The 72,089-nt window shown below is 39.7% G+C and overlaps 3 protein-coding genes across 3 annotated transcripts in view; 2 read left to right on the forward strand and 1 right to left on the reverse strand.

The window, feature by feature from the left end:
• Positions 1–764: 764 nt before the first annotated feature.
• On the reverse strand, positions 765–23,341 carry LOC140236675 (ran-binding protein 3-like). Its single transcript, XM_072316599.1, has 15 exons — positions 23,252–23,341; positions 19,518–19,560; positions 15,138–15,212; positions 13,762–13,806; positions 13,216–13,299; positions 12,463–12,528; positions 11,205–11,541; positions 9,951–10,044; positions 8,961–9,038; positions 7,369–7,408; positions 6,950–7,065; positions 6,073–6,196; positions 4,239–4,381; positions 3,390–3,633; positions 765–2,211 (listed from the first exon to the last, which is right to left on the reverse strand). The coding sequence occupies exons 1-15, from the start codon at positions 23,285–23,287 to the stop codon at positions 2,144–2,146; spliced, it is 1,593 nt and encodes a 530-aa protein (XP_072172700.1). The 5' UTR covers positions 23,288–23,341; the 3' UTR covers positions 765–2,143.
• A 14,625-nt stretch (positions 23,342–37,966) lies between these two features.
• Positions 37,967–56,852, forward strand: LOC140237088 (uncharacterized). The gene is made up of 15 exons (XM_072317028.1): positions 37,967–38,468; positions 38,927–39,211; positions 40,433–40,663; positions 41,347–41,517; positions 43,145–43,848; positions 43,963–46,205; positions 46,320–46,903; positions 49,361–49,588; positions 50,937–51,221; positions 51,841–52,071; positions 52,765–52,935; positions 53,839–54,693; positions 55,320–55,637; positions 56,420–56,710; positions 56,845–56,852. Exons 1-15 carry the CDS (start codon positions 38,240–38,242, stop codon positions 56,850–56,852), a joined length of 6,834 nt encoding a protein of 2,277 aa, XP_072173129.1. The 5' UTR covers positions 37,967–38,239.
• A 6,574-nt stretch (positions 56,853–63,426) lies between these two features.
• LOC140237089 (uncharacterized) overlaps positions 63,427–72,089 on the forward strand; it is a 24,238-nt gene continuing 15,575 nt past the window's right edge. The window contains exons 1-7 of the mRNA XM_072317029.1: positions 63,427–63,444; positions 64,594–67,267; positions 67,890–68,008; positions 68,956–69,074; positions 69,364–69,611; positions 70,537–70,633; positions 71,388–71,641. Of these exons, the coding sequence (XP_072173130.1) occupies positions 63,427–63,444; positions 64,594–67,267; positions 67,890–68,008; positions 68,956–69,074; positions 69,364–69,611; positions 70,537–70,633; positions 71,388–71,641 (3,529 nt within the window). The remainder of the gene's footprint in view (positions 63,445–64,593; positions 67,268–67,889; positions 68,009–68,955; positions 69,075–69,363; positions 69,612–70,536; positions 70,634–71,387; positions 71,642–72,089) is intronic.

Raw genomic sequence — 72,089 nt, forward strand, 5'->3', positions numbered from 1 at the left:
GAGAGAGAGAATAGTCATACTAGTTTGGGACAAACAATATCCAGTAATTTTGTCTGACAGCAGTTGCCTTCTCTTTAAAGGGATCGTATAGTTTTGGTTGAGACCTAATTTCAGGTTTCTAACATTATTTGGTGAGATAATGAGAAACCTCTTACGAAATATGAAAGAGCATGTAATTCTATGATGAATTCAATGTTTATTTTATGAAAATTGGTTTTGAAATGGCCGAGATATCAAAAAAAAGAGCTCTTCTAATAAAGTGTGGGACCCACACTTTATTACCATCACTTTGTTTTACTTTGTTTTTGGATGTTTCAGTCATTCCACACCCGATTTTCATCAAATAAACTTTAAATTCCTCTTAAAATGGTATGCTCTGTACTATATTATAAGTGTTTTCTTGGTATCTCGCAAAAAGTTAAAAGCCCAATTCTCATCTCTACCAATACTGTACCATCCCTTTAACACTAACCACTGCACAGTCAATGTCTTCATTTTGTTGTTGATTTTAATGACAGAGAAACCCAAATGGACATTGCAAGCATTCTTTTCCTTGATCACTCCACCAAACAATAGCAGGACCTTTGACTGACTTCAAAGAATTCCTACATTCCTAACTATTTACTTTTCTTCCCTCAATTCATTTATGCTCAAGTTGAGTGCACAGCATGGTAACACTTTCAAGCATGGTGCTACAACTCACCCAGTGCAACTAAAATCCAGTGTTGGACAAGTAGAAGTAAATGGGCATTTGCTTGTCACATCTACATGACACTCACCCAAAATGTTCATTTGAGAAAGTGCAGCAAATATTTGTAATGAGGGGGAAAAAACATGCAATGTTATGTAAGTAACAAGAATGAACACTTGTTCATTTGCATTAAAAAAAAGAGGGAACTATGTCTTTGTGATGCCCTGGGACCTTAACAAACCTACACCTTTTTTATTCTACTTATCTATCATGAACACAATGCATACTTGCCGGAAGCAGACAAAATATCCTAATGACAGCCATTTTCCTACAAAGTTTTAATCAAGACAGTACGCTTGTCTTAAATATTTTTGTATAGTCTTTTACAGGGAGAGCAAGGTGATACGAACATTTCTAAACAGAAACCAGGTCATCATTTGACATTCCTTACCAAAATACACAGCTCTGTACCTAATTATTTTACACTCTTGTGTACTGAGCAATATTGGGGTTTAGTGGGCAACAGAAAGTGGCTTCCAAAATCACTACAGTAATGGGAGTAATACTTTTCTTCTACTGAAGCTACAATGTTCAGGCATCTGCTATCAGCTGAAACGCAGGTCCTACAATATCTACAAGCTTGCACGGAATGTCTAGAGGCACAAAGAACTGGAACTTAATATGTTAGCAACAACCAGGCAATTAAATGTAAGAAATGATATTCATTTTTTTTTTTCAAATAGGAATAAATTAAATGTTTACAAAAATGCATTTTAACATTCACCGATGGTGGGCCAATCAGCGAGGCAGCACCAATGGGGCTTTTTACCGCTCGGGGACACAACACCCACAGCTGTCCTTTCTGGTACCATCCCGCTGGCTTTTTTCCTGCGGTCACACCTCAAGAGCATCATACAATCAACTCGCTTTGAGCTGTCCTCATCAAAATACTCCACGAAATGCCCAGCCGAATACTTCATCGGAAACCTTTCGATGGTGACAAGGCTGTTTACAGCGGCAATACATTCCTAGAGCAGAAAGGGACAGCTAACAAAAAACTTGGACGGCTCACTAGACTAATGCTGTCTTGAGAAAGCACAAACGTTCGACCTGCACAGATCCTTCACACTGTTTTTCCTCGAGCTGAGCTTGAGATAACGCCACTCCTTGTCATCTTGAATCCAACCCACCGACATAAAAAAAGCGAACACGAACGTGTAGCACGGATGCATCACTGATACTGTACAAGTTGGTTGAAGCCGAAATCTGGCTTTCATCGAATTGTTCTCTACGAACTGTGAATTACGTGAATCAGGGGGCCATGCTACATACAAAGTACCCCTGGGTTTTTGCAGTAAGGTTTGGTCTTTTCTGGAGTCCTTCATCGGCCTCTATTTCTTGGGATACATCACTCCGAGGCTCGGATGCTTCTTCCAACTTCCACAGCTCTTTTCATGACTCCTCCTGATTCAGAGATGGGGAGGCGGATGCACTGTTCCCCTCTGTACTTCTCGGTGACGCTGTGTGCCAAAGAAAATAAAAGAAATATGTAAGATCGATGAAAAAGAGTGTATCAAGATTCAAGATTAATCTACTCTAATATATACGTCAGATCAAATGTAGAGATATAAAAAAAAGAAGGTCCTTTCAAACAGTCTAACAGGGTTTCTGCAGTGTTCTCTGCATTCACACTAATCAAGTTAGGAATCAACTTCTTGAACTTAACTGCTTGCCAACAGCAAATCACAGAGACTCACATTAATGATATCAATTATGCGGCAAAGCAAAACAATAAACACATAGGAGTAGTAGCATGGAGCAATGTGCCTAGTTGATACCATTGCTGACTATTGATAGTCCTGGGATGAACCATGAGGGGCCAGCCTCATTTTCTGGTGTGGAAAGGTGAGTGGACCATTTTGTCGGGTGAGCACCCTGCTTCTTATGATGAATGAATGAAGTGGAATCTTTTACACGCATGAATGGTGACTCACACACAGGACCTCCATTTAATGTCCAATTCAACGGACAGAGTATTTTTGCCTCGAACTACAGTGTTGAGGGGATGGCATGCTTGCACACAATACTGCTCAGTTGAACTTGATGAGCATTGAACCGGGCCATTTGATTGCACGGCAGACGTACTTCCAACTGAGCCACATCGCCACCCTATCAAAGCACTAGACTTGATACTGTACTTACCACAGTGAATAAATGAAAAAAAAAAAAAAAATCAAAAGCAGTTTTGCATGCTACATAAATATCCCTTACTACAGCCATCCAGCTGAAAAAAAAAAGATAAATAGATTTTTTTTTAATTATACTGTAAACACAGAAATTTTGCAGTACATTAATTTTGCATATTTCGCGCTACTTCTGGCAAGCACGAAATCTAAAACCCGCAAAAATATCATCACAATTTTTTCTGCACATTGTAAAATGGGTTGACAATTGCACAGCACGAATTCAACAACCCGCAGATATGTTTTTGAGCTGCTCAGCGTAAAAAAATAATCACGACAAAATATTGACGTTTACAGTACAGATAAATATACAGGGAATGAAGTAAAGAGTCTGACATGATTTGGTGAAAAGGTCTCACAGTAGGCAGTTTTTGACTTGATCAAGATGAAGTAGAGATTAAGAAAATTTGTAGTTGTGGTCTCTGGCACTTGTTGCAAACTTTGCAAAGACTCACGAGGTTTACTCCTGTCCCGCGAGTTGATCTTGGCCACCTCACTGTCTTCGTCGTCGTCGTCGTCGTCCTCGCCATCCTCCTCCTCCTCCTCCTCCTCATTGGCGTCACCCTTGGAGTCCTGTGCGCTGGCCTGGCCCTCCGTGCCCTCCGCCTCCAATCTCTGCTGCTCCTCCTCCACCTGTTTCAGGGCCTGGATGCGGTACTCTATGGCGCAGTACAGCTGCTCGATGTCTTTGGGGGTACCCTGGAGGAACACAAGCAAAATGTGAGCAAAGTCTCCCATAAATATGGCTCAGATCAATTCAGTTAATTCAAGCTTGTGATGTATGCAACGTCCCTGATGTGAATGGTGTTTCATAACTTTCAAGGAACATACAGCTTTATTTCAAATTCTTTCTTTATGTCATTCTGTTGCATAGTCCCTCGCATCTACTAACTTCAGAATATGATCATCCGGAGAGATCTAAGGTTTATTGTATCCATACAAGCCTTTCAACAAACATGCAGAGACTTTGTCACAAAGTAGAATGAATCCTATCCTACCAACTGCTAGAATAATCTAATCTAATCTAAATCTAATCTTACAACAGTGAATACAACGGTTGCATAAGAAGTGGATAACACCAAGAAATTGAAGGGGGTGAGGTAGATTTCTTTTTCACAATAAAATAAATAATAAATCAAAACAAATAAAACAAATCTCATGATATGAAGGCGATGAAACAAAGTGGATAAGTTTGAGAGCATGAACATGAAATCTAGGAATTTCTAGATTCTGCACAGAGTGATCAAGCGCCCTCCACATCTGAGTTGTGATCGGGTGATTTATGCTTGCTCCCGACGACATACCGAAATCAGAAAGACTTTAATCTTCTCAGTCTCTGCATCCATGGCCGAGATACGCAGACTCTTCGTGCTGGCCCTCTCCACGCTCATACCACTCCAGATCTTGGTGTTTAGAATCAGTCGCAGACTTCCCTGCGTCCTCATTACTGAAATGAAAACAAAAACAACCAGCTTCAGGGATCGCAACTTGCATTTTTGACAGGAGGGGAATTTCTACTGTGAATTGCTGATATGACCGACACTGAAAGTAATCAGCCACTTGAATGGTACTTCTCAAACTCCCACAAATCAAATCTGCAGGGTGAAGAGTTGCTCAACGACTACTAAACATGTGACTTAATCTCTTGACGCCATGACAGAGATCACTTAAAATGTTTCTTCAGCTTTTCTTGTTGCCAATAATCAAATGCTTGGCTGTGTTCTAAGCACATGACATTAAAAGAACCAGCACGAGTCAATCTATATCCAAGATTCATTCAAGATCCAAACCAGCAGACTGATTTATGATTAAAGGTGAAATCCAGTCCAAAAATAAGTTAGTCTAATAAAAAAGAGTAAAATCTTACAAATTCAATGGTAAAAATTTGACTGAAATCAGATGAAAAATAAGGAAGTTATGAAATTGTGATGTTTTGCTTATTTCTGGTAAACGGTTCTTGTACAGTGCATATGAATATGTGAATAAGTGAGCTAACCATGTCATACCCTCACAATTTTCCACTGATCGTGTACAAAAAAATGACAAAAATTCCAATGTTTCTGTCACTGAAGTCTAAAACATGATACTATTCCTGTTTGAATAACTTCAGAACAGCTATCAGTTAGATATATTAGGATTTGAGCCTCTGGCATAATTGCGTTTGAATGAAAAACTGGAAATTCCAAAATTTTATGTACAAACTATATGGCAAGTTGTGAGGGTATGACATGCTCACTTTGCCATTTGCATACTTGTATTCATATTGACCGTTCAAGAACTGTTTCCTGAAAAATTAACTTCAAAATGTCATAACTTCCTTATTTTTCATCCGATTTCAATCAAAATTTTACCGTTGAACTCGTAATATTTTACTCTTTCTTATCAAACTAACTTATATTTGGACTGGATTTCCCCTTTAAAGATGTCCTTCCAGTGGTTGCAAGTTCTTCTCAAGGAAATAGTTCATTGTAATGTTCCTACTTCTTTGATCAATACAATGCTGCTCAAGAATTATTATTACACAATACCTTCTGGCCTTTGTCCCAATACATCAATTTTATGGTATCCATGACAAACACAAGCCAGCAAAATCAAATAATTTGCCTACTAAATTTTCGCTTGAAACTTGCCAGAATGCATATGCCTGAGCTTGAATCTAAAACTATGTCAAGAACAGAAAAAGACTAGCATGCTAATTTCCTAAAAATAAGACCGTGCATCAGCAAAAGCAATGCACCCAATTCCCCAACCCCCATCCCCCCCCCAAAAAAAAAAAACCAAAGAACAAACAAACAAACAAACAAACTCTCTACAATGCAGTTCCCTGAAGGGCTGTGATTATCAGCTAATAAACTTACTTCAAACCACTTTGGAAAGAAAAAAAGGAAGAAATAGCTGTTTCCTGTAAATGTTGTACTGTATTTATGAATGCCAACAATATGTACACTGTAATTCTAATGCCAATCATCCCTTTCCATTCCTCTGTATGAATTTATGACAACCATGCTCATAATTTGCTCTTGACTCTCTAATAATTCTTCAAAACATTGTAGCCACGATACTGAGGATACTAATCAGGAAGGTGGGACAACTGGTCATGCGGTCATCATCAGAGTGGCCCGAGTGCCCCAGACTCACCTAATCTGGACTGGAAGGAAGAGTCGCTGGACGTCTGGCGCATGTCATTCACCCTGATCTGACCGCGCCCCTTTTCCAGCCAGCTCCGTTTGGTGGGGTCAAACATGAACAGCTTGCAGTGCGACTGTAGAGTGGATTACATTCATACAGTCACTCATTACAAAATATTTTAGATCTGAACATCATCACTATTGGGACTCAATACAAAGAGTACTTTTTGCTCACAGAATTCTGTTCAGCTTTATCAAACAACAATTTCTTGCTGTGAAACAGGAGAAATGGATAATGTTCATAAATATACCTAAGTACGAGGGAGTACATCTTTCAATATCATTGCACATAGGACCTTAACCTACAGAATACCTACACTTACAAGAACTGTGATAAAACAAAATGAAACAGTTTGCTCCCAATACCCTTCTGCCACCCCCCCCCAAAAAAAAAGCTTGAAGTAAATGATTTACATTATATTATAACAACTAGAAGTTCTAGTACCAATCACATGAATTAGACTTAGTTGTTCAGAATCCATAACTGCATTTGATAATCATCAGATAATTTGAATTCACGATCCTGCTGCTTATGAACAGAAGCTTTTTAATGAAGATTGAGTCAAATGCATATTACTCACACCAAAAACACTTTGAGCAAGACCAAAGAAAGTACCTGATGACATTTTTTGAAATGTATACGTGGACTGGTGGAGAATTGTGGGATACTTTAACCCGATGAGGATGGGCTGATTTTGCTACAACACGCATTTCCCACAGACACTTGCCTGATTATACTCTGGACTCATCCTCAACGGGTTAACTTCATACATCAGTGTTAACAAAAAAAGAGCAAAAAGCAAGCAAACAGAAATCTTGGTACATACCTGCACCACATTCTCCTCGTCCTCTTCACCCGTAACGCTCTCAACATCCTCAAACTTTCTCCTCATCCTCTGCCTCGCTTCTTCTAGCGCCGAAGCATTTTCAGCAAGCGTTTGCTCTAAAGAAAAGAGAGAGGGTACATAGTGTTGTCAACATTTGTGAACATATCAACAATGATGTCTTCGTTCATTCAAAGATCAGCTAAAAGACTTAACAATCCAATTGTCAACAATGTGGTTGCAACAATCTTATCTTTAAATCAATCTTAAGGTCTGTAAGCCAACAGGAGATTAGACATTATTAGCTACGAACTTAAATTAGAATCTACAGCCAATTTATGTACATAATCAAATTAAAAAACATCAATATATCTGTCCTTGGCCATCAAATGGAAAACAAGGTGAAGTTGGTATAAACTCACCTTTGGACTTTTCCGGTGATGTTTCATTGAAGCCATCATTCTGAGGAAAAACAAAGTGGACATACATTGTATCATATCATGTAAGAAGCTGTCTTTCAATAATCTACGACAATTAAATAGTTGCAGTAGAGTAAAATTATCTTCTATCAGGGTGAATTCCACACAGTATGTGAGGAAAGTGGTAACCAATCTTCATCAGAAGTCTATATAATGTAGTTTCTAGAACTGCTACAGAGCATTCTTACATGTATTTGAAGATTCTATATTCATAGAAATGAACAAGTATCATATTGATTCATAAGATAATGTCCTGCTTCGTATACATTAACCCTAATCAGGCTGGGCTTTTTTGGCTATGCTATATCTGGGGGGGGGGGGGGGGGGGCGGATTCCGCCCCCCCCCCCCCCCTTCAGATCTCGCCTATGGAATGCGCGATTGCGCCGAAAATCGGCACACGCGATTCCCGCGACGTATTCTATCAAAATGTATGGTTGCTTTCTCCGAAAAATTTTTCTTATATTTTATATTAATTAATTATTGTAATTTATGCATAAAATCAGTTTTGGGCTCTAAATCACTTATTGATGCTCCAATTAAGCTAATTTCTTTTTTAAAATGTTTCTTGTATCATTCTTCTGAGACATAGGATAAAAAAAAATCTGTATCGAAATTAATTTCTTATGTATTTTATTGTTTTTTGAATATCTTATGTATTTCTTTGTTTTTTGACCTTTTGTTTTTGTTTGTTTTTTGGCCAAAATTTGTCACAGACATTTTTTGAAGCATTATTATGCTAAAATAAATTGATTTCGGCCATTCTAAGTGAAGATATGAATTTTTATGTGAATTAATTGAAAAAACACAATTTGCATTGGATTTGTACACAAAATCACGTTTTGGAGCAATTTTGGGGTTGACAAATTTTTTTCGAACGGGCGTCGCGTCAAAACGGTACGCGCGGGCGCAACAATTTGGGTCTCAAAAGTTGCGCGATACTTGAAAGAAAAAAGTCACGAAACATCGCGGTGGGAGCTTATCGCGTTGCGAAGATATTGCCCGAAACATCGAGGGGGGGGGCGGATTCCGCCCCCCCCCCCCCCCCCCCAGCCTGATTAGGGTTAACACACTGAAAGAAAACCTGGAAGTGTTATCTGCACAGTATTTTACTTTCACACATCATTTACATTCATTTGACAGAAATGGACAATAAGGCTCCCAGGCTGCAAGCACATGACTTAGCCTCAACATTACGGAAACAGAAACTTGTAGATAGTGCTTTCCAGGAAATGGAATTGTAAGTACTGAAAAGTTTAATACCCAATACCCTATGAATACTCATTGGCATGGACATCAAAGGAACACAGAAAATGCCCCACACTAAAAAGCTTCAAAGTTGAGTACATTATTCACATCTAGTTCCACACTTAACTGTGCCACTGGCTTCAAAAGACCAATATTGCTCTGACCAGCAGCGCCTGGTTAAGTGGAGGATGTTACATTCAAGCAATATTTCATGATAGCTTTGCAATGACAATGCATTGAATTCCTCGCATGAACGAAAGAGGGCCCATGTGGGTCTACTAGTACTCACCTTAATTCTGCTGGACAGATTCTGGCCAAACACCAGCTCCCCAACGGACTGGAGCTCCCCTTCTTGCCTGTTGGGACTCTGTAAGGAATCAATCATAAGTTTAAAACTTAACAATAGGATAGCTATCAATCTCTACATAGATATCCCTATTTGATAAACACACTCACTAAAGTATATGTATGGACTGAGAGAATGCAGAAATATCAGTAGAACACACCAGTGAAAGTTTGAGGAAAATCAGACAATTGATTAGAAAGCTAAGAATTTGTTTGAAGTTTGAGTCATCGCTGCATGAGAAGACTACAACAGTTTCTGACATCACTGCCGGACAATATTACAAAGAGAATATAAACAGCACAATGAATGAGCACTTGACTTATCTCTTTCAATAGGCATGCTTTTTCAAAAAGAAGATGAAAATATGAAAACTGGGCTCCAATTTGAGTCCCCCAGCCATCCCTGGATCTGCCATGAACAAACTAGAAACTACAGCCACCACTATACTTACTCATAGCACTAACTTGGCTTATCTCTTCTGGTTCTAGAGAAGACAATTCATAAAGATTTTATAAATTTGGGGCTTTGCCTCCTCCTCCTCCTCCTCCCCCCCCCCCCCCCCCCAACTCCAGGGGCATCGGGCCCTGGGAACCCCCATGTGGGGAATGGTGCCCATTTTCACAGATATACATTGTATATTATGTCACCCTAGCAATAATCCTCGCCAAGTTTGGTTAAAACCTGATCATGCCTTTTCAAGAAGACGTAAATGTGAGAATTGGCCCCAATTTAGTCTCCCCCACCCCCATCCCTCCTCCAAACTGCCACAAACTTGAAACTACAATCACTAATCTCATATACTCATAGCACTACCTTAACCTAGCACTTCATTTTTGAGAGAAGCCCCCCTGAGCTACAAATAAAAAAAAATAAATCAAATAAAAAATGAGGCAGTGATGGAAGTGGGAGTGGGGAGGAGTTCTTTATACTCACCGTTACTCTCTCATTCATGTTCTGGCCGAAGAGGAAGGAGGAACCCGACGAGCTGGAGAGGCTACTGGGGCTGTCACCAGAGCTGTTCAGATCCCTGAAGAACCATGCCGATCAGAAGCAGAGTGGGACAAAAATATCACCATTAGAATATGGTCATTGATTTGTTTACTGACCCTCACCAAAAGAAGGAAATAAAACATTATTTTGCCAACTGATGGATCTTTACGAAACATATATCAAGATAATGCAACATTGGACGATTAGTTGAATCTAAATGTGTACAATTTCGTTCAAACTTAACATTTCTTCCTTGTTTTCTAAATAAATAGATAAATTCTAAATAAAAACTGATCACGTCAATCTACATAAACACAACTGACTTTACCATGGCTACAAACATATAAACTTCTTGCATGAGTGAGGTTTTGGTTGTCTTTTAAATGCTCAAAACAAAACAATCAAGAAATCAGACATTTGATATCACCAAAGGCTCTGAGGAACAGGAGGAGGATCTCAAATTATATTTCATCACCCAAGAGAGATTAGTCAGACCGTACAGGGAAGATTGCACAATCTGATATCGAAGTGAACTCATGCTCCCCACTCAGGAAGTCAGTTAAAGACTTTGCATGAGAGTTTATGGAAGGAAGGAAAGCCAGAATGTTCTCGTGTCAGTACACTCGATCAGCAAGAACATACTCACATTTGATTAACACAGCAAACTCAAGCCATCTATAATTATGTGGGCATAATAACAGCTCCTCCAGTGTACCGATGACACAGTTGTGTTATTTCTATTGCAACATTCTAAGTATTTGCTCAATAAGCAATACTAATAACGAAAAATGTATTCATACATGGCCAGCCAGCAGGCTAGCTAGATGGACAGATAGATAAATAGTTGATAGATATGCAGATAGATCGAAAGATACTTAGATAGAAAGATAGTTACATGGATGGATACAATGAAGGATTAGATAAGGATGGATAGATAGATAGATAGATAGATAGATAGATAGATAGATAGATAGATAAATAGACAGATACAAAGCTGTATGCATGCTGAATTATGTAAATACTCTCAAAGAAACTTTGTAAATAATTTGAACAACAAAGTGACCACTTTGGGTAAACTGAAGCGCTCAATCTTATCATCATTTTGTGCATTCATTGGAAATGATGGGCAATGGGGGAGGGGGTAAGGGATGAAAAGAATTACAGGGGATATGAGATTGTGAATGTGGAAATACTGACTTGTCTCTGGTTGCAAACTGCATGAAGTAGTTTTCATGCGTGGTCCCGTCGTGGTTGCCGGAATCCGAGTTCTTGTCGCCCGAGTTCCCGCTTGCGCCGCGACTGTCCTCGAAACCAATCCGGTACCCGCTATGGTCGCGGAACTTCCCAAATACCCCGAAACCCATGTCCCTCTCATTGTCCCCCGTCGTCAAGCGTAAAAAGTAATTTGTTCGTTTGCTTGCACTGCTTTCTGACTCGGCATTGTGCTCTGGTTTCGCTTGCGCTCCACCATTTCCTTCCACCTTGGGTGCCGCTTCTTCCTTCCCTTTGGGGCATTCCTCCCCTTCCTCTTCACCTGATTAAAAAATACATTTAACAAAAACATAAAGATAGCAGAATACAAAACAATGGTAACTACTGCCATCTATTTTGCAGTGGTTTTACTTTCCATAAATTCTATGTGCCAAATGATGTTCTGGATATTAAGAAAACACAGCAATATAATTCTTCCAATAACACGACTGCAATATGTACAATCATCTCTATGGTGAGAAATCACTCTATTCTTCTCATTGTAAAGGGATGATACTGATTTCTTATTCCTACGTGTATGCTGTGCTATCTGATACTGAATTCAACCATGTCGGCAATGTTCTTACAAGTCCTAATTTGCATCATGCTTGGGAGGTACATATACATCCCTGTACAACGTATATCTACCCTTTAGCTAAATCATGCATTCTGAATAGTGCAAGAAAAAATGTTGAATTTATGTTTGCACGGGAAGACTAAGGGGTGTATAAAAGTGAGAAAAAAAAGTAAGTACCAGTAGCCTTCATTTGGAATACACTTTCTGGCTAGGGAGGACTTAAACTTTGAGAAAGAGACATTCTAGAGGCAACATTCTGATCAATTCCTGTGTGACTATTGAGGTCTCTTGCAAACTTTCATTACAAATTATTTAGAGCTGAAAAATGAAAGTCTGCAAGATACCTCAATAAATGACTCATCCAGGGATATAAACTTTGTACAAAGCACTACAGTATTCTGAGAGCTGAAAAGGCGCACTTTACATGCAAAAACTGTATTTTTACCTTTCCTGTACCGGACATGCTTAGTATTTTAATTGGATAAAGACAGTACATTCCATGAAAGTTTACACTGTAAGTACTTTTGGCAAAAAGAAGCCAATACAAAATACAACAACAAGTAATAGTTGGCATCTCTGCTCGCCGTAATAGACAAACTGTGTAAAAACAAGCATGATTGTACGTACCTTTGGTGCAATGGTTGAGAGCTGAGGGGCGCAACAAGGGCTTCACTTGCTCATCTTCCTTGTCTTCTGTTTATAGAAAAATCGCGTAGACATGAACGATAAGGGGTTATGCAAAATGCTGACACCACATGTAACTGCACAATGTGTTTCATTTTCATTTCAAAGACTATGTGTTGATTCAACAATATCAATATCGTAATTTTAAGGGGGAAATTGGATTCATGGGATTGGATAAACTCTGTAAAACTTGACAATAAAGCAGTGTCCATGTGTTACAAGATTTTGATAATCTACTAACAAGGCATAATTCCTTATCCCATCTTGCAATCATGCATGTATGCTTACAGCAAACTCTGAACACATCCCAAATGACTACATTTACGTAGAGAGAATTTCACAATTTCATATCTATAATAAAAAGGACACATTCCATCGACTTGTTACTGGTACATTGTTAAGGGTAATACTATTCTCCCTGTATGCTGAAAGAAATGAATCACATGGTCTTTCATCATGCTACAAATATGAATTATAATATGTTTAATTTTCTCAATTATTTTCTTATCAATGCACTAGTGGGAGATCATAAACTGTCATCTCCACATCTAGTCAACAACAATCCACAGATTTCACCAAAACTTTTGTATGGATTGTCCAATTTTCCTCAAACTTCATTGAAGTATACTACCAATGTTTCTGCATTCACTGAATACACATATATGCATTTGGGGTAAAGTCAACTTTAAATCTTACCTAATTTTGGAGCTGATTTTGCCTGCCCATGTATTAGGGTCGGTGGGTTGAGCTTAAACACTGGTTTAGCATTTAGGACATAGCCTGCACAGGAAAAAAAAAAAAAAAAATATGGAAAAAAAAATCATTCATGGATCACTCAATAAATATACATTAATCAACTAATAATAAATAAATCAGGCAAAACAAAGAAGAAAACTATGCTATTATACAATACAAAATATGCCAATTTCAGACAGAAACATCTAGTTTAATTAGTCACATGTTGCCAATTTAAAGAATATTTATATTTCTTGCAATTACAAAGATGTATGGTGCTTTGATAACGCTGCAACCAGAGGAAACAATTGCACACAACCATGAAAAAAAAATGACACAAATGGAAGAGAATTGTGTCATCTCTACCTCAAGAATTACTAACAATGAACAGCAAACATTATAATAAAAGATACAGCATCATTCCACAGAAAAGTCAGTTTTCGGACTTATATTACAAAGCGTAAAGTGGGCTGATCATTTTGAAGACATTGTCTGGTCTTTTGTTACCTTCATCATTCTCCTCCTCTTCTTCCTCTTCCTCCATTGTTGAAGCTATAAACAACAAAAGAATAAATAATATCTGTCATAACGACAACAATAGTAATCATGCAATGATGACAATTCCAATGACAATGACACGATCAATGATAAATTAGTCATAATACCAACATCCATGACATTTTTGACAACGTTGGGGCAAAAGAGTACCATGACAAAATGTTTTTGATCAATTACGACATTAGCAAATGACACTGCTTCCCACAAATAAACAACATGAGTAATACAGTGTATGTTACAACACACCAGTATTTTGATGCAAAAGATACACATTTTTCTTTTGGACATCACATTAAAAAGGACATTAGGTTTTTTGTTTGTTTGTTTGTTGTTTTGAGGTTTGTATCTTCAGAGACTTGTGAGGCTGATGTATTGACATCTCATCTACAGCGTAATTTGCATAGTAGCTACACGACTATCACACCTCTATGAAGACAAGCAAAAGTTTAACCCTAAAAAGACTGGGGGGCTTTTTGGGGCCCCCCCCCAACATTTTTCGCGATAAATCTGGAACGTAAAAATCTCGCACCGCGACGTTTCATGACTTTTTTCTTTTATGTCTTACGCAACTTTTGAGACCAAATTCGCGGCACCCGGGTACGTGATTCTGAAGTTACGCAATATTTTGTAAGTGCATGTCAGACCAAAAATTGCTCAAAAACGTGATCTCATGTACAAATCCAATGCAAATTCTGTTTCTGACCAAAATTCATAAATGTATCATTATTTTTACTTAAACTGATCAAAATCAATTAATTTCATGTCCTTTATGATTGAAATAGTGTCGCCGATGATTTCCAGCGAAAAAACAATAAAAAACAAAAAGTCAAAAACAACGAAATACATAAGAAATTTTAAAAACAATAAAATACACAAGAAAAAAATTTTGATACCGCCGTTTTTTTTATGTACATTGAATAAGAATCCTACACAGAGTACCTAAACCAAAAATTAGCAGTTTTGGACCTTTAATTACAGATTTACAGCCATTTTTTTAAATTCATGCATGAATTAGCATAATTAATTGATTAAAAAAAAATTTGAATATTTGTGAAAAAATTACCTATTCAGTTTTGTAGTGCCAATTTTCCTTGCAATCGCGCGGTCAATGGCCAAGATCTTGGGGGGGGGGGGGGGGCAATGAGCCCCCCCCAGTCCTAAGAGGGCATCAAAATAGCCCAGTCTTTTTAGGGTTAATTTAGTCCCTCAGCTTCGGGTTGCAGTAAAGCACCTTGTACACAACTGTACTGAATACATAGAGCCTTTAATACAGTACACACAGAACATCAGTAAAATTATATGAAATAGGTGAAAACAATACCTACCAGGAGTGAGGACCGTTCTCTGAGCCATCACACTGCCTGGAGCTTTGGGGAATTCCCCCGGCTCTTCCGCTTCATCTAAACATTACAAATAAACACAAAATATAATCACTATCAATATTAACCAAAGACATAAAACATCAAATTAAAAAGAAGAAAAAAATGTGGGCTGTTTTCACATGCACTCAAACCTCTCTTTCAGTTCCCCCCCCCCCCCCATGACATTATATGTTTTATATTTTTTTTTTTAGTATTGCTGATTTTTTTTCTCTTTTCTTAGAATAAGGAATTGGCAATTTTCAATTTAAACTTCATAACACAACATAACTAGAAAAGCACTCTCAGAGCGCAGACCTCTGCCAAGCGGCCACTTTCCACCGACGATTTTGATCTTATAGAGATCAGTGATTTCCATCCTGATCCATACGTATGCATGCTAAAAAATCCCTGATTTCCCAATATAGAGGGCTTTGCTACATATCATAAAGCTTCAGCTGCGCGGCACGCCTCACCCTAGCAGCAACTAGAGCACGCACTTTAGTGCTTGTATGAAAACCTCAAAAATGTGCAGCTTGAACTCTAAAGTTCATTGACCCTACCTGCCAAAATATCGACAATCCTTCATAAAACGCACAAAAATTTCCGGATCACGTACCAAAATTTAATCATCTGTTACTTGTGTCATTCTCAACCTTTCCTGCAAGTTTCATCCAAATCCATTCACAACTTTTTTGGTTATTTTGCACATGGACAAATAAACAAACAAACAAACCAACGCCGATGAAAACATAACCTCCTCCCTTGAAAGATGAAATGTAGAAGACCTGATAATCTTGGTGTCAGGTCTGCAGTAAAGAATGAAACTTTCCTGATGTTTGGATAAGAGAAGAGAAGAATGACTCATCCCCTCCTCCAACTAATTTCAAGCTGGTGAGAACAATGCTGCTATTAATTGTTGCTTAACCCGTTGAGGACAAGTCCCGAGTATACTCGGGCAAGCATCTATGGGAAATGCGTGTTGTAGCAAAATCAAACCGTCCTCATCGGGTTAAGTCCATAGGCGTCCCTTTTGCAAATCTGATACTCGGATTCCTTAAATATTTGGTATATTGTAGAAGTAGGTAATTCAGCCTTTTCCTGAGAATAATAAACCTGGGAACAATACTGCAGATTTCCAATGAATATACACAGACTCCCCCCCCCCAAAAAAAAAAGGAAACCTGATCATTATTCCCACAAACAAAAGGGAAACATACCGGTATTCTCGAGTGGGGGATTCATTTTTCATTTCTATTTTAGGAACTCCTATTTCTATTTTTAGGAAGGTTTATTACCAGGAGATTTCATGATGTTGGAAGACATTATTCTTCAACCACGCAAAGCTTTGTGAAGGTTGCAAATTGGATCTTACAGGACCTTTATGAGCATCATTAAAGACACACACACACACACACACATACACACACTGGTTGTTTGGTTTTTATTATAGTCAATTTATACTGTATGTTTTCACCATAACCTGCTGGGGGTGTATATCATGACTACAATTAGTGAAATAACTCACTGTTTCCTTTTGAAACATTGTGGTCTGTGTGCCAATCATAATACAAGTCCTTACAACTATTATTTCTTAGGGTGAAGATGAGTTAATATTGCTTAAAACTAGAATAAACTTACATGTACCACTCCTTTTCTTGTCATCTATACATGTACAGCTGTACAAACTGTTCCCCCTTAGTCTTCTACAGTTGTATATGATCTTCTGATAAATGTTGTTATTCTTGTTCATTGTTCGTCATCCAATGGATATGTACTGTACATTCTACACTTTACAATGCACAACATTTACCTATCACTTTTACAACTGGCTCCTTTGAAAGCCCCTACTCTACTAATAACACATCAGGCTAATGAGATACCCTTGGTATACGTAATAATTAATGTCATGAAATGTACACTGCCCTCATACTGACAAGAGGATGCCTTTAAAAGGTCATACAGTGATAAGCAAAAGCTTGATCTTAGTGGTGCCATGCAATTTAGTAAATTACTCTTATTGACAAAACCCATTTCCCAAACCATCAAAGAGCATTTTATGGTTTTTCAATCATCCTTAACCCGTTGAAAACAATTCCCGAAAATACTTGGGCATGTGTCAATTACCGATGAGAAATGCGTGTTATAGCAAAATCACTCCATCCTCAATGGGTTAATATCATAAAGACTTGAAAGAAGTTTGCTTTGCTCAGTCATATACAATCTCTATAACTAGAACCATTAAATATGCATGTTAATTCTCAAACTAAAATGGTAAGAAAAAAAAACCTTACACAACAGACCATAGAATTATGTAATCATGCACAATCACTTTCCACTGCACATTGTGGAAATTCAGGCTTCTAGCATTAACTTGTAAAAGTGTACCACCTGCATTACTGCTTTAAAAATGCCTACTTGATTTCAAATGTACATGTATTGTCTAGTGCAAGGAAAAGTCAACCATGCATTCATACCATGTACAAAGCAGTCAGGAAAATGTTAATGTCACATTTCTATTTTCCTTCAAAATTATTTAGATTATAATAATAAGCTTAAAGATCCTGTGTACCTTTGGGAGCAGTGATTTAAAAAAAAATGTTCAACATATCACTTTTGATGCAAATGTGTAGGTCAATTTATTACAAAACATCTTACCATATACCGGGGGTATACAATTTTTGCAATAAAGCCCAAGATATATGGAGATATCACTATTTTTCTTATTAAACCATAACTGTAGATGGATTAGTCTGGAAACACTTTCATTACCGTATAACTATTGTTCACATTTTGTATATTTAACAATACTTAACATCGATTATACGGGTTCAAATTTTTTACATTGGTTGTTTAAGAATTATTTTGAAACACTCATGCTGGGTTTTTGTTTTATCTGCAAATGGTAAATTATGGCTTTACTCTATATTGTTTTGGATGTGTTTGCATCTACTTGCAATCAACCTACATTTTTTGTACACACTGTACATCAAAATGCAAGTTCACAGAACTTTCCACTTTGTGCATGAGGAGAAAAAGGTCGTTTGTGATAACAGGCATGTCATCCTTTTAACTTCACCAAGATAAAAATCAGTGATGTTAGTATACTACATATTACAATGATGAATGACATAATCCATACAAATGGTGCTTGCCACAAGTCCATCTGACTGCAATGAAGTGTTAATTGAAGCTTAGTGTTTGGTAATATTTCAATACAAAAGGTTTGACAATACATTCAATGCAAAAAATCAAATTTATGCTTCCCCAGGTGTAAATTGAAGGACCATTCGAGTCATCCCGTTTACACAGGTTCATTCTTTGTTTGAAAAAAAAAAAAAAATTGTTATGTCTGACAAGGCTATGCACTATGTTGCTTTGACAACAAGTGAAGTATCTAACCAACTGAGAAAAATGAAAGGTCATTTATCTAAATATGAACATGAGAGCTGATAATGAGCTGGGTATTTTTGAGTACTTCTATTCGTGCTTTTGATAATAACTGGTAAACACAGTCCTACTGCCTTAAACTACAATGTTTACGAGTGCCAAGTTGGCATTTGATCCCCAAGTAAGAAGGTGAATAGTTTCAAGCCCTACTAAACATTGCTTCATGAACAGAAAACTTGGGCTCCATCAATTATTGGCACGCAGTTGAGCCAGATGAATTTTGTAATATGCGTTTCATTTTTGTAGACTGTCCAAGATACTGAGTAAGCGATTCAGGCAGCTAATAGTAGCTCTGGTGGCTAAGGGTTGTGGCAGAACATACTTACTGAATCATATTAAAAGTGCCCTGCACTTTGAAAGCAGTTACACCATGCTATAGGATTACACATCTAAAGGCCAAACATTTTTGCACTATGATAAAAAAAAAATGAAATAAAAAAAAATGAATGTGCAAAGGACAATGTGCATATCGTTACATCTAAACATGTACATGTATTAAAGGTGTATGCAATCAATGCACATGATTATGCAAAAACAAACCAGAGTTGCATCCATGTTCTATCTTTCAGCTCTACAATTGTACATATTAACACAATGTGAGGAAAATTCAAACACATTTAGAATATTTCATGTCTGTAATATATACCTGTGATATCATACTTTACACCTGTGACATACACATGTACAGTGTGCATAAACAGTTCAGTCTGTTATTATTTGAATCTTGTATTGTGATTCTTTTTACCTAATAGGACAGAGGGATTTCTGAAATTAGGATGTACATTTTGTTATCATAGTCATTATTATCATCATCATTAAACATCATTTCTATTATGATTATCATTATAATCATCATTGTCATCATCACCTTTGTAAAATTTATGATAGCATAAATACCTTTGTTGAAGTTATCTGGTCCAAGCTGCTCATCAGCAGGCCTCTGAAAGGGAAAAAAAACACAAAACAAAACAAGTTTATGAAGAGATTTTACAGTATTATCTCATACATCTTAAATCTTAATCATCTTTAACAATCATCAAACTCTGGGGGAGTTTTGCAGCAGAAATCATTTTGTCATCACGAAATTGACACCCGTAAATTTCACTTCATATCTTACAATGAAAAATGGAGATTAGAAGGAAAAAGATGGATAAGGTGTTTACACTAATCATATCTGCACATCAGAATAAAATAAAGAATACTAAAATTTTGCAAATAGAAGAGAGAAACAGGAAATTTCATCTTCTAAAATGCATTACTACCAATTTCAGAATCGGTTATCAATTCAGCAAGTACAAAAATTTTGAGAATTCTGCGACCAAAAGAAAATTACATGAACACCAAAAGGCTATTAAAACTGAGAGATTTTCTTTTTATTCTGCCTCATGAAACAATGCTGATTCCGATAGAGAAAAGTTAAGATTAAGTTAAAAAGACAAGATACAACACAATACCTACATAATTGGGGTTTCTCAGACTCAATGTATTTTCAGCAATGGTGTCATCCCTCCAATCATAAAATTGCTACGTTTACATAATGCTAATGTTCAAATATGACAATGATACACTCTATGATAAGACTATCCTAATGGATACCAATCATAATCTATCCACAGAGTCTACACAGACAGGACTTATTTTCCCTATTAAGTTTTACCTGTCCTTTAATTTTGAGAATGACGTAAGTCTCTGAAGCTACTTGTAACTAATGAAAAAAAGGAAGCAGCTCCATTGACAAGGAATCCAAACAGGAAGTTAAAAAAAAAAAAAAAAATGTGCCTCAGTAATTTTAATTGTCTCTTACAACACCATAAACAACATTGATTTGTTCAGTACTTCCTCTGCCATTGATAAAATGACATTTTATTGCCTACATGTACCAGGCAGTTGAAGGGCCCTACAATAAGGTCACAATGTCAACTTGCTAGGGCCCTTCTGCCGGGCAAGTGCCGATTTATAAATCAGATCTTTGACAACAAATCAGAGTTCATCTGCTGAACTGAATCAATAACACAGATAACTTTTCTACACCTATGAATGCTTCATTGGCAAATACAGTTGTATGATGCTTAATCCTATGACATACCATCCTGGATGTTACCAGTAGTTTGCCCACATGTGAACAGTGACATCAAGTCAGACAAAAGAAAATAGCATTTTACAATAAAACACAAAGAAATAGAAACAACACTCCAGTCAAGATTGATGAACAGCTGATTGCTGGGTGAGAAATATTCTCAACAATAGTACATTAACCCGATGAGGACGAGTCCTGAATTTACTCTGGCAGGGGTGTGTGGGAAATGCATGTTGTAGCAAAATTAGCCAGTCTTCAATGGGTTAGACGAACCCGATTCTATTTCATTCCTGTATTGTTGTATGGACAACAGTTCAAAGAGCGTATTGATACTTTGCTTCCTAAAAAGTCATAGGAAAACATGCACGTTTGTTGCAAAACTTCTGGGGATGTGCAGCTGTACATGAGTCTGCATTAGCTACATGAGATTAGATCTTTGGCTGTTTTCCCAAATGCTCTGTATGTTCTCAACATATCGTATTCTCCCTTGATAGTGCAAATTAGATAAGATGAGTGACTGCATACAATATAAATATGTAGCTTGCAATATTTTGCAACATGTATTTCCCACTGTGGGTGCACAGTGCAGTTTTTGCTTATGTCCAATGTTGTTGCATGCTTTGAGCACAAATTTTCTATGATGGAGTTTGATTTTTCTCAAGTTTTGCACATGTTTATTAAATCACATTTTGTTTGAAGCATGTTGCCAATTCTTGAGGATGTTGCATAGCATGTTGCCAGCTTTTCTGGATGTTGCACAAGAATTTGAGCATGATGTAGTGACATGCTCAAACCCCTTGTGGTCCAACCTGATTCTATGATTTGATTTGACTCTAGCTGTTAGAGTCAACTTGCAGAGTGGCTATTCACCTATGAGTTTTCTTTTCTTATAATCTTAATATATCTTTAATCTATAGAAAAAAACTAGTATATTAATTTAAAAAATGTGAATCCAAATTTTGACTACGACTGGCTAGTTACAAAGTCAACAAGCCTAGTTTCCTGATGCCCTAGGGCAATTGAACTTTGTTTTTTGGCAAGTTAAACTTGACACTTAACTCTAGGAGGCCTCCCTAATGCAGGGTGTTAAATTAACTGTTTTTGGTTTTTTTTATTGTTGCATAACACTTGCCCAAAGAGAAATTCCAAAAATAGAAAATCACTTGTAAAATGTAAGTAAAGGGTTTGATAAATAACAATCATTTGAATAAACAGCACATGTATGTTGATTCACACACATAAAACACATTGGAGTAACAAACTTAGTTCGATAGAGTGCAGGTGTTGCATTGCATTGGGCTTCTTCACGTAAGTGCACTGCATCACTTAAACACTCAATATCTTTGGGCTTCTGTGTAGTTGACTTGGGTTTGAAGGGTGAAAAGTGGGGAAAAAAATGGCTTCAGAACTGTTTGCTTGTGCAGGCAAGCATTTTTTTTTTTTATTATTGTTCCACAACACCTGTCTGTCTTTGATTTTCACTTGCCCTGGGAAATCGGACAAGTGCTGGTGTAGCACCCCACAATGTTTGTACTCGGTGTCACTGTGCTACATCACCAAAAAGCAAAAACTATGAGAAAGCCGAAATATCAGGACAGCATGAAAATTATATCACCTGGTGTCAATTCTGCAGCCGAAAATGTGGAGATACTATCAACAGAGCATAAGCCAAACTACAACAGTTTTGTTGTTTTAAATAATAACTAGCAGACTTGTCAAAATGGACAGCAGACTGGCCTTTACCCTTTCAGCTTTATAATTAGATCTAGACCTACAACAAAAAAATACATGGTTACAATCACATGGAATCCCATGTCTTTTCACTTTCATCAGCCCATGGAATAGCAATCATTCTTTCATGAATTCCTAGTTTTGAATAGGCTGCAGTTATTTCAATCCACAACTAGAAAAGCACTCTGAGAGCACAGACCTCCGCAAAGCAGGTTTTTTTCACCACTGATCTTGTTCTTCCATAGAGATGATTTCCACTCATACGATGTCATACATGCTGAAAATAGCACTTTCCCAATCGTAGAAGCCTTTTGTTATGACATCAACTTTCAGCTGCACGGCACCTCACCCTAGCCATAGCAGAAAATAGAGCACGCACTTTCGTGCATGCACGCAAGCATCAAATACGCACAGCTCGAACTCCCAAGTTCATTGACACTACCTGCCAAAATATCAAAAATCCTTCATAAAATCCTGGATCACTACCAAAATTATTCATCTGTAACTTGTATCATTCTCAACCTTTCCTGTAAGCTTTTTACGAAACCATTCACTACTTTTCAAGTTATTTTGCACACAGACAAACAACTAAACAAGCAAACAAACAAACGCCGAAGAAAACATACATGTAACCTCCTCCCTTGGCAGAGGGTTTTCAGAAGGTACTCAAAACCACTAATAGCTGCAACAAATTAGCCATTACATAGAAGATTGCAATGGAGTTTACTGTTACTGAAAAAAAAAAGCAATCTTGTTCATAATCAAGCAATCATTCAACATGATCTGAGGGAATCTGAGGGGAAAAGTGAAAACTTTTACTCACCTTGACTCCTTGCTTTCCTGTGGCTTCTTCATCCATGACTGGGGCGTCAGTCACAGCATTTCCATTTGACACATCAGTGCTAGAAGTGCAGGGCTCTGGGTGGGTAAAATCAGAAAGCATGCATAAAAGATGAAACTACAAAGTAAAATATGATACAATACAGTTGACTCTTAACAACCTCCTTGGCATCAGTGAAATCACAACACTAGTTAGCCAAGATCGATGACTTCTGAGTCAGAATTATCTACTTTTCTTCCATAATTGCTCATCCTGGTTTTATAACTTCATCGAGCTAGTTCAGGATTAACGATTAGGACTCACGTTACTGCCTACTGTATGCAGCCTAGTCCTTGACTATTTTACCATGAACGAAATTCTAATTCAGCATGTTTTCAGCGCATTATGGCCTAAAACCCTCGCAGTACTCTACCCGAGGACCGCGTGTATCCGTAGTGGCCACTGAAGTGCGCTAGTGTACTTTCGCACCTGTTTTGTCAAATGACCTCCAAAAATGCACAAACTCACTCTGAAAACCCAACAGCTTCGAATATTTGCATCTGAGTCCAGTAGAAAAGGAATTTTCCACCGTTTTGACACTTTTAAACTTGTCGGGATATGTCAATCGCAGAGTAGTTTGCTCTGTGATAACTGCAATGCACAGGAGCAGACAGTGCAGCATGCACGGGGTACCAAACATCTTCACGGCAGCAAGCGCCACGATTGATCGGAATGTAGCTATCTCACAGCGATCAGAGCAAGTTCTTCTATGGACTATGGTATCCTTAAAAAGATTTCTCTGCCTTTCTCTCGGTTAGTAGTACTGAGTCGCGGTAGCGATTGATTGAGGATTGGAGTTGTTCGTGTTGTATGTGTGTGTGTGTGTGAGTGTGTGTGTGTTCTTTTTCATTCGTAATATGATGACATAAATGGTATCCCGGGGTACCAAATAAAAATCAGCCATTTTGTTGAATTATTTATTTTTTTAAAAAAGGTTGTACCCTGGGTGCCAAAATGAGGAAATCATTTTGGTGCTGGAGCTAGCGCGCGCTAGCCACTGCACTGCACTGCACTAAAGCACACGCTAGTGGTATCGCAGCTTCCATGCACGCATAGTATAACATGCAGTGGCATGGGAATGACTTGTATGTACACGCACACACAGTGCATGCATTTTTCTCTGGCTGTCCTCGAGTGGACGTGAGGTGGCGCTACACAACGCGGTTACCCGGAGTACTACGGTACCCCGGGGTAACGCGTGATGCATCATATTGACAATGTGGAATTCATATTGCTGTGATGAAATTTGTGTGTGTTATTTTGTCATGAATACATTTGTATATTGTTTATAAATACGAAAAAGATAGACAAATAAAAGATTGACAAAAACAAAAACAGAAGTGTGTGTGTGTGCATGAAAGAAGATTGTGAAAAAATGTGGTTATAGGACAAGGGTAAAAGAATATAAAACCTTTAAAAAAAAAAGCTAGGAAAAGGCGGAAAAGGAAATTCGAGAAAAGATATATTGAAGAAAAAAAAATCCAGGAAAAATTAACAAAAGGTTTACAACACAGAGAGTTCACTAAAAGATAATGGACGGAAATAACGAAGAAAATTGCATTATAGAGTACAGGAAAGCAAGGGAGGGATGGATATGTTTGAAAAGAAAAGAGGAAAGCAAAGAGAAAAAAATATACAGGCCTACTTGGTGTAGAACAATAGATTGAAAACAGAAAAGCACTAGGTAGAATAATAGAATGAGATATGAATCAACACTGGATGAAAGCAAAGATGATTAGGAAGGAAAGAAAGAATTATCCAGGTTGAAATGGAAATGAAGAAAAGGATTCATTAGAACGACACATAAGAACAAGACATTGGGGAGGATAGAAAGGAAAGACCCTTGTGTAGTTGCAGAAAAAAACAACCCATGCCAGCCATGAAGGAAGCAAAGGATTAAACAGAAAGTACATAGAGTGTAAAAATATGAAATTGAAAAAGTTTGATAAGAGGAAAACTGCAGAGGAATGATTGATAGGAAGGGAAGGAAAATTAAGGTAGAATGCCTAGATACCCTATATAGGGTTCTAGATTCTATCTGAAATTGAAAGAAGATAGAAAAGAAAGAGAAAGATACAAGAAACTATAAGTGGTAATACTGGTAGCACACACGTTCACGCACGCACTCAACCCCTTTGAAGCTACTATCTACCGCTAATGCAAGACTTGGCTGAAGAAAAGAGAAGAACAAATATTAGCTTTTCAACTACACCATTATAGACCCTAGGCCTAATCTTTATATTCTATTTCTAGACAAAGCCGCTATGTCGATACATTATTGACCAAGGCCCTTCGCAATTCGCATGGGCTGCGCTGAATGTATTCGTACTGTCCTTGCGTGCACAGTACAGAGCGGCATTTCAAGCGATCGAGATTTTCCAACCATTTTCCGAGACTTGTAAATACTAAAAGTGTTAAATTGAAAACTTATCGTCTAGAAAAGTTTGGACTTGGAGGCTCATGTCATACTCATTCTAAATTTAACTATAGGCCTAGATGCAAGTATTTTAGGTTACTAAATAACAAGGCAAGGGTGACTTGAGTTTGTGCATGTTTGGAGGTCATTTACAAACAGGTGAGAAAGTACACTAGCGCCCGTTGGAGTTGTAACGTTAATACAAGTATTGAATAATAATAGGCCGGTTAATAGAAATCTGAACACTAATAACTGCACTAAAAGCCCCGATTATGATAGACAATTCACATGATAACCGTCCGTAGTAGCAACCTCCATGGGTTGCAGTGCAGTGCTCCTGAATTATTCGCACGTACCGCACCGGACGAGCGCTGGAAGGTTGATAGCAATACGATGGACTGGATGTGGCCGCCGTGGTCTAGCCAGGATCTACAGAAATTGGCGGTATTTCAAGTTTACGGGCAGATAAACAGACCGTAACTGAAAGAATACACCTACAGAAATATGCTGCTTTACTACATGTGTAATATGATTGAGTAAATTCTGCAGTATAAGTCACAAAGCCAAGTCAAGAGTGTTAAAACTACAACTACTAGCCCTCAAAACATGAAAATTTTTGTAAGTCTTACCAGCAGAAGCGACGGGTTGAACCTGCGCCATTTTCCTTCAGTGTAGAGAAAAGTGCGCGCGCACCACACCAACCACACAGAGTTTAAATATTCATTAGGGATATAAATATTCATAAGTTTGTGGTTGGTGGTATGGGAGTACATGACATTGTACTAGTATTGTATCACAAGTTGCCCTAGACTGTACAATGTGAGTTTCATATTACATGTCAATTCAATTCAATTCAATTTATTGAAAACCAAAAATAATAACAGTAGAAAATAAATATGAGTCCCCAAGAAGAAGAGCTTGTGAGTGGGGCCCATTATGAATGTACAACAATAATCCTCCAAAGCTATAATGTGCAGTGCGACCCAATAGAAAGGAAACTTGATTTTGATATAGATGAGACATCTCCATTGCCTCTCAAGACTGAAGAAAAAACAAACGTATTATTCAAACAGCTGTCAGTTTTTTTGCTGATCGACAAAGAAAAAGAAAAAGGATGAACAGAAGAAACCCACTGATATGTTTGTGCCTCCGAGAATCGGGGTTTGAAGTCGCCGTCTCTCTGAACATATTATATTATGAGTATAGATTCATTTTCAATGTTAGTTTGTTTTTCTGCTTGTTCCGTCCCTGCTTTCGTTCTTGTCATTGTCATAGTCCTTTCTTTCTGTTAGTTTCGCCTGACGTCCTGATATCAAAATCTTTAAACATGGATTCCTTGACTGATCTTTAGATGCCCTCATCTTCTAGAGTAAGTCACAAAATATATACAAGCTATGTTTCCCTTGTGAATTCCTCTTTTCCATGTATAGAGTTACAAAATAAAATTGTATTGCTTACTTGTTTATTTATCTAAAAACAAAGTTAATATTAATATGATAATCCATGTTTTGTTTAAACTTAGGCAGTATGTGATTCAAAGTTCCTTTAAGTATTATGTACTAATGTAAGCGTTATTTATATTACTTTGTAATTACTTTATGTGGAAATAAAATCACTTGAATTGAATTGAATGTTGACTCGGATGTTTGTTTGGTTATAATGCCTACGCCCATTCCACATAGAACAAGACCTCTATAGTCTAAATTAGCAGATCTCTCAACGATCTTTCGGTGAACTTTCACTGATCTTAGAAGTCCTTCGCGATTCCATACATTATAGGGATACGATCTCATGGTCTCCGATCCGTGGTGTCCATTTTCTTAAACGTTTCAATAATCTTTCAGCGTTTTTTCTTCTTCAAGGAATTGGTCTTTCAGTGGTTATTCAAAAAAGTGATCTGTCAATGGTTTTTCAGCAGTCTTTCAGCAACCTCCTACGTGCTCAAGGGTCTTACTGGTACGTCAATCTTTCCACAGTCTCTCAAGGATTGCCACATTCTTTTTTTTTTTTTGGGGGGGGGGGAAATCACTGAAAGATTGCGAGGGATCATTATGAAAGACTGGTCTCTCAGAGATCTATACCTACTATCTCTCGAAGATCTAACATGTCTATAAGGGAGTATTTCAAATGATCTTGAACCTCTCAATGGTCTTAGGCCTATTGGTCTCGATATGTTAACGTAGGGCAATCTTCATGCTTCCACAAAGATCTCATGGGAAATTCATTGGAAAAATTACTTTTTGTTTGTTTTTCAAGGTATTTTCTAAAGTCATTCCAAGTGGAAAGTATTCTTATCTGGTCTTGGAGATTGGTGAAGGACCTTACCATTGGTTAGGTCTCTCAGTGATCTCTTAGAGCATCTCCGAATGATAAAACATAAAACAATAGTCGACAACTGATTTTATCACTGCTTTACCCTCACTGAATTTGAGGCTTTGGCAGAGCAGATAATCGGAACATTTCAGCGAAAGCTCATTTTCCAAGCAAATTTGAATAGCTCATTTTCTCTAGTAGAAATATCTTCAACGCAATGTTCAAAATCCCATATTGACTAAAATATCTATCTATATATATATCCTATATTTTGACGTATTTCGAATATATTGTTGTTTTGTATGTGTATAAAATAGTATCTACATTCAAATTTTCTTTAAAGAAAAAAAATAAAATGAAACGAGGAAAAATACACGGGTACAAGACATAATGGATATAAGTATGCTATATAGTTTCAAAGAGTTACACCACTCAAAACAATATATTGGTGTCATTAAATCCGGCGACATTAAGTTTTATGTTTAACAAGAAAGTTTTGACTGATCTAATTTCCCCATACCTTCACGAAACATTATTGAGTCCTTCACAACAACAATGAATACCATGGGACGTGATGGTACCTTGTCCCATGGCTCTCACGATTAAACTCGTTCATTTTTCAGGAAAGATGATCTTGTCGTTGTCTTTGTTGCTGTCGTTGTCTTGAGATTCAAGAGCTGGAGTCAGGGCCGGTGCTACGTTTTTAAAAGTGAGGGGGCCCAGTTGAGAACAGGGACGTCGATTCATTTTGAGGATGGAGGGGGAAGACATTTTTCATAATACATTTCCTGACTTTTTTCCTGACAAGCAAAAAAAAAAAAAAAAAAAAGTGGGGCTGGTGCCACTTTCGGATTAAAACAAAGGGGGAGGGCTCAAGTTAGACCCTATGTATTCCTATGTATATTATGCAACACAGAGGGACGTGGCCCCCTGGTCCCCCCACCCCCACCCCTTTACCTAAATCTCTAAACCTAGAACTAGATCAATATAAAAGATTTAAAAAAAATATAAAAAATATAGAAGAGCGTGTTTGCCTCTAGTTTCAAAATTGTAATGAGACATCGTTTTTAGGAACAAATAAGAAACACCTGCATTCCATCTGTGTCCCATTTTCAAGTATAATAATACATTGGAGGTCCGAAATAACCATAATCATGATACTGAGGGTCACCGTTACAAGTCAGAGGACGGCTCTGATAAGGGCACAGATCTGATACCACGCCCTCTAAAGTCTACTTGGGAATAGTCGAGAAGCGTAGTGACGACTGTCGAAATCTGTATACATTATTCCACTTTAGGAAAAAAAAAATCCCCTTAGGCTTATGATATCTCGTTTTCAGACGTAAAATACTCTCCTATGAAGATTGGTTATATAATATTCATAATTTGATATGATTTCTTTATGTGTGTCTGTGTTAATTTAGCGAATGTAGAGAAACAAAAGAGTGTACAACTCATAATAGTAGTGACATTTTGAAGACGATCCCAGGATCGTTTGAAAGCAATGGCGTTGGAAAGTCATTAACTTATTCATAGATTCAAAAGATCTACGTGGAATTTCTTTTGAGATAAATAAGAGAGGTTTAATTGCTTTTCAGAAACAAATGATAATTAACTGTGATTGCATTTTTTATATCTATAAATACAAATTAATTGTGTTGGTTTTCTTTTTACCTTTTTGTCAGTAGTGTCTGTATACGTAAAAGTGAAAAAAGAATGTATTCTTCGGACATCTTAACCTAATCCAATCAAATATAGACATCACCAAATCAATCAATCCCCACTCCATGGCAGAGTTTGCCCTTATGATACATCTAGCCAACATGACGGTGAACGTTGTTGAAAATCACCCAGAGGAATGAGAGAACAAAAGTGACGGGATATATTATTGGCTTGTTAATGCTTCTCAGGATTGATAACTACCACAATCAATAAATAATTCATAGGGAAGTGATGCTGCCATGGCAGACGTGTGGCATCCATTCAGCAGTTCAGTCTTATTCAAAACATTGAGTCCCACTTAACTTCCTGAAACAAAAATGGACATTCATATCAAAGTTTTGTGCAGTTGTAATGATTCGACGTTCGGGTGCTATAAGGTCATGTAAGGGTATAGTTGTGGAAGTAGGCATAGACAAAAACAATTATATTTTATTTATTATTATTATTATTATTTTTATGTAAAAATAGTTAGGTGAGCTACCTGAGGCTTTTTTTTTTTGTGTACAAAAAGGCCATCAGCGCAACTTCTGGTGCCACTTCCGGGTTCCAGGTAAAAAAAAAAAAAAAAGTTGGGACCCAAAGTGGTGACACCTTATGTATTCCTTTGTATGGTACAAAAAGGTGGGGGGGGGGGGGGGTCGAGCCTCCCTCCCCCCCCCCCCCCCCCCCCCCGCTTCCGTCGGCCATGCATTTAAGACTTGTTCAATCACTGAAATAAAGTTGAGACCTATGGCAGGAATATAATTTTCTGCATAGGAGATGAGGTATAGGTAGCAACTGTTTTGCAACTTTTATTGAATAATGATAATAAAAGGTATACGATAGTGAATGTAGGGTCGAGTTGTTTTCTTGTATTGTATTGCCGTTCACTGAAATACAATAAAGCCGCATTCCAGTTGATGCCGTTTAATTATCGTTTGTGTATTCTTGTTATATTGACTTTATGTGGAAAATAAATACTATCCCAACAATACAATCTTGAATAAACACCGATTGTTCACTTTTTGCGTAAAACCACGATGATGAACACACACACAAAAAAAAAAAAATCTTGCGTGCGTTATAGACCTACTATATGATTGGATATAACTGTAACTCACGAGTTCAGATTGCTATAGAAAACGTCCTCTTCCGGTAATGTTAATCAGAGATAGTTCTGATCCCTTTTAAGCAGGAGTTGCGGGTATACTGCGTATATTCTTATTCAAATTGATGATTCTTAATATTGTGTCGAGTTGTTTTATTGCAACTTACTGATTGATTGACACAATTTCTATGCCAATGATATTTTATCATGTTTGCTACTCAGACACTGCATGATAGGTGTTTACGTCGACGAAGGGCAACTTGTTCATCAATTACAACGAAACAAAAAACCTGCATGGACTCAGTAATCATTAATTTGAATAATATAGTTAAGGAATTATTCTTTACCTTGTTTTTATCTGATTTTCATGAGGAAACGATTATTGTAATTTCCCCCATGCCACCAGCTTCTCTGAGATGCTGCAAAAACTCAATTGTCCCGACGAAAGGAGTCGCCATGAGAATTTTGATCTAAAAAAAAAACAAACCCCAAAATAATTGTGAGCTCACTATACGATCCATTGCAGAACTGAAGTTTTCGCACGTTCTCCAGTTTGCAAGACTTAATTGTTACGTTTCTTGTGAACAAAGATGGAAATCATTCATTTCGTGTCTATAAGTCGATTCCAAGAACTGACTGTTCTAGCGTAAACAATATGACAACAAAAAATAATGAAATCATAATATAAAAGAAAATCGATAACATTTTACAAAATCGGACATTCTTGGTTGTAATCACTTGGCATTCCATATCTATTTGACACCTCCCTCCCCCCCTCCCCCCCCCCCCTCCCCGATGTAACATCAGAAGCAAAACATTGACTGCGGTTGAAAATTATATACAAAGAGAAAGAGAATCTCGAAGTCAACGTATAAAAACGTGCAGTTTCAGGGTTTTGTTACATGACGGGAATAAATTCAAGCGAAGTAAGGTAGCGACTTTGTAACACTATAGGTCTAATCATGGAGCTACAACGTATCTCCATGGTCTAACAACAACCGGCAAGCGAAAGATGACGACCGACTGTGTGGGTTTTAACGACCTCCAAACTGTATAATGTAACAGCGTCTTTTGTTACAATTTGAAAGAGACCTTTGTTTGGGTAACGGCAGCTAGTGTAACGCTGGGTCTCTCGGGGGAAGAGGGACAGCCTTTGCTCACCTGTAAAAGTGTAGACAATATCATTTTATGATATGTATACTTTGCATTACGTTTTGATTTTCTTTGATTGGAAATAAACTATGATTGAACTATGATTGAACTTGAACCTTCTTTTTTAAATTTCAGCGGGGAGATGCAGTTTAGTTGATCCCTGAATATAAATCAGGCTTAATTCTTGTTGTTTGGGTAACTATAGGTTGCCTATGTATTTAATGTCGATGACGCGCTGAACTCTCATTCGTCTCAATCAAATTCAAATAATTTTATTTGTAACAGCACTTCTTCCAATTATAGTTACATTGTCGCGAATACAAAATGATATAGACATAATTATATATATACAATGTCATACAGAATTATATGAAACCGTTATTGATCAAAATCATTGTACATATTGGAAAGAGGGATCGTAAAGGTTGTTGTTGTTATTTTAAAGATCGAAAGAAGAGAGAGAGAGAGAAATGGGGCCCTAATGGGATCGTAAAGGCAAGCTTGTAGTGATGTGGGCCACTTTATTTCCGGGTATGAGTGACATTGTGGTTTTTCGAATATTCAGGGAATTAGTGGCTATATCCCCAACAATAGACTATAAATTTTGGAACGTAGAGGCCCTTCAACGCTTCCGCAAAGAAGAAGTGATTGAAATGGGACATATTGTTGTATTTTCCATCAACCATGTTCCTTAATTGTTTTCTGTCATATTTATATAGCTTCCTTTTTTTTTATTTAGTAACATGCTCATTCATTTGTATGAATGTATTTATTTTTCATTCTTTCATTTATCATGTATTTCATTGGTCATTCATTCATCTCAGTGAATCTATTTCAGTATGATCTAATTTTCTCTTCATCTCGTTTCTTCTCTCTATCTATAAATCAACCAGTCGATCGATCAATCAATCAATCAAACAAACAATCAATTAATCAATCTTTATCTATTTATCTGTCTATAATCTATTGAGGTGTCTATCTCTATCTATCTATCTATCCATCTATCGATATCTATGTATCTATCAATCAATCAATCAATCTATCTATCTATATCTATGTACCTATACCAATCTATCTATGGGCTATCTCTCTATCCATCTATATATCTATATCTATATCTATCTATCTATCTATCTATCTATCTATCTATCTATCTATCTATCTATCTATCTATCTAATTATATGTCTATCTATGAGTTGTCTATCTATTCTATCTTTGTATCTAATCATCTATTTATTGAGCTGTCTATCTATCTATCTCAAGGTATATTATGATTCTCTTCATATTTCTTTGTCGTTTTATAGTGTTAACACGTACTGTTACAGTTCTGGTTTCTTGTAATCGACAGTCCTTAGACAATTTCGCTTTTATGGCTGGATCATTCTGATCTACGAGAAAACAGCAATTTAAACAAAATTCAAACCGACAACACAATAATAGAGGCAGGCGCAATAATAGTCGGGAAAGACCATGCACATTTTGGGCGTTTCCCTTTAAACGCGGAGAATTTGTATAGGCTTTCCATAAGCGATTAGTCATTTGATAACCTCAAAAATCGTTGGGTGCATTCCACCTGCCATCGATTTTTCAAATTCCGTCTGCTGAAGCAGTCTAGCGTGTCGTAATTCTCTCGTAATATCCGATGTTGGACATCGTACTTTGAGCCTAGTATTCATTTCTTCAAATTTAGTGATTTTACTGTAAGGTCAGGCGGATTGAGGAACGAATTCACTCAAAGATGTTACCGTCCTGACGCAGAAGTGAGGTCAAATTCCTGCTGATGTGATAAGAAAGCGTCATCCTTCGCCTAGCTACCAGTGACGCCGTTTCGGCGAAGATGAAAGGCTCAGTCCCACCCATGCGTGTTGGTGTGCTGTTGTATCTGGCTGTGGTGGTCCTTCTCTGGATCGTCACTCCACCGGTCAAAGGTATGAGCACTCGAATTTTATTTAATAGTGTTTAAGACAGAAACCAGTATCAGGTAAACAAACAGTTAGGGTAACAAACTGCTGCAGTCCCGTTTGTCAGTGTTGGGGCACATTTTCGGGGCACACTAGCGCCCAATGTTTCATTGTGAGAATATTCTCTAAATTGTGAGGTTGTTGTTTAGGAATCGCTTCACAACCAAGATGACAGCAACACTGTAGTACAGTGGCAGTGCTGCACTGTGCGGCCTGTGTGTTATGTTTTCTACTAACTTACTACTCCCTGTAAAGTGTGAATAGTAAATTAGTATCGGATTCCATCAATTCTACATCACCTGGCTATTTATGTTTAATGTACAAAACAATGGTAAATAAAAACCTTGGAGCTAGTAGTAGCAGGCGCGCCGGAAGCAGTTTTGGATTTAGGGGGCAAATATTGGAGGGGGCTCACTATAGACCATACGTATGTTACACAATATACACATACACACACACACAACATCTATATATATAGATTCTATATATATATGTGTGTGTGTGTGTGTGTGTGTGTGTGTGTGTATGCATAGAAAGTGGTGTACGATGGGTCGAAACATTCGGGGTGGGCACAAAAGTAATTTTGACGGTGTGTATGCTTGTGCGTGTGTGCGTGCGCAATAATGGGACTACAATACATTACGGAATGTGATACATTCAACAACGCAGTCATTGAGGAACATTGTAAGTTTTCCTTACATGGATTATGGAATGACGGTGTGAAACCACAACTTATATACTGTCAGCAACATCAGGAGAATTGCATAACAATAAAATGCGAGCGAGCGGAGCGAGAGAGCTTGAAAATTTGACATTTTACAGTCCCCAAACTGCCGTTTGTAGCTATATCTTTCGCTTTGGAAATTAAGGGGGGGGGGGGTATCGGGCGCAACTGCTGGCAATTACTGGCGGCAACATTAGGAGAATGGCATAACCATTCAATGCGAGCGAGCGAAGCGAGCGAGCTTGAAAATTTTGACATTCTACAGTCCCAAAACTGGCGTTTGTAGCTATAACTTTCGCTTTAGAAATTAATGGGGGCGCATCGGGCGCAACTGCTGGCAATTACTGGCAGCAACATTAGGAGAATGGCATAACCATTCAATGCGAGCGAGCGAAGCGAGCGAGCTTGAAAATTTTGACATTCAACAGTCCCAAAACTGGCGTTTGTAGCTATATCTTTCGCTTTGGAAATTAATGGGGGGCGCATCGGGCGCAACTGCCGGCAATTACTGGCAGCAACATTAGGAGAATGGCATAATGATTCAATGCGAGCAAGCGAAGCTAGCGGCTTGAAATTTTGACATTCTACAGTCCAAAAACTGCAGTTGTAGCTATGTTTTTCGCTTTGGAAATTAAGGGGGAGGCGCACCGGCCTCAACTGCTGGCAATTACTGGCTGCAACGTTAGGAAAATGGCATAACGAATAAATTTGACGATTAATTTTGACATTTGACAGTCCCCAAACTGCCGTTTGCAGCTATATTTGTTTTTTTCGCTTTGGAAATTAAGGGGGGGGGGGGGGGCGGCCCAGGCGCAACTGCTGGCAATTACTGGCAGCAACGTCAGGAGAATGGCATAGCGATTGAATGCGAGCGAGCTTGGAAATTTTGACATTTTACAGTCCAAAAACTGCCGTTTGTAGCTATGTTTTTTCGCGTTTATTCATTTATATACATATATATCTTATTTTATCTATTTGTATTTATTTGTTTATTTATTCATTTTTTTTTTGGAGGGGGGCTTTTTGGGGGGGCAAAAATGCGTTTTGCCCCCCCACTTTTTGGATTGGGGGGGCGGCCGCCCCCCCTGCCCCCCCCCCCCCCCCCCCCCCCCCCCACTTCCGGCGCCTATGAGTAGTAGTAGTACAGTTTTGAAACCAGGGTAACCGTCTCATGCAGACACCACAAGTTCAGCTGAATTGGATCTAACTCAACTGCCTTATTTACTGCTCTGAATAACCATGATTTAACTAGATCTAGATCTAGATTCTAGTCATACACTCATAGTAAAGTATTTGCAATTTCTATAAGATACTCAGAGAGGTTAGTTTCTCTTGATTTCATTGATTTATTTACTGATTTTTTTTTTTCATGTTGAATCATTTCCCTCCACTCCAGCTCAATCCTGCTCTCTGATCATAAACCAAGTGCAGTGTGCTGATGGCAGCTGCGTCTTCTCTTTCTTCCTTTGTGATGGCCGCCAGGACTGTCCCGATGGTTCTGATGAGACAGAGGCCACTTGCAATGCCGCTGGTGAGCAAATATGATGAGTTTCTTAAAGGGAAGGTAAACCCAAAGAGCAATGTGGATTGAGTGAAAGCAGCAACATTAGTAGAACACATCAGTGAAAGTTTGAGAAAAATCGGACAATCGATGCAAAAGTTATGAATTTTTAAAGTTTTGGTGTTGGAACCGCTGGATGAGGAGACTACTAGAGGATATGACGTATGAGTGGACAACAATACAAAGAAAATATAAAGGATATTCAACAAAAATTCACTTTTCTAGAATTATGAAAGAGCAGTGGACCAACCGCTTTCAGAAAGCAGGGGGAATAATTGCTACCCTTAACATATGTCAATATAAAGTTGATGGAATTTGTAATTTTCATGAAAAATGGATTTTTGTAGTATTTTCTTTATATTTTCTTGATATTGTAGTCCACTCATACGTCATAACCTCTAGTAGTCTCCTCATCCAGCGGTTCCAACACCAAAACTTTAAAAATTCATAACTTTTGCATCGTTTGTCTGATTTTCTTCAAACTTTCACTGATGTGTTCTACTAATGTTGCTGCTTTCACTCAATCCACATTGTTCTTGGGGTTTATCTTCCCTTTAATAAAGGAAAAACCTACTCAGTGTTTGAGGTATCAAGCAGGAAAGACACGGTATCTTAGATATGAAGACCAAACTAAGGAGGCAAAATTCTTCTTTCAGACAGAGCTCGCAAGTTTGAATCCTGACAGTACATTATATGCTCACATTTTGTACATCCTTGGACGAGATGTTTTTACCCCAACCCCAGTCTCCTTCTCAACCTAGGTGTATCAGTGAGTGCTGGCAGTGCTGGGTTAGTAATATCAACCCATTGAGGATGGAATGATTTTGCCACAACATGCATTTCCCACGGACCCATGCCCGAGTACAGTATACTTCATCCTTAACGGGTTAATAATGGCAGGACTGTCTGGAAGGCCAATTGATGCTAATGCTCAGATCAGAAAAGAAGAAGAGTAGATATATCATTATCATTATTTAATGCCATGTGTTTCTGTGAAACAGTTGTTTTGTTCACAGTCACATTCAAAACAGCTAGGCCAGTCATCTCACAATTACATTTTAAGTTAATGACTATGTGTATTTGTATACATGTGTACATGTTTGTGTGCTTGTGTGCCATCTAGAAGAAACTATGTACCATACAATGGACCATTTAAAATCAGTTGATTGCATAGACCCATGCTTATTGGTAAAAATAGTCTTTTCTTTATGTTCCCTAGTGCTCTCTGTTGAAAATTTCATTGGACCCAAGTCAACTGTTCAAAGTTTAATAATAATGATACTATTAAGTTGGCACTATCCAGGAAAACATTGTGATAGCCATGTCCAACCAAACAATAAACTGAATATCTATGCTGTTGAGGAGCCAGTTACATGGTAAAGCCACCATTGTTATCCTGCACAGTTGAATCATATTTGACTACAAATTTTTGAAATATCAAAGAGTGTATGGTAGTTAAAAAAATTGAAATGGAAACAAATACCAAAAAGTTTTTGAGTTCCATTGTTAAGAACATGGGCAGTTGAGTGTTGGGAATTTGATTTACTCTGAATACTCATTAGGTTCAGATGGTAACAGATATTTGCTGTATTTTATTGTATATTTTCATTTTTCTGTTGAACAGTTCCTTTTATGTCAGCTAGATTTCTGATGATGTCTTTTTTTTTTGTTTTGTTGTCATTTTTCATCCATTAGTTTCAGCCTGCGATAGTGACCCATGCTTGAATGGTGGTACTTGCCTTGCAACTGACAGAAGTAGCAGCAATGTGGCTTACTACAATTGCACCTGTCCTGCCAACACAATTGGCAACCAGTGTGAAACTGTTCTTACCACGCTCCCTCCCACTGGCACAACGAGCCCAACCACAGAAACACTGACAACTGCAGCAACAACCTCAGCGACAACAACACAACCACAGATCACCACGGTACCACCAACTACCACGCAAGGCGCACTGACTACGCAGCCCGCAACGACTGCATCGACCACTCAGATGCAGACTACTGCTGCCACAACTCTGATGTCAGAAACCACTACAACTTTATCAAGCACTGCAGCAAATACTTTATTAGTGACCACACTTCCGGCAGTTGGAACAACTTTACTGCCATCAGATCAGACAACTCGTGTAGAGCCTTGTGACCTACTTGGATGTGAAAATGGAGCAACCTGTGAAGAAGTGGGCAACGTTGCCACATGTATCTGTGCTGCAGGGTTTCAAGGTATTGTAGCCAATGGTCATATGACCCTGGGTCTTATTTCTGCAACAACAACAACAATGACAACAACAACAATCCACAACAAAGCAACAAATCCCAAAATTTCATAATCTTTCAGGTAATGATTTGCAATTGTAATTGCTAGTGTGACAGCTTTTAATGCAGCTGCTGTATGGATTGTCTTTTGAAGTAGAAAGGCAAGGAGACTTATTTCTGTGTGTGCACACTTTAACTATCAAACACATTAAAGAATGTGATCACAGTAATGCTATTATGCACTTGTGTGAAACCTCTCTCCAATGGACGTGTTGAACACCCCACTCTCATTGGACAACCACTGCAGATAAGAGTGATCTGGATCCAAAGATAATTTCTTTTCTGTGCTCATTGATAATTTTTTCTGTAAATTTCAAAAGAAAGACAAAATTCAAGTTGATGTGTTTTAAATTTGCTCTATGCAGGTGAGAGGTGTGAAACTGCCATTGGAGCATGTGCCAGTCTTCCGTGTGTGAATGGCGCCACCTGTCGCAGTGATGGCGGGTCTTTCACCTGCGACTGTGCTCCGGGCTACTACGGCACCCTGTGCAGTTTCGAGATCGACGAGTGCGACCCGGATCCGTGCCAGAATGGGGCCTCGTGCGAGGATCGCGTGGCGGGTTACTTCTGTCAGTGTCCCCCTGGATACGAAGGGCAGCATTGCGAGATTGACACTGACGAGTGTGCCAGCACGCCGTGCAAAAATGGAGGTAACTTAATGACATAGCTAAGGCTCTGCAAGGCTGTAGACTTTGATTTGGACCATACACTTGACTGCCTCACTAAAATGTATCACATGGTCTTAGGGAAAAAGTATGGTGGTTGATATGAAAGGGCCGTGGAAATACACAGTGCCCTCTGCATTGGCTGGATGTACCGGATGATAGTTCTTGGTGCAAATGGAAGTTACCATGAGGCATTTTAGAATAATTTGTGATTTGAAGTGATTACAGAAAGAAAGGAATGGCTCTTTAGGTCTGATTCTCTTATGAAGCATTATTTTATTTGTAGAACTACAGTGTAAGGCCTGTGAAACAGTCATAAGCTGGTGAACACAGTAATAGTTTCAATAACAGCCATGTAGTACAATCTCTGTCACTGAATTCAAGCTAGTACATACCATCCACTCACACTGATCTCTTAGGAACACTCCTGCCAGGTCATTATTTTCTATTTCTTGTATTTCTCTTTCTTATTTTGGCCATGCAAACAGGAAAAAATCCAACAACAATAGAATTCTGTTCCCACTTGAGTATCATTCTATATACCCAGATAGAGACAAATAATGTAGATTCAAAGTTTCTTGCTTAAAGATCAAATTACTGTTGCAGAGATCAAACCATTGACCTTTGGTTGAAATCAGAGAGTGCAATCCTGACCCTGTAAAATTACTCCCAGATTCAAATGACATACCAGTCAGCCGTATTGAAGTCTCAAATGATTCAAATGACATACCAGTCAGGCGTATTGAAGTCTTTTATGAAAACTGACGGCAAACTCCACAAGCAGATCACCTCAACATATTGGTATTAGTGCAGGGTGGATGATATGCACAATTAAATATGATGCACCATTATTTTCTTATCAAAGGTTGTACAGCTTTGCAACAAAGTATTGATTGGGTACTGAACTGTGCTAAACTTGTATATTTTGCAGCTAAGCTCTAGCATTTTGTATTCAAGGAGAAACCATTCAGTTCCTGATACTGGCATAACTTTGCTATATTTTTTGATTTTTTCATGATAAGGCATCATTTCAAAGATACAAGTGGCCTATTTCAGACCGGGCTGTTCCTTCCCTGTGATACTCTGTAAGGGGTTGAATTCCTTAGTAATAATTTATGGAGGTACATGTACATGTACATTGTTTATGTGTGATCTGTCCTTAGTCATGATTCTATGGTGGTACACGTATGCTTTGTCTTATCCTAGCTGGATGCACGGATCTGATAAATGGCTACAGTTGCCAGTGTGTGGCTGGATTCTCGGGGGTCAACTGCGAAGAGGACGGGGACCAGTGCGCCAGCAACCCTTGCCAGAACGGAGCCACCTGTCTCGATCTCGTTCGAGCCTACCAGTGTGTCTGCATCCCTGGCAGTGTGGGCCTCAACTGTGAAGTGGACGAATTTGACGAGTGCAGCAGCGACCCATGCCAGAATGCAGGTATTGTACATGACATTGTTTTCTTGTGAGTTTGACCACATTCTCATTACAGGCACATTGGAACCCTAAATATTAAACTAAAATCACTGTTATGTAATTGACGTATCCTTACAATACATACACTGTACCTTATAGTTTTCTAATTTATGTTGAAGCACCAAACATTTTATGATATAATGTAATCTTGAATTCAAACAAAATACCGAAGCTTTCCCATAAATTTGAGACTTCCACCCATAAAATGAACTCTACAAGCATGGTCACACCGTGAATGAGGAAATGAATGAATGAATGAATGAATGAATGAATGAATGAATGAATGAATGAATGAATGAATGAATGAATGATTAAATGAATGAATGAATGAATGGATGAATGGATGGATGGATGGATATGGATGGATGGATTGATGAATGAATGCATGAATGAATGCATAAATGAATAATTAAACGTGATTGAATGTCTCCATAGGAGAAGGTAACTGACCTATGCTCTTGCTTTTTAGGAACACAACGGCAAAATCTCCTGCAAGTGTGAGTGCTTGATTGTTGCAAGTAAAGTTGCATATGAAGTTGAACCAGTGATCAGTCAACATATTGAACAATCAGCTAGGGTCCTAGTACAGTTCTGATTGTAACAAACTACTGGTATGTGCATTTGTATGCTCTGTTTTCTCCCTACAGCAACCTGCATTAATGGCATCAGCCGCTACACCTGCGCCTGCAGCGGGGGATGGTTTGGGACCAACTGCGATGAAGACGGCGACCAATGCGAGGCAGCCCCCTGTCAGAATGGTGCAACGTGCGTCGATGGCATTATGTCTTACACATGTGAATGTGTGGAGGGCTTTACCGGTATGTGGGTGTGACAAAACTATAGCTCTGTTCGAGTTAACTTGTTTCGTCGCAGTAGAAAGAGACGCCACTCCAAAATGCTCTCACCATTAAGCCCATAGGCACAGAGAATAAAGTACACGCAAAATCCATTCATGAGTTTAGGTGCCCATTCCTGCTGGTTTTATTGAGAGAGTTCCTTCGACATGGACATTATTGCGAGCAGAGTTATCAAGCTCCTGTTATCAGTTATTAAGCTCCTGGGGACTGCCACCTGTTGTGGTTTGGAGATGGGGACGTAATACACAGTGTTATACATTTAAATGTGAAATGGACACTACTATCTGCATGGGGTATTTCCCACAAAATAATTGGGCTGACATGTGTGCATGTCACAGTGGGGATGAACGAATCTAGTGTTGCGACTGCCCTACGTTCGAAAGTGATTCAGACAGTCAGTTTCGATGGCTGATTTACCATTTCCATAGAAATATGGCCGATCATTGCACATCATACTCATATTGATAGAGACTTTACTTGCTTGTAGTCTACCTCAATGTTCTTTGTGACGTCTCCTTTTCAGTAGTGAACATTGTAGTTTCAATTTCATTCTTGACAGTTTACATGCTGCACCTTCAGTCTATGTATCGCACATTTGCATTAGTTGTAAGTTCTCTTTGGAAATACTAGAATACCAAAAACAACTATTGCTCCTACTTTCCTGATGCTAAGCCCAAAGTTTTACAAATAGGCTAAATCACAGATATTCTGGCAAAAAGAGCCAAAAATATTTTTGTCAGTGACAACCATCCATAAACGGAATTCCTTTCATTGTCATGCACTTGCAAAGGTGAGCCCATCATAATGGTCACAGTTTGCAAGAATTTGTACTGCTGTTAAAGTAGGGATTTTCTTTATTTTCAGAGACAAACTTGCTGCCTCAACCTCCAGATATTTTGCAATGCAAAAAAAAAAAAAAAAAAAAGTTAAACTTGTAGTGCTTTAATCAATTTCTCTTGAACTTTGTATTTCACTCTATCGCAATAACACATGGTATGTTGCATTTCTGTTACTTTTTCCATCATGGCTAGTTTGAATGTAACTTTAATCATTGCAGCTGATAGATTTTGCTCTTTTTTAATCAAAGCCAAAAGAAAGTGAGGTGCAATGTCCTATCCGAAATGTGTAGATTTAGCTTGGCTGTATTCCTCTGTGCAATTTCTTCAAAATAACCATGGTCAATGTAGGTAGACTTTTACAGGTATTGTGATTGATCTGGTCTCCAGTTTGTAAGATTCTTGTAGGAAACTCTTGTAAAGAATTTTCAATGCAAGCCTTTAGCACAAAAGATGCCTGAGTTGATATACCATGGATTTCCTGATATTTCCCTCACAGTTTGTCACACTGACTTCATTCATTGTGTTTCATAGGCAGCTCCTGATTTAAAGGTGAGTGCTACTTTGGCATTTTGAAGAAAAGAGAAAAAAAATGCTTGTTGCCAGAAAATTTTTCCCGCATGTAGTAAAATTGAATAGATGAAATGACACATCAGTAAATCTTCTCACCAAATTTACTTATGTTTATGTTATGTTTATATATAGTATCTAAAGAAATTCTTGCATTGTGTAATATCTTCTTCTACCTGTAGGTATAAATTGTGAGACAAATATTGATGACTGTGCCAGCAACCCATGCAGTGGAGAGGCTACGTGTTTGGACCAAGTTAATGGTTACACCTGCCTCTGCCCGCCAGGATTCAAAGGAGATAATTGCGAGGTTGATATCGATGAGTGTTCCAGCGATCCCTGCAAAAATGGTGCAACATGTCAGAACAACATCAATGCCTACATTTGCGCCTGTGCTCCTGGTTTCACAGACACTACATGCGAGCAGGAAATTGATGAGTGTGCTAGTCTACCATGCAGCAATGATGCAACGTGTGTAGACGTTATCAACGGCTTTGTGTGCAACTGCTTTCCAGGGTTCACTGGAGAGCTCTGTGAAACAGACATCAATGAATGTAGCAGCGATCCGTGCCAAAATGGTGCTTCGTGTGTCAACCGGATCAATGAGTATTTTTGCCAGTGTGTCTCAGGGTATGAAGGAGAGCGGTGCCAGATCGAAACCGATGAATGCCAGAGTGATCCGTGCCAGAATGGTGCTACCTGCCGTGATGCCTTTGATGCTTACGTCTGTGATTGCGTGGAAGGTTACGCCGGCGTTGACTGCGAGACTGATATTGATGACTGTGTAAGCGACGTCTGCCAGAATGGCGCCACCTGTGTCGACCTCGTGAATGGATTCCGCTGTGAATGTCCCACGGGCTTTCAGGGATTGCGATGTGAGGAAGATGTCCTAGAGTGCCTCAGCAGTCCCTGTAGGAATGGAGCAACCTGCCAAGAAGAGGTCAACGGATACATTTGCAGATGCCTGGAAGGGTACGAGGGTGCAAACTGTGAGAGTCAGGTCGACGAGTGCGCAAGCAACCCTTGCGAGAACGGAGCTACCTGTAATGACCGCGTGGCAGGATACACCTGCGCTTGCGCTCCTGGCTACACGGGTGCCAGATGCGAGACCGAAATCTTAGAGTGTGCCAGTGGACCCTGCCGCAATGAGGCCATTTGCAACGAGGGAATCGCTATGTACACTTGCACATGTCTGCAAGGTTACACAGGTACCCACTGTGAGACAGAACTTGATGAGTGTGCAAGCTCTCCATGTCAGAACGGAGCGCAGTGCTCTGACCTAGTTGGTAGATATGATTGCTCTTGTGCTGATGGATTTTCAGGTATCAACTGTGAGGTGGATATTCCGGAATGCGACAGTGACCCTTGCCAGAACGGAGCCACTTGCGAGGACCTCATTGGGCGATACCGCTGTGTCTGTTCTCTCGGCTTCCAGGGAATAGACTGTCAAATGGATATTGATGAATGTAGCAGTAGTCCCTGCCAAAGCGGTGCTACATGTGTTGATGTCGTTAATGGTTATCAGTGCAGCTGCGTTGCTGGTTACACAGGGGAAAATTGTGAGACAGAAATCGACGAATGTGAGCAAGACCCATGTAAAAATGGGGCAGCTTGTTTGGACCTTGTGAATGGGTTTATGTGCATCTGCCTTCCAGGATATACTGGCAACACATGCGGCACAGACCTTGATGAGTGCTCAAGTGACCCCTGCCTTAATGGTGCCACATGCAGAGACCTTGTCAATTCATATGCCTGTGACTGCATTCCAGGCTTTCAGGGCACAAACTGCGGAAGTGACATTCTAGAATGTTCCAGCAACCCTTGTCGAAATGGCGCTACTTGCAATGAGGGAATCAATGGCTTTTCTTGCTTATGCCTCGCCGGATTCAATGGTACCCACTGTGAGATCAACATTGATGAATGTGCAAGTAATCCGTGCTCCAATGGGGCAACCTGCAATGACCTGGTTAACTCCTATAGGTGCCTGTGCCCAGCAGGCTTCCAGGGGTCAGAATGCAGCGATGACATCCAGGAATGTTCGAGCGATCCTTGCCAGAATGGTGGCACCTGCCTTGAACAGGTGGCTAGCTACATCTGTGCGTGTGCTCCTGGATACACAGGACTTCACTGCGAAGTTGAGATTAATGAGTGTGCCAGCAATCCGTGCCAAAATGGAGCTGCTTGCACAGACATTCTAGATGGCTACACGTGTGGATGCCTGCCAGGCTTTCTCGGCAGCAGATGTGAAATTGACATCAACGAATGCAGCAGTGCCCCTTGTAGAAACGGAGCCGAGTGCCAGGATTTGATCAACCGCTATAACTGTCTTTGTGTGGATGGATTCTTAGGGGAGAACTGTGACACTGAGATCAATGAATGTGCCAGCGATCCTTGTGAAAATGGTGCTGAGTGTATAGACAAGATTGCGCAGTACTCTTGCAACTGCACACTTGGCTACAGTGGACCACAATGCGAGAATGAAATTGATGAATGCATGTCCAACCCTTGCCTGCAAGGGACATGCATTGATTTGATTGGGCGATACGAGTGCCAGTGTGAAGCGGGCTACTCAGGTAGAAACTGTGATCGAGAAGTGAACGAGTGTTCCAGTAGTCCTTGTCAAAATGGAGCCACGTGCGAAGATCTGGTGAATGCATACCGCTGCTCTTGTGCTCTGGGATACTTTGGGATAACGTGTGCCAATGAAATCGATGAATGTGGCAGTTCTCCATGTCAGAATGGTGCATCTTGCACAGATGCAGTTGCTGGATATGTCTGCGACTGTCCAGTGGGTTATGAAGGTGATAATTGCGAGCTGGACGCCGATGAGTGCGAATCTGGTCCGTGCCAGAACGGGGCCACCTGTCAGGATTTCTTGAACGGCTACCAGTGTCTCTGTGCCCCTGGGTTCCAGGGCATCCTCTGTGAGGAGAACATCGATGAGTGCATCAGTGAACCTTGTGTTAATGGGGCAAGTTGTCAGGACCAAGTCAATGGATTCCTCTGCTTGTGTCCTGAAGGTTACACAGGCACCCTATGTGCAGAAGAGCTTAATGAATGCGCAAGTGCACCTTGCTTAAATGGAGCAATTTGTATAGATGCCCTGGCTAGTTTCACCTGCCAGTGTGCACCAGGCTTTGCTGGAAGACTATGTGCAGAAGATATCGATGAATGCAGTTCTGAGCCATGTCTTAATGGAGCAGCATGCGTTGATGGTATCAATGGATATTCCTGCACCTGTGAGCCTGGCTACACTGGGCCACTCTGTGAGAGGGAGATTGAAGAATGTGCTAGTAACCCTTGTCAGAATGAGGCTTTCTGCCAGGAAGGCCTTGCAGGTTTTGCTTGCCTGTGTAGACCAGGTTTTCTTGGGGATCTCTGTGAAGTTAATGTAGATGAGTGTCTTTCAGATCCATGCCAAAACAACGCCACATGCATCGACAGTGCCAACAGTTACATCTGCAGCTGTCCTTCTGGGTACCAAGGTGCACATTGCGAGGTTGAGATCAACGAGTGCCAAAGTGAACCCTGTCAGAATGGAGCTTCTTGCCAAGATCTCTTGAATGGCTATCAGTGCATCTGTGCAGATGGGTTTCAGGGCACCAACTGCGAAGTCAACATTGACGAATGTGAGAGTGATCCCTGCCGGAATGGAGCACTCTGTCTCGATGGTGACAACAGTTTCACCTGCCGCTGCAGCCCTGGTTACGCAGGAGAACTGTGCGAACTAGAGGCAGATGAATGCGAGAGTGTCCCGTGCCAGAACAACGGAACCTGCGTTGATCTTTTCAATGGGTACCAGTGCTCATGTCCTCCTGGGTTTGAAGGGGATGAATGTCAGATCGACATTCAAGAATGTGCCAGTGGCCCGTGCAGGAATTTTGCCATATGCCTGGACAGGATCAACTTCTATGAATGCGAGTGTCCTCCTGGATACACAGGTGAAATGTCTTTAATAGAGCATGCCACTAAACTCATCCGTGGTAACCATACATGTCATTTTGTGTGAGCCCCTAACACAAGTTTCCAGTGGTGCCTTTGTACTTTTTCGTGGCAGTCATCAAGGTTGAGCTCGGTCCTTGTGCTGTTTCATTAACACATGATATATTTAGTGCATGTCGTGTCATCTGTTTCATAGTTTGTCTCATGGGCTGCTTCTAACTCATTGTGTTCATAATTACCATAATGATATCATATTAATGAGCATGCTTGTGGTCTGTATAAGCAATAAATATGTGACCCGCTACAACAAAATGGTCCTAAAGTCGCGCACGGTCAAAGATGTGAAAATCGAGTTTGAAGTCAGAGCATCAAAATTGGTCAAAACTTACGATTTTCTGAATTTGACATATTATTAGAGTCTGACATGTCTTCTATCATCTGTCGAAATTTTGAAGCAAAATGATGAAAGGAAAGACCAAAAAATAGCGTTTTTCTGGGCCATGTTTTTTTGGCGTTTCAAGGAAGCAGAAACTGGTTCGAACATTTGGATTGAGCGCCACAGATAGGCTCCGCCCCTAACAACGACCAGAGTGATCTCATTGGTCAGTTTGCTGCTTGCCGCTAACCGAAGCATGAAGCTCGCACACTCCCCAGTCGACTGGTGTGTGGTGGCGGGGTGCGCTATACCCAGCCGCTTCTCCTGGAATCCTGGTCACTGATTGGTCGGTGAGGAGACCGCCGACGCTGTGTTTGAATGAGCATTGCGGGGGTTGCTAGGGCTTACCTTCTATTGTCCGGAGGTGAATACTGACTTGCGTGTCCCTTGGTCGTGATTGCATCGCAAGGAGAACTTTTATGGCGTTTTTCTCGAAACAGAGATTTCCCAGACGCGTCGACATGCTCTCTTTTAAACATCGATATCTCCGCAGCCGATTATTTTTATAAGATGTGTTATATATCAATTTAAAGCAGAAAGATTAGGGAATTGTGTCATGCAATTTTCAAATAATTGACCTCGCCCGACTTTAGGATCATTTTGTTGTAGCGGGTCACATATGGTCAAATTAACAACATGTGCAAATAACTATTAATGCTTGCTAAACTCACACAAATTTTTGTCTGTGTCACTGTCCTTTTTCAGCTTTTGCCCCATCCTCAAAATTATCTTGTATCCTGTCAGAAACTTGTACAATCATAAATCTATGTTAATTTCAAATGTCCATTTTTACTATTAAATGTATGTGCTGTACATTGCATTTGACAGTTCTACATGTATTTATGTACCAGTATAAATTTTATGTCTTTCCAGAGAACTGCATTACAGATGTAGGAGACTGCTGTACTGTACATCCGTGTATATGACTTGATTGTATGAAATTCAATTTCAGGCAAAAAGAAAAAACTGTTGCTATTCAACAGAACTAAAAACCAGAAATTGTAGTGACAGTTGCATTGTTCTCGCAAGTGTGAAGTTACACTATTATCCCTAATTATGAGACAATGAATTTTGCCACTGTTGTGGACATGTTCATTTTGAGATATAAATCCACATACCAGGTATGTGAACTTTGATAAGATGCAAAATGAGCCAAACATGCTGGTTTTGAGCAAATTGGTTATGAGTTCCATTAGTAGAAAGTGCAAGATATAGTTGATGCATGATTGAAATTGAGTGGGCATCCCAGCATGCGAGTGAATTGTGTTTTGGTTTTTGTTCACTAACTGGATTCTTTCTTTCATGTACCGATTCAGCTGTGCATGCCACACAAATGCAAGGAACACATTGTATTCCCTTGCACCTACACTGTATAGTATGGACAGAAGTTACACATATTTGTCAAACCTAATTTCATTTCCTTCATACATGTACATGTATATTCATTATGTTAATGTTACATGACTGCGCAATTACAGTACTTATCTAAATATTATGACTCATGTACACTGAACTTGCATAGTGAAAGTTTCCACTGATCATTCTAGGTTTTCCACATTCAAGCGCATGAGAATTAAGGCCAAATATCAGTTTCATTGGCAAGCACAAATTTATTTTCCCCATAAATGTTATACCCCTCTCCTCCTAAGCTTAGCTGTAATGATTGTCCCTAGGGGTGACTTGGGGTGCGGCGGGATAATTTGCCGCTGGGGGCACTGAAGACACTGTCATAGAAACACTGAAGTTCTGGTTTATTGTGTGTAGATGTCCATGCAGAAGTTAAGCAGGAACTACAACTGTAGTCTTCAAGGGCTAATTTTATGGCTAGATGTATTGAAGAAGAAAGCCTGAGTAAAACTGAAGGCATAAAGGTATACCACTGACCACAAATTGTGCTTTCACTAAAGCGATTCTAATCTAAACAATAGATTGGTGTGCATAACCGGCCTTGGCTAGAGTATTCGGGATGTCTCATACAGCTTTCCATATGTTCTCCTTTCCCTCTCTGTATGTGGCACAGGCACTCACTGCGAAACAGACATTAATGAATGTAGTAGCGACCCTTGCCAGAATGGTGCTACATGTAACGATCAGGCTGGACGCTACATGTGCCAGTGTGCTGGAGGTTACACCGGTCTTCGATGTGAAACGGAAATTACAGAGTGCTCGAGTGACCCATGTCAAAACGGAGGGACTTGCACGGACTTGATCAATGGGTACACATGCTCCTGTTTACTTGGCTTTGAAGGTAAGTTTTCTTTTTAACCCGTTGAGGAAGGATTGATTTTGCTATAACACGCATTACCCATAGACACTTGCCAGAGTGTTCTCAGTACTCGTCTTCAATGGGTTAATGACAACCTTGAAGAAGATTTCAAAGAAGCAAACTGTGAGAGATCCAATCCAAATGATTTTATTTGATTACTTGTAGAAACAATTATGGTGATTCCAAACTCACAACTTGTTTTGTTTGGGTTCTTGTGTTGTTTTTATAGATTCTGATGAGAATGTTGGGAAACAAAAGAAAGGGAAAATACACTGTCTTGTGATGAATGACATTAATAAAATCAAATTGGTTGCAATTATTGTTGATCGTTTCATTGATATCCGAGTCAAATAAAAGAAGACATATGGTGCGATGCAAGAAGGGAATAATGTTAACACTGTAGCCTTTCAAAGCTTTCTATAAAAACACAGAGCATATTGTACAGGCGATTAGACTGTAAAAGAAAACACTAGAGGAAAACAGGCAGCTTAAAGGGAAGGTAAACCCCAAGAGCAATGTGGATTGAGTGAAAGCAGCAACATTAGTAGAACACATCAGTGAAAGTTTGAGGAAAATTGGACAATCGATGCAAAAGTTATGAATTTTTAAAGTTTTGGTGTTGGAACCGCTGGATGAGGAGACTACTAGAGGATATGACGTATGAGTGGACAACAATACAAAGAAAATATAAAGGAAATTCAACAAAAATTCACTTTTCTAGAATTATGAAAGAGCAATGGACCAACCGCTTTCAGAAAGCATGGGGAATAATTGCTACCCTTAACATATGTCAATATCAAGTTGATGGAATTTGTAATTTTCATGAAAAATGGATTTTTGTAGAATTTTCTTTGTATTTTCTTGGTATTGTTGTCCACTCATACGTCATAACCTCTAGTAGTCTCCTCATCCAGCGGTTCCAACACCAAAACATTAAAAATTCATAACATTTGCATCGATTGTCCGATTTTCTTCAAACTTTCACTGATGTGTTCTACTAATGTTGCTGCTTTCACTCAATCTGCATTGCTCTTGGGGTTTATCTTCCCTTTAATTACCGATATTTTACTGCAGACTTTATGGATGCTGGAGTCCATCTCCTCACATAGTGTACTAAAGTGATGATGTCACAATCTTTTGTTGTAGCATAGTGCTGGTTCTACACAAAACATTCTTACACAAGGCTTGTGGCAGTGGGTTGGAATTGGGTATCAGCATGGATAGCAACTGTTGTGTTTACAGATATCATGGTTACGTGAGGATGTTTAGAACCAATTTCCATGGTAATGATGACATCACACCATGGTACTCTATTCTGTCTACACACTAGGAGTGCACTGTGAAATCAACATCGACGACTGCTCACCCGATCCATGCACAAATGGGGCCCAGTGTGTGGACAGAATCAATGGCTACCAGTGCAACTGCACCCTCGGCTATGAGGGTACAAACTGCGAAATGGAGATCGATGAGTGCGGCAGCAGTCCGTGCCAGAACGGAGCCACGTGCTCTGATTTCGTTGGGTCCTACAACTGCACCTGTGTGGTTGGATACGAGGGCATGGACTGCGAGACGAACATTGATGAATGCGCCAGTCTTCCTTGTCAGAATGGAGGTAAGTAATGTTATGTTTCATAAGTTTACATGCAAAAATATATGATAGTGAAATGATTAACTAGTAATATATGATGAAATACAACACGTGAAGGACTAAAAACAACAGCACTGACTACATTATTACACATTTGTTTTCCCAGTAGGGCCTATCTGGTGAAGGTGTGCATCTTTTGCCTACTTTTAGTGCAGTTTCAAGATGTTATACCCAGATTTTGTGAGTGCCGCTAATGTTTGAAGAAGAATGTCTTTCTCGGCAGAACATAAGGCAAATATGCATATTGCTGTTTGCAACCTAAAGTGACCTAAGTGTACATGCAAATCTATATTTTTGCAGTCAAAGATGTCATAAAACCTATTCTCTCAATTTTAACATCAAAGGATGGTACAAGTGTAAATACAGTATGCTGAAGTGTGTAATTTGTCATTGTTTAATACACCTTCATTAATATGAGAAAACAATAACAACAACAAAATACACAATTGTATCATTTTCATATCATATGTATGCATGCATAAACTCATACCGATGCAAACACACTCATGCTCATAGCTTGCTATATGCATTTTATGTTTCTACCCATCAAGGTTTTCTTCGATGTTATTCTAATCTCATGTAGGGAGCTGCATAGACCAGGTGGATGGCTACCGCTGTAACTGCACAGGGGGCTTCTTTGGGGTACACTGTGAGCTGGATGGGGACCAGTGTGCAAGCAACCCCTGTCTCAATGGAGGCAACTGTACTGACCTGGTCCTGGGCTATCAGTGCAGCTGTCCAGAGGGACTTGCAGGAATCAACTGTGAGATTGACCTGATCGATGAATGTGACAGTGACCCTTGCCTAAACGGAGGTAAGATATTCATCTTAATGGTTTTTAAAAGTATGAATGATTACCATTTACGGTAATCAGTGGCAATCATATTTATATCACAACAATGATCATGGTCATATCATAATCTCTTTCTTTCAACAATGATTGAGGTCAAAGCTGTTTTCTGTATCTCCATCTCATGAAATGTACTGTAATCTTTTGTTGTGATAACATGTATTTGTCAATTAACATCAAGATTGCTTGCCTTATGATGAATACAGTCAACCTTGTTTAAGTTGACCACTCATAAGTTGAAGAATCACCTAAGTCAAAGGTCTATTCAAGTCCTCTTTTCTTTATATTCTATTGATTTTAATCCCTCAAACAATGTAAGTCCACAGGAGTGGACGAAAGCTAGCCAGCAAGTCACTAAAGGTTGGTAGAAGCCTAAATCTCCTAATGTAAGTCAAATTTTGTCAAGAGTGGAAGCTATTTCTTCAGTCCAAATAGATTCGACTTAAGAGAGGCAAAGGCTGTGGTATTTGCAGTTCTTCGTGATTTACAATTGAATTTTGAAATATTTCCTGTCAATTTGTGCCACTCCTACTGTGGTGAATCTAATCATTATTTAAGGAATATCTGTTGCATGACTGAGTATCCTTGAACATTCTCTTGGATGATTACATTAAAAGATGAAATGTATATATATTTTTTTTTTTGCTTATATGAAAGGAGCCTGCATCAATCTTGTTGGTGGCTATGAATGTAATTGCACTGGCCCGTGGTTTGGTGTCCACTGTGAGCTGGATGGTGACCAGTGTGCCTCGTCTCCGTGTCAGAATGGAGCTACCTGTCAGGATCAGATCCTCCAGTTTACCTGCAGATGTGTGCACGGTTACGAAGGTAAACTGAATTCCATTCCATTCCATTCCATTCCATTCCATTCCATTCCATTCCATTCCATTTCATTTCATTAGTATCATGGCAGAGTTAATTTACATGCATACTTCATGTAAGTACATTCACAGTTCAGATGCAGGCAATTCCTTTATTATGATTATTGTCATTATTACATTTTTTAAATTATCAAACATATGCACAAAATATATGCCGGGAAAGAATGAGAAATTTTACTCATTGACAAGCCATTTTTTTTAACACTCAAGAGGATTGCAGACAAGAGAAGGGGAACTTTACTACCCATGGGGTGTATACTTCTCCCAAGCCCTCTGGAATGTCCCAAACACATTAATACATGCATCTTTGTGGAATGCACTAATGTATCACAGGTTTAACCAAAGAATTCCTATGCAAGCTGTCACATATAGAATATTAAGAGCATTGTACTACATCCTGCTCAGCCTTTTAAGCTGATAAAAGTGCATTACCTTTGGCATTTTTTAGTATGCAGCTCTATGGGGAAAGACTCTCATTTTTCTATAATATATTGGCATGATATTTTCCCTGTGTACAAGTCTACAAATGTAATGATGGTAATTTTTTGGGAAGTTGGCAGGGAGGCAGAAAATCAGTTACAGCTGTCAATTTCAAGTAGTTTTCTGCAGTCTTACATCTGTTCATATTCTTTAAATCTGACTGCTGGCATTTGGATAGCAATTTTTTGAGGGGTGTACATACATACGGTATATACATAAACCATGCTCTATCTTTTCCTTCTCCAACACTAGACCACTTTTTTTTTTGGTCAAATGGGAGATGAATGATGAATATTACCAATTTGCCAAGCAGCACTGTGTGTGATTATGTGTTATTCAACATGAGTATGTCATTCTTCATGTTTCCCAGGTACCTTGTGTGAAAGAGAGATTGACGAGTGTGCCAGCCAACCCTGTCAGAATGGAGCAACCTGTAATGATTTGTTCAACAGGTTTACCTGCGACTGTGTAGCAGGGTACACGGGAACGCTGTGTGAGACAGAAATTGACGAGTGTCAGAGCTTACCCTGCGTGAATGATGGGACGTGTATTGACCTAGTCAATGGATATGAGTGTAACTGCACCGGAGGCTATACTGGAGTCAATTGTGGGATCAACATCGATGACTGTGAGAAGAACGAGTGCATGAACGGCGCCATGTGTATGGACGGAATCCAGACATACATGTGTCTCTGTCAGCCTGGTTTCACCGGTCCCCTCTGTGAGACGGATCTTGATGAGTGCATCAGTGACCCCTGCGTTAATGGCGCTCCATGCATCGACATGCCCAATGGCTTCTTCTGCGACTGCCCCTCAGGCTACAATGGCACGACATGCGAGATCGACATCGACGAGTGCGCCTCAAATCCCTGCCGAAACGGGGGTACCTGCACAGACGCGCCCGATGGGTATTTCTGTGAATGCGCTCCGGGCTTTGAGGGTATCACCTGTGGTGTGGAAATCAACGAGTGCAGCAGCAACCCGTGCCTGTTCGGGGGAGAATGTATCGATCTTGTCAACAGCTTCAATTGCACCTGTGCTCTTGGTTACTACGGAGTGCGCTGCGAGTCTGAAATCAGGGAATGTGCCAGTGATCCTTGCCAGAACTCAGCACCGTGCATCGACCTCATCGGTGCCTACTTTTGCAACTGCTCAGCGGGCTATGAAGGCCAAAACTGTGAGATGGAAATAGACGAATGTGCAAGTAACCCCTGCATGAACGAAGGTATTTTGTTAGGATTCTTGTGATTCTTTCTAGTTTTTTTTTGTAAGTAGTTTTAAAGGACTGCATGTACAATGTATAGTGTGTAGGTCTGATTATCCTTTATAAAGATTACCAATGCGAAGATTGCATACCTTTACATGTTCATCCCTTCCAATGCCAGAATGATTGCTGCCTTTTACAGTGTAAGAAACATTTTGAATACACACCTCTAACAAGAGTTGATCCAGTGTGATGTCAAAAAATGTTGTATTCCAAGCTCACTAAAATTCATCCATAAATGCCATGAAGAGGTTTCCGGGAGTAAAATAAACAATCACTGTTGGGAAAAAAATAGTCAAATTTTAAAACTAAAGGTTTAGTTATGTTTATGAACGTAACAATGATATATATATATAATCATATGAAATAAGATGTAAAAATACCTTGCCCACAACCACTTTTGGAAGAGGAACCCTCATTGTGTAGACAGATGAAATGTTAGAATGAGCTGAGAATCTAGTTTTCTGTTGCTCCAGAGTATTTTTTCCATTAAAAAAGTTCATATCTGATACTGCTTATGTTCACTCAAGTTTACTTCCATACTTAAAATTTTGTGTGGTCTCTCTCTCTCTCTCTAAATCTTTCAGCCACTTGTGTAGACCTCTTCAATGGTTACCGCTGTGACTGCAGCGAGCGGTACAGTGGAGACCAATGTGAGGTCTTCATCGATGCCTGTTCCTCAAACCCGTGTCGACATGGAGCAGCCTGCACCAACACCGGCGATGGTCAGTTTACGTGCACCTGCCGCCCAGGTTTCACCAGTAACCTGTGCGAAGAGGAGATCATTGAGTGTGCCAGCAATCCGTGTCAGAATGGAGGCACATGCGAAGATCTGGTCAATGGTTACGACTGCCTGTGTGTGGCTGGATTCACTGGTAAAGATCCCTCTTTCTTTTCCGATTCCTGTTGAAGTTTCCTTTTTGAAAAAAAAGTGTGATTGCAGCAAAATGCTAAGAGCTGAATTTTGTGGATAAGTACATTGTACCTCCAGAGAAGAAAATAATGAAAAAAAAAAAAAAAAACCTCTTAATCTGCTAAAATTCTAGATCATGCTATGCTGTAATATTCTGCTTTGGCTTGTATGTTTGGCTTCTTGCCAGAATTCTTCGTTGTGCAATCAGAGCACTGAGTAGATAGTACTTATGAAAGGGCAGATTTCATGTGTTGTAAATGTTCACCACAAAGTGTAGCTTGGAGTGCAAATGATTAACTGCAATTATGACATTTCATGCACAGAAATATAATCAAGAATTTAATCTAAAATGTAAACAATTTGTTAGCTTCAAGTGACAAAAATAATTTGGTATCCTCAGGTAAAACAAAAGTCTGAAATTATACTTATGTCAGATAAAAGTAAATATATATTTTCAAGTGAAAAGTGAGCTGCTTTCACTTTTCCTTTTTGCACAGAAACATGAGACAGATTTTTGTTTATACTCTTCTTTACCAGTATACTGAAATTTCAGGGATGACTATATCCTATCCCTATCCAGCATGAAGTACAAATGAAAGCACATGTACCAGGGGAATAGATGAATGTGAACAATATGTGAGAAGCACAAGGAGTACAATATATGCAAAGAACAGCAAAGAAAGAAAGTGATCCTTGTTTAACTATAAATTAATAAATCTAGCAATGTAGTAACTGTTGAATGAAATCTGTTTTTGTTAATTTTCTTTTCAATAGGTGTTAATTGTGAGATAAATATAGATGAGTGTCAGTCGAGTCCATGCCAAGCTGGCGGAACTTGTAATGATAACATCAATGGCTACACCTGTGAGTGTAGCGAGGATCGTGCCGGACTACACTGCGAGTTTGAGTCGACGTGCATCAACAACCCGTGCCAGAATGGGGCACGCTGCAGCGACCCACCCACCGGCCAGGGGGACCCGATATGTGACTGTATCCTTGGGTTTGAAGGGGCGCTGTGTGAGGTGAACGTCGATGAGTGTGCCTCAAATCCCTGTGGGCAGTTTGGTGAGTTTAGTCATACTGAATCTGTCAAATTGACACATTTTAATTTCTTTTACCTTTCTTTGGGGAAGAGGGTGGAGAGGGGGGTCATCATTTTTCTTGACAATTCCTCACTGTGATTTTGTCCACTTCACCAGATGGCTAGCCAATCATAACATCATCATTTATGTTCTTGTATTTCAGTTGTTCTTAGGAGAATGGTATTGCAGTTGATAAATTGTATGGCTGAAATATTTTTGCAGTGCTCTGTCTTCTTTTTTTTTTTTTGGGGGGGGGGTGGCAGGCTTTAACTATGTCTTGGTATTAAAATTCAAGTACAAACTGCAACACAGATTGTGAAAACAATCTGACATTCATTGTGACATCACATATAGGCCTACTGTAAGTATATTGTCCATTAATGCCAAGCTCTGTTGCAGCACACATTTAACAAATTTAAAAAAAAAAATAGATAAATAGATCAATCAATCAATGGATTGATTGTCAGTCAATCAATGGATTGATTGTCAGTCAATCAATCAATCAATCAAGCATATCAACCAATCAATGAGAAAAAGCAACTTAGTGCTTCATTTCATCCCATATTTTAAGGTACTTGTGTGGATGGAGTGGACAGTTTTACATGCTCCTGTGAATTTGGATACACTGGAACATTGTGCAATGAGGTAAGTTCTTTTCTTGTATGCTTCTTATGATTATGTTGTCATGTCATCAATTTACTTGTGGCTGTCAAATTGTGCTGATAAACCTATTTCCTGTTTTGTGCTCCAGTGATGCTAAAATCTTGAATTGCTCAAGGTAAATGCCCTTTTCAAGGCAAGGTGTTACTAATTACAGGAGAATGAACAGCCCATACAATGTGCTAAGAACCATTTTTTCCCTTTTTATGCCTCCGCCACGAAGTGGTGCCGGAGGCATTATGTTTTCGGGTTGTCCGTCTGTCCGTACGTACGTCCGTCCGTACGTCTGTATGTCCGTACGCCCGTCCGTCCGTCCGTCCGTCCGCATTCGTTTTTTGCGATAACTTGAGAAACATTGACTGGAATTTTACCAAACTTGGTCCAAGTATAAAGTATGATAGGGCAATTACTTGATTAGATTTTGGGTGAAATCGGCCAAAGGTCAAAGGTCAAAGGTCAAGGTCAAATCATGATATTGTATCCGTTTACGCGATAACTCAAGACTGGATTGAGCAAATTTCACCAAACTTTGTCTGAGGATGATGTATGATGGGACAATTACATGTTAGTTTTTTTTGTGAAATCGGACAGAGGTCAAAGGTCAAAGATCAAGGTCAAATCTTAAAATTTATCTGTTTACGTGATAACTCAAAACTGGATGAAGTAGCTTTCACCAAACTTGGTCCAAGGATGATGTATGATGGGGCAATTAGTTGAGGAGATTTTAGTGACATTGGCAAGAGGTCAAAGGTCAAAAGGTCAAGGTCAAATGCTAAAAATGTTGCTATTTCCCCCATATCTATGCAATGCCCAAAGGTATTTTATTGAAACTTAGTGTAGACATGAACTACTGCGTAAAGATTCTCCAGAGAGAGTTTCATGTCACAAGGTCAAAGGTCAAAAAGTCAAAGGTTAGGTGAAAATGTTGCAATTTCACTTTTCTCGCAAATGGTTTAATGTATCTTCATAGAACTTGGTACATATGCATGTACTGACTGGCAGGGATTATCTAGGGAATTTAGGGGTCATGGGTCAGTATGTAGTCAGGGGTCAATGGTCAAGGTCAACTCCTCAAAATTTTACTGTTTCCCTCATGTACTAGTGTATATTCAATGCTTGCATTATTAGTTTTAAAACTTAATATATACATGTTGTATTACCTAATGGAGATTCTCCGGGAAATTTCCAGAGGTCAAAGGTTACGGATCAAAGGTCAGGTTTAAATGAAAAAAAAATCTATTTTGTACTGTAATTACACTCTTTCTTCATACCTTGAAAAGTACTCAATGCATAAACTTATAACAGGGTCGGTCAGAAGTCAAGTCAAAATCCTCAATCCCCCAAATATGTGTACCTGCACTTTTAGACAATTATAGCAAACCCAGTTTGAGGAAAGTGAACATTCAATACATTTCTGACAAACCTATCATATCAGTATTTTGCCAGTTATGTGAAACTGTCATCACACATTGTGAAGACATTGTACTATACACCTATTGGGAGAATCATGCATTATGGTGGAGGTATCAGTCGCCATAGTGACATTTCTAGTTTAAAATGTGATTTTCAGGGTATTGGTTCACTTTAACATAAATGCACAGGAAGGATAGTACACTGTTAGCACAATTCCCGCCATGGTGTCAATCTTATGGTAGTGCTCTGATCCAGCACCTTACAATGCAGCACATCTATATGAAGGTCTTGGTTTCACTTTATTCAGACTTCGGGAATTTGTGATGATGCATGCAAAGGAAACAAGCCAAATAGCTCTAACGCACACACGCACACACACACACACACACACACACACACACACACAAATCCAACTCAATAAATTGTTGATGGTTTTGCAAGCTCTGTTTGATAGCCAACTGTATGTTTTCCATCTGAAGAGGGCTGCATACCTCTACAGAGTTCATATTAACAAGCAATGAGTCATTGAACTGTACATGTCTTTCAAGTATTGTTCAATGGTGTGATCTTTCTCCATTGGCTGGTTCAGTCAAGTAGCATACTGTACACATGAATGTATGCCATTTATACATGCATAAAATTTGCTATATATGAATGACCGCAGATCTGATACCGTAACAGAATGCCTGATCACATTTATATATTCATATATAATAATATATATAGTCACATACATTGTATATATTCATATATTCATATAATCATATATTCATATATTCATATAATCATATATTCATATATTCATGTTGATCATTGATCATTTGTTGATCATTTGTGATTATTTGCAATTATTTGTAATTATACAGTTACAGACAAACCTGATTTCACATAGACCATGTACAAAATACAGCCGGGCCAAAGGCGGGGCCTAAGGCCGGACCCAAGGCCACGGGCCTTAGCCCGGAACCAGGGGCCCAGAGCCCAAGTGGGCCCAGGCCCAGGGGCCCATAGCCCAAGTGGGCCCAGGCCCAGTGGCCCAGGGGCCCCACGGGGCCCACGGGGCCCAAGGCCGGGCCGAGGCCAGGAGCCTAAGTGCTGGCCCAAGGCAGGGGGCCCAGCCAGGGGCCACCAGACTGAGACCACTAAGAGTACCAGTCATGACTAGCTGTGATAATGATGTGACAGGCCTGTGCATACACATATTATGTAAATACACTGTACAGGGCTGTGCATATTATATAAATACACTGTACACTAACTATATACACAGTCATGACTTGCTGTGATAATGATGTGACAGGCCTGTGCATACACATATTATGTAAATACACTGTACAGGGCTGTGCATATTATGTAAACACACTGTACACTAACTATACACAGCCCAGTCGCTGTATAAATCGCGACAGGGCTGCACCTGAGCAGCCCACAACACAGAGCAAACACAAAGCAAATTTTACGATTGCATTTAGTTTTGATACTTGACATCATTTTTTGTCACCTCAAATGCATCAAAGACAATCTTTATTAATGAGACTTCATACCGTACCTGTTTTCCTGGGGTTATTTGTGGGAATTCTCCGATCTGGGTACTATTCGCAAATCTAACAACATGTGAAAATATCAACTCCTGATCATGTAACGTGCATGTGTACATTTCTGTGTTCACTGCTGTATTCCATGAACATGAATTCAACAACTACTGTTATATCCTGTAATATGAGCTGCCAGGACAAAACTCACATACGCTCTGATTCTGTATAGCAATCACTGTCAAAGCAATGTATTGATACATTTCTGCCAGCTAAAAATTCTTAAATGTCGGTTCACCCATGTGAACGGGTACAGAAACTGAAGCCTTGGTGGTGGGTTAAGCAGAATTGCTGCTGTCCTTACAGTCCCACTCATATGTTTTCATGTTAGTCTAATGCTAGTTTGTGGCAATAAGAGAGTGTGCCAAGCAGTTTGCCAAGCAGGGATTCAGCTGGATGTCGAAAGTGATTAGCCATTCTGATACTTGAATTTAACAATACCATTTAACAATTCCATACCACCTAAAACCCCAACCCTATCAAATTCTTTAGAATTTCTGCTATCAAAACAATGATAGGATAATCTGCAGATAAAGTAGATTTTTTCTGTCACAAATCTGCTGTTACTGTGTTATTACCTCCGCCCAGGGGGAAGGTTATGTTTTCGTTACCGTTGGTTTGTTTGTTTGTTTGTTTGTTCGTTAGTTAGTTAGTTTGTCTGTGTGCAAAATAACTCAAAAAGTAGGTAACAAATTTGGATGAAACTTGCAGGAGGTTAAGGTTTAGATTGATACAAGTAACAGATGATCAAATTTTGGTAGTGATCTGAGAATTTTGGAGGAATTTATGAAGGATTTTTGATATTTTGGCAGGTAGGGTCAATGAACTTGGGAGTTCAGGCTGCGCGTATTTGAGGTTTACATGCGCGCACTAGTGCGTGCTCTAGTTTCTGCTAGGGCGAGGCGCGCTGTGCAGCTGAGGGTTTATGACGTAACAAAGGCTTCTATATTGGGAAATTGGGCGACTTTCAGCACACAATGCTATAAGTATGTATGGGTGGAAATCACTTCTATGGAAGAACAAGATCAGTGGTGGAAATGAGCTGCATGCTTGGCGGAGGTCTGCGCTCTCAGAGTGCTTCTGTAGTTTTGAATGTCTTCCTCTGTGAAAAATGTGAAATCAATGAAAGGAAAAAATATGGTACCTGGTAAATATTAATAGCTGTGCACATTATTCACACATGTACTATACTGTGCACATTATTCACACATGTACTATACAATGTATGACAGTAGCATATATTCACTCACAAAAAAACACTGATACATGTAAAGGAGTTAAAGATTCAGCAGACATAGTTTTACAAGATGTATTGCAGAGTTCAATTAGTATTAGTATTAGTAGTATTGTTATTATTATTATTATTAGTAGTAGTAGTAGAAATAGCAATGATAATAATAATGATAATAGTGGCTACTTGTATAGCGCACAGGTCCGCTTTTTAGTGCTCATGGCGCTTCATAAATGAAAAGATAGATATAACACATGTTCAAGCATGACCACAGAGAAGAAAATGGCAAACAACAACAAACACATACCAGATAAAGAATACAATTGTTCCGAACATTATAGACTGCAGTTATAGTCCTCAGTGTGAGAGGAATAGGTAACGTTTTGAAGTTTGGATTTGAATGTTTCTGTAGATGACAATTATAGCTGTACACACAGAGAAAATGTTCCAGTTAAAGAGGAATGTAGTCATACAAAGTGTATGTATTTCACATTTTTCAGTATTTTCAATCTTTCATATCCATATGCAATGGGCATAATGGACTCATTTGCATATCATTTGCATAGTATGCTATCATGGGGTGTGAAAGTATGCTGAGTGTTGACATACAGGTCATCCACTCAGTTGTATCCCCCGAACAGAGTTCGGAGGATACTATGGATTTGGCGTCGTTGCGCCGCGTCCGCCGCAGAGATTTTCTTGTGAGCACTCTACTGGCTGCAGTTCTTCTTAGATCATCTTCAAATTTGGCATGAAGGTGTGTTATGGTAAAACGAAGACGCCTATTGTTTTTGGTGATGGTGCCCACCGCTTGTTCCGTCTTTATACATGAAAAAGTAAATTTAACAGGGTCTGTTTGTGTGTGCGACGCTGACCTTGCTTCGTGACCAATTTTTTTTATGCCTCCGCCAATGAAGTGGCTGGAGGCATTATGTTTTCGGGTCGTCCGTCCGTCCGTACGTACGTCCGTCCCATTTTGTTTTTGTCGATATCTCAAGAACTGTGTGGTGGTTTTACATCAAACTTGGTGTGAGGGTATATCCTGGGGGGATAGTAGTTTGTTTGGATTTTAGGGTCACGGGGTCGAAGGTCAAAGGTCACAGGTTATTTTGTGAAAAAAAAGGTTGAAAATTCATGTTTTTCTCCATATCTCGCAAATGGTTCAAGGTATCTTCATGGAACTTAGTATATATGCTTGTTCCAATGGGCAGTGATTATCTAGGGAAGTTGGGGGTCATGGTTCAAAGGTCAGGGGGGTCAAAGGTCAAGGTCAACTCCTCAAAATATCACTACTTTCCTTATGGTTATGCAATGCCTGAAGGTTTTTATACCCCCGCCAAACGAAGTTTGAAGGGGGTATATAGGAATCAGCGGACGGTCGGTCGGGCGGTCGGTCGGGCGGTCGGTCGGGCGGTCGGTCGGTCGTTTTCAACCGATTCCCATAAAACTTGGCACAGATGTGTGCCTTGGGTTGTAGATGTGCAAGACGTATTTTTTGACAGTACCCAAAAATACGTTGCCATGGTAACGGCATATTATGGGCAAAAATGGGTACAAATCTTGCGTTGCGAACTCCTCCCACAGTTTTTGATCAATTTTTATGAAATTAGGTACAGATGTTCATCTGAATATGTTAATGTGCAAGACACATATTTCCGCAGTGGCAAAAAGTGCGTTGCCATGGTAACGGCATGTTATTGGTAAAATATAGGGCAAAATGCTTCATGGCAAAACTGCTTCATCAGTGTTCTTCCAATTCTCATGGAATTCATATTGAATGTTTGTCTTAGGATATAGGTCAGCATGACACATGTCTTGACGGTGACAAAAAGTATGTTGCCATGGTAACAGCTCACATATTATGAGCCAAAATGATGGAAAATTTTGGAAAATTTTGGAAAATTTTGTGTTTTAATGGCAGAAGATCAAGGAAAGATCTTGCGGATTTAACTACTTCCTCATTTTTTTGACCAAAGCTTATGAAATGTTGTTTGGCGGGGGTATAACCAGTCGCTGTAGCGACATTTCTAGTTTTTTTTAAACTTGATGTATGCATGTATTACCCGATATATATTCTGTGGGAAGTTTCTTGCCAAAAGGTCAAAGGTCAAAAGGTCAAAGGTCAAGTGAAAGTGTTGAATTGCACTTTTTCCTCCATATCTCAAAAGTAACTCAAGGTATCATCATGAAACTTACATATTTATGCATGTTCAACCTAACAGTGATTCTCTTTGAAACTGTGAGGTAAAAGGTCAAAGGCCAGGTTTAGATAATGCTATTTTCCCATTTGATACTGAAATTATACTTTTTCTCAATACCTTGAAAATTACTCAATGCATAAACTTATAAAAGGGTCAAAAGTCAAGTAAAAATCATGCAGTTCCTTGAATACCTGCACTCTGACATTTGTAATCATTCATCCAATTGAACCTAGTTCTAGGAAAGTGAACATTCAGCACATTTGTGGCAAACCTGTCATTTTAATATTTTGCCAATTGTGTGAAACTGTCATCACACATTGTCAAGACATTGTACTATAGACCTATTAGGAGAACCATGCATTATGGCGGAGGCATATCAGTCGCCGTAGCGATATATCTAGTTTTTTTCTTTTCTTTTTTTTTAGATGAATGATAGTCTACAATTGAATTGTTTAAGGGGATGGTGTTTCACCCATGGTACTCAATATATATTTGACAATAAAGTCATGCAACAAATGTACCAGAAAGATAGAATCCCTGTTCCCAACACACAGACAAAACAGTGTAGGAAGGATCACTCATTAAATCATGTTATTCCCTGTCATCAGTCTGTAACATATGAAACTTGTGTTATGTCAGTATTTAAAGATTATGGCACAGAATGGATATGAACTCACAATCAATCATTGCCTTATGTTTGATGTGCATGTATTTTTAAAAGTGGTACATCAACTTTAAGTATTGGGTATTTCTGCTTGCAATTGTGTAGATTCTTCAAGTCTGTGACTCCAACCCTTGCAAGAACAATGCCTACTGCTGCCAGCTTGGCACCACAGGATGCCCTCCCAACATCCCAGCGGGCCAGTTCCGGTGCTTCTGTGCCAACGGTTACACCGGCAGCTTCTGCCAGACGGAGGTGGATCTGTGCTCGTTTCCGCAGTGTGCCGAGAACGGGCGGTGCATCAACACCCTGAACAGCTTCGAGTGTGAGTGTGCTGTCGGCTACACGGGGAGCAGGTGCGAGATCAACATTCCCTGCACCCCGGACCCATGCGTGTTTGGGAGCTGCCAGACTGTTGGTAATGACTACCAGTGTCTGTGTGATGAAGGCTACACTGGAATCAACTGTGACGTCGAGATTCAGCCGTGCGACAGTTCCCCGTGCCTTCAGGGTGGGGAGTGTGTTTCAGATGGTGACAGCTTTACCTGCAACTGCCCACAGTTCTACACCGGCCAGTTCTGTGAAACCCTTATCACCCCCTGTGACAGCAACCCGTGCCTCAACGGTCTCTGCAACAACATCGATAACGTGGCGTATGTGTGCAACTGCTACGAAGGTTTCACCGGGATGCAGTGCGAAAGGCGCATCCTCCCCTGTGACATTGAGCCTTGTGAGAACGGTGTCTGCGTGAATCTCGTGAACACTTACCGGTGCGATTGTGACGTGGGATTCCGTGACAGGAACTGCTCGACGAAAATCCTGCCTTGTGATGCCCAACCGTGTGGTTTTGGGACCTGCATGAACGTGAATGACACCCACTACAGCTGCATGTGTGATGGCGGATACACGGGAGATAATTGTGACTTTACCATCCCACCACTTCCGTGTGATAGCAATCCGTGCATGAATGGCGGAGCATGTGAAAATGGGGGTTTTGAGTCTTTTGCGTGCACTTGCCCTGCCGGCTTTGGAGGAGAGACATGCGAGGTTGTGATTCCACCCCCCTGCCAGAGCAATCCGTGTGAGAATGGGGGTCTCTGCTCCAACAACGGCTTCGAGTCCTTCACGTGCCTGTGTGCATTCGGCTACAATGGCACCACCTGCGGAAACCGAATCCCGTTTCCCTGTGAGAGCTTTCCGTGCCAGAACGGCGCCACATGCTACAACAATGGCTTCGACCTGTACAGATGTGTTTGTGATTTTGGATTCACTGGGCCTAACTGTGAATTGACCATCCCCCTGCCCTGTGAGAGTGACCCCTGCATGAATGGGGCAACTTGTCTCAATGATGGGTACACTTCCTTCTCTTGCCAATGTTCTGAGGGTTTTGAGGGAAACCTGTGCCAGACCGAGATTCCGCCGCCCTGTGAAAGTGATCCCTGCCAGAATGGAGCAACCTGCACAAACGACGGCTTTGAGTCCTACGTGTGCTTGTGCTTGGATGGATTTGGAGGCCCCCTCTGCGAGAATGCTATACCTCGTCCCTGTGCCAGTAATCCCTGCCAAAACGGAGCCCCCTGCATCGACAACGGATTTGAATCTTTTGATTGTGATTGTCCTGCGGGATTTCGGGGTGCCCGTTGCGAGGAAGTCATTCCAATACCATGTCAGAGTGATCCTTGCTTGAATGGAGCCACATGCCAAAACAACGGATTTGAGTCCTTCATGTGCACATGCCCAGAGGAATATGAAGGGACAAGATGTGAAACTCGGTCGCCCTTTCCTTGCGAAAGTGACCCCTGCACCAATGGAGCGGGGTGCATCAACGATGGATTTGAGGCCTTCATCTGCCAATGCCAGCCAGACTTTACGGGCACTTTTTGTGAAACTCCTTTGCCCTGTTTCAATTCTCCGTGCAGGAATGGGGCCACGTGCGTCAACAATGATGGCCCATCCGATGACCCCTTCACCTGTCAGTGCACATCCGATTTCACCGGGCAATTCTGCGAAACACCAAGCCCTTGTCTCAGCAGTCCTTGCCTGAGTAGCGGTACCTGTGTCAACAATGCCTTTCAGTCCTACAGCTGCCTGTGCCCTGCTGACTACACGGGACTACGTTGTGAGACCCCTTCTCCTTGTTTGAGTGACCCCTGTCTTAATGGAGCCACATGCACCGACGATAATTTTGCCTCTTTCGCCTGCGATTGTGCGCCTGGATTTGGAGGAACGAGGTGTGAGAACGAGATACCGCAGCCCTGTGAAAGCAACCCCTGTCTTAATGGAGGCTCCTGCACTGATAATGGCCTGGAATCTTTCTCCTGCACCTGCCCTGTGGGTTTTGATGGACCCACGTGTGCCGTTGTCATCCCAACCCCGTGTGACAGCAATCCATGTTTGAATTCCGCATCTTGTCAAGACAACGGTTTGGAATCGTACACCTGCATCTGCCAGCCGGGGTTTGAGGGCGAGAGATGCGAGAATGAGATCCCTCCACCCTGCCTCAGCGATCCGTGCTCCAACGGGGCTACCTGCGTGGAGAATGGGTTTGAGTCTTTCTCCTGCGACTGCCCGCCGGGATTCTTCGGAGAGACGTGCGAGATCGAGCTAAACGACCCCTGTGACAGCGACCCGTGCCAGAATGGGGCCATGTGTCGCAGCGATGGAGACAATGTACAGTGTGAATGTGTGGCTGGATACACAGGCACCTTCTGTGGGGAAACAGTGACATCATGTGATCAAGAGCCATGCCGAAATGACGGTCAATGTTTCGAAGACAGTATTGGTGAGTCTCTTGTTTTTACAAAGCATTAAAGAGATTTTGTTCCTAGACATGTTGCGATGAATCTATATTGACACAATTTGTATGTAGACATCAGCTTTCTCAAAGTGCCATCAATATTCTTTCATTTTATTTCTAAATCACAGGAATGTAACTATCCTTGGTTATTGTGCCAAATATGTTGATTGATTCTTATTTGCAACTGATTGACAAATTGCCCTACATTGACATAAATAAGCACTGAATTGATCAGTGTTTTAGTAGTAGCCATGATAAAAATCATGGGTGTACATACTCAAGAAGGATTCGAACCTACGACCTCCTGATCACCGGACAGGCAACATCTCCACCAGACCACCGAGCTTCAACCTAACAGCAAGTGTTGGTTCTAATCCTTAATTCAGTGCTTACTTACGTCGATGTAGGGCAATTTGTCAATCAGTTGCAATGAAAACATCTCGAAGGAAAAATTTAATGAATTTGTATTTTTATTTGTTATCATGTGCTCCAGTTTGACAATACCTCGTGTCCTTCCTCACTTGATTTACCTCGTTTTATAGTCACTTCTGACATCATATATGAAGATGATTTTGTTTATCATATTTTTCATCTATCTTTTCACAAGGCCCATTCTGCTTCTGTCCCAATGGAGTTAGTGGAATATGGTGTGAATTTGCTCCTGGTGTGTGCTACCCAGTCAACCCCTGTCAAAATGGTGGCATCTGTTGGCCGGATGGTGACAGGGTAAGCAAGACAGATCAATCTTTGCCTTTTAATTCTGATAGCAGTTTTTTTAAATTTTAACATGTCGCGGCATGGAAGCAAAGTATAGTATCCATCCCGAAGCTTTGGATTGTTCTGAACCAGTAGGGTGCTTGATACAGATTATGATTCCATGTTGATGTAGATTACCAATTAAAGATTTTTTACCAGGTTTCTCACATACACATTTTGCTACTCATTTGGCGTAGATATCTTTTTTTAAAGCTAAACTGTACATTAGGTAGAAGAGTTCAAATAATTGAAATAAATGTCGTAACATGATGCTTATAAAGTTCTTTATTAAAGTTGACATCTCTACTTTACTACCTCAATGCTGGCTATTTTAACATCCTGGTCCATAGAAAACAACATACATATAATTATACTTATGTGTGCCATCAACTTTAACTTTAAGCCAAGGTATGATTTATGGTATGATCAGATCACAATGTCTTGTTATGATGTTCTCAATAGCAAAGAATGGAAGGGTAGCACCAACACTACCCATGTCCATATAAGCAGCACTCAATTAAATTTGTAGTCAGTGATTGCATGTTTTTTTAATGGTGTAATCAGTGGTTGAATGGTTTGATAATAATGATAATAATATGAATTTATATTGCACCAAATCAACTCTATAAGAGTGCTCAAAGCGCATACATACTATTATTACCCTGGTCTCCAGATGCATTATCTAAAGTCATGATTCATGTTTCTATGATAAAGTCTGTCATAGTTTCCATGTGAATGATTTTCTGCAGGGGATAAAACAAAAGAATTTTGCAACTACAAGTATACTACAAGTATACTCAGTGTATGTAAGATTCAAGGAGATAGTGAATTTGTGATTGAGATGGCGGAATTTCAAATGTTTTGAAGCCAGACTAGGAAATACTAAAACATAACAGCATTTGTTTGATTCCATCTAGGCTTACTGTCAGTGTCAGCCTGGTTTCTTCGGAGACTTTTGTGAGCAGACGGAAGTTGAATGTGGTCCGTGCGTCAATGGGGACTGTGTGACAGGCCTCGATGGTGGATTCGAATGCAGGTATGTCAAAGAAATGTTCAGCCAGCAGACACAAAAGAAAGATTTTTTGAATAGTCATATCCGACAGCCTATAATTAGTATATTGCACCCCCAGCCATTCTGATTGTTAATGGGCAGTCATTTAATATTGCCCTGACTTGTCCTCTATCTTTGAATTGTATGATATTGCATGTGGCTGGGCAACATGTTTTGATATATTCCTCAAAGCCAGCCATTGTCCTGTGAAGGAAAATGTTTGTCATGACATGACAGAAATATAATCTCTACAAATCACTTCCTTATAATCCAGATGCCCATCAAACTACGTTGGCAGCCGCTGCGAGTTCCCCAACCCCTGCACCATCGACCCATGCCAGAACGGCGCCCCCTGTGTTCCAAATGATGCAGATGGCTCCTTTTCCTGTGCCTGCCCGGAGGGATTCTCCGGCACACTATGTGACGTCACAGAGCTCCTGGGCTGTGCCAGCCTGCCCTGTCAGAATGGAGCTACCTGTTCAGATGTTGGGGACAACAGCTACACATGCACATGCAGCTCAGGTAGTACAGCTCTAGTAAAACAATATTCCTCATGCATTTGTGTTGACTTTTCTGAAGTTGTATGAAGCATAACTGAAGCATCTGAGTTTTTACTCATTTCAGCATCACTTTGTGGTCCAAGCTCCACACACAGTGGTAACTAGTGTTAAGTAACTTATTAATCAGTATTATTAATCTGTAAAATGACTCCCCCTGCCCTTCCCACCTGTAGCAATGATGTGTGTAATCATACTGTCCCCTCTAGTAAGAGGCAAAACACTCTGTCCCTCAGATAGGACATAAAATGGAGGTCCCGTGTGTGAGAGAGTCACAACTCATGCACCTAAAAGATCCCACTTCATTCATTCATCGCAAAGTGCAGGGTGTTTAACCCAGTGAAGTATATTGTAGTCCCACCTTACATCCAACTGGACCCCGTGGAAGACCAGCTATTGTAGCTGAATATGGGCTATCCAGTCATCTTCTCAGATGGAAATGAAACAAACAAACAAACAAACCCCCACCTCCACACAGAAAATAACAGATAGTAAATTCCAAGAATAAACTTGTGAAATATGATATGACAAAGAGATTTGTATAAGAGTTGAAAATTAGGGCATGGGCTTGATCAAATCCTGTCAAATATAATAAGAGAGATCTCATGTTTGTCTGTTCTTGCTTTACGTTGTTGCTTGTTTTCTCTGTCATGACATGGGAATTTGCTACAAATGCAGATTTTTTTGCCAAGTCATTTCTTCAAACATACTACTTTTGAATGGCTTACATGTACTTGAATATGATACGAAATATCTAAATCCAATCCAAGTATGCTTGCTTTGTTCTTGATCAATTTCTCCTGTGCTGTGCACTTTTTTCATTTACTTTTTAGAAATTGGGTCATAAGATTCAACATTGCAATCTTTCAATGTCATTTGCTTTTGCTCAGGCTACACTGGAAGGGACTGTGAGACAGACATTGATGAGTGTAGCAGCCAACCTTGCCAGAACGGAGCGAGCTGCCAGAATCTTGACGGTGGATTCAAGTAATGTTTTCAGGCCATCTTCTAATGTTTGTTCTCTTCTGTCACTATCAGAAGAGACTTAGGAAATTTTCTGCTTTATTTATTTCATTTTGTTTAATTTTTCCGTCTAAAAAGATGACTGGATAGCCCATATTCAGCAGCAATAGCTGGTCTTTCATGGGGTCCAGTCGGATATTAGGCGAGACCACTTCACCGGGTTAAACACCCTGCTCTTTGCGATGAATGAATGAAGCGGGATCTTTTACGTGCACGAGTTGCGACTCTCTCATACACAGGACCACCATTTTATGTCCTATCCGAGGCACAGAGTGCTGTGCCTCTTACCAGCGCAGATGGTATGAATTACACACAACCATTGCTCAGTTAGATTTGGGAATCGAACTTAAAGAAGAAAAAATGAAATTCATGTGACTCAAAAAGACACTTGTTAAATTGCAATACCATGTTTTCCAAGTAAAGTGTAGCACTCAAATTTTGCATCGATGATTTGTAGTTTGTGATCCGAGATATATTTACAGTTGAAACACTTGATTATAGTTATGGCTGTGTTTGTCATCAAACTAAATGTCATTGATTTTTTTTTTTCATTGTCATGTCTGTCTTTTGATACTTGTTCATGATGGAAATCTTTGCCAAGGTATTCTTGGTTTTAAAAAATCAATATACGCTGGAACCCCAGTAGCAATTACGTAAGGGCCACTACCTGCATTTTGTGTACTTATCACACTTTGCCCCCTTTTCTCCCATTTTTCAGCTGTGTCTGCCCCGCAACATTCAGCGGTCCTTTGTGCGAGTTCTTCGTGCCTTGCGGCAGTGGCCCTTGTTTGAACGGGGCCACGTGTCAGAACACTCCGAACTCTGCCCATGGCACGGCGTTCACCTGCATCTGTCCACAGGACTTTGGGGGCGCCCTTTGCGAGGTGCAGGACTTCTGCGGGGCGAGCCCATGCCCCCCTGGTGTACCGTGCCTTAATCTGCAGGACACGTTTGAGTGCGACTTCTGTTCCAGTGAGTGTTACCATCATCATTATGGTTTCTGCCCAAGTCATGTGACATGCAGTTAAGAAGTATTAGAGTAGGGGGGGGGGGGGGGATTCACCTAGAAAAATTGAAATAAAAAAGTTCCCTTTCAGTTTTTCTAATACCTACATGTTGATATTATATAAAACATAAGGCTGAAATTTTGATGATGCAAAAATACTGAATTTTGCTGTAATACAGCTGAGAATCATCCTTTAGTTTTGAAAATTTCACTACCTAAGCAGCGGTATTCTTTTGAATTTAATCATATTTTCATTCCCAGAAAATTTTGCTTTAATGTACAGATAACATATAAGATCAAATTCTATTAATCTAAGATTAAGAAATGATATTATGACTGAGTGAAATAACTTTCTGTATCAGCATTGCTTGAAGTTACTCTATCTGCTACGTGTGTTACTGGAACTTTATAAGA

This window comes from Diadema setosum, chromosome 13 (genome assembly GCF_964275005.1).
Source record: "Diadema setosum chromosome 13, eeDiaSeto1, whole genome shotgun sequence".
Lineage (NCBI taxonomy): Eukaryota > Metazoa > Echinodermata > Echinoidea > Diadematoida > Diadematidae > Diadema > Diadema setosum.

What these genes read in the sequence shown, in the direction of transcription:
- LOC140236675 (XM_072316599.1), bottom strand. Translation starts at nt 23,287, where the DNA reads ATGGATGAAGAAGCCACAGGAAAGCAAGGAGTCAAG. An exon ending in CAGGAAAGCAAGGAGTCAAG is followed by an intron (nt 19,561 to 23,251) that starts GTGAGTAAAAGT and finishes TTTCCCTTTCAG; the next exon opens with AGGCCTGCTGATGAGCAGCT. An exon ending in TCTCAACCATTGCACCAAAG is followed by an intron (nt 11,542 to 12,462) that starts GTACGTACAATC and finishes TTTTTTAATCAG; the next exon opens with GTGAAGAGGAAGGGGAGGAA.
- LOC140237088 (XM_072317028.1), top strand. Translation starts at nt 38,240, where the DNA reads ATGCAGACTACTGCTGCCACAACTCTGATGTCAGAAACCACTACAACT. An exon ending in CACGCCGTGCAAAAATGGAG is followed by an intron (nt 39,212 to 40,432) that starts GTAACTTAATGA and finishes GTCTTATCCTAG; the next exon opens with CTGGATGCACGGATCTGATA. An exon ending in TGACCCTTGCCTAAACGGAG is followed by an intron (nt 52,072 to 52,764) that starts GTAAGATATTCA and finishes CTTATATGAAAG; the next exon opens with GAGCCTGCATCAATCTTGTT.